At 61.4% G+C, this 60,948-nt stretch overlaps 4 protein-coding genes across 10 annotated transcripts in view; 3 read left to right on the forward strand and 1 right to left on the reverse strand.

Annotated features, from left to right (window-relative positions):
• Window positions 1–4,382, forward strand: part of LOC140902285 (uncharacterized) — a 17,843-nt gene extending 13,461 nt beyond the window's left edge. The window contains exon 7 of the mRNA XM_078850198.1: window positions 2,831–4,382. Within this exon, the coding sequence (XP_078706324.1) occupies window positions 2,831–2,958 (128 nt within the window). The 3' untranslated portion in view covers window positions 2,959–4,382. The remainder of the gene's footprint in view (window positions 1–2,830) is intronic.
• Window positions 4,383–24,635: 20,253 nt separating this feature from the next.
• On the forward strand, window positions 24,636–29,656 carry LOC140902268 (suppressor of cytokine signaling 3). Of its 7 annotated transcripts, none has more exons than XR_012156029.2 (3): window positions 24,636–24,686; window positions 25,044–25,146; window positions 26,577–28,890. XR_012156029.2 is itself a non-coding variant. In XM_073322184.2 (3 exons), the coding sequence occupies exon 3, from the start codon at window positions 28,982–28,984 to the stop codon at window positions 29,606–29,608; it is 627 nt and encodes a 208-aa protein (XP_073178285.1). In that variant the 5' UTR covers window positions 24,758–25,146; window positions 26,577–26,680; window positions 28,897–28,981; the 3' UTR covers window positions 29,609–29,656. The 7 variants fall into 7 exon arrangements, 2 of the variants coding, with proteins under 2 accessions (XP_073178285.1, XP_073178286.1); XR_012156028.2 differs by lacking the exon at window positions 24,636–24,686 and having other exon boundaries at window positions 24,755–25,146; window positions 26,577–27,300; window positions 27,357–28,890; XR_013634938.1 differs by lacking the exon at window positions 24,636–24,686 and having other exon boundaries at window positions 24,755–25,146; window positions 26,577–27,069; window positions 27,145–28,890.
• Window positions 29,657–32,106: 2,450 nt separating this feature from the next.
• RPS9 (ribosomal protein S9) lies at window positions 32,107–35,543 on the reverse strand. Its single transcript, XM_073322190.2, has 5 exons — window positions 35,445–35,543; window positions 34,361–34,483; window positions 33,758–33,880; window positions 33,434–33,620; window positions 32,107–32,353 (listed from the first exon to the last, which is right to left on the reverse strand). Exons 2-5 carry the CDS (start codon window positions 34,455–34,457, stop codon window positions 32,176–32,178), a joined length of 585 nt encoding a protein of 194 aa, XP_073178291.1. The 5' UTR covers window positions 34,458–34,483; window positions 35,445–35,543; the 3' UTR covers window positions 32,107–32,175.
• Window positions 35,544–41,206: 5,663 nt separating this feature from the next.
• Window positions 41,207–60,607, forward strand: LMTK3 (lemur tyrosine kinase 3). Its single transcript, XM_073322201.2, has 15 exons — window positions 41,207–41,940; window positions 45,325–45,458; window positions 45,706–45,856; window positions 47,263–47,339; window positions 47,819–47,937; window positions 48,708–48,795; window positions 49,244–49,392; window positions 49,795–49,879; window positions 50,566–50,687; window positions 51,237–51,386; window positions 52,238–54,597; window positions 55,158–55,480; window positions 57,905–58,019; window positions 58,513–58,746; window positions 59,054–60,607. The coding sequence occupies exons 1-15, from the start codon at window positions 41,853–41,855 to the stop codon at window positions 59,068–59,070; spliced, it is 4,212 nt and encodes a 1,403-aa protein (XP_073178302.2). The 5' UTR covers window positions 41,207–41,852; the 3' UTR covers window positions 59,071–60,607.
• Window positions 60,608–60,948: the final 341 nt, after the last annotated feature.

The raw sequence follows: 60,948 nt of genomic DNA on the forward strand, positions 1-60,948 counted from the left end.
TAGGGACAGCCACGCCCAGACCTGCTCCGCAGTGACTCCAGGGGGGAATGGCACCTGGCTGCGGGGGGGACTGTCTCTGTGTCATTTGTCCGTACAGAGATAGGCCAGGGGGCAGAAACGGGGGCGGGGCAGAGACCTAGGGGGACATTGGAAGGGGGTGGGGGATGTGTATGGGGAAGCAGAGACAGGCCATGGGTTAGAATGGGGGGGATGCGGACGAGGGGACATGGGACGGGGTGGTGTTAGGGGGAAGTGAATGGAGGAGAGAACTCAGGCTAGGGGGCTGAGGGGCCGAATGCATGAACGTCTGGGGTGGGGGGTGAAGGGCAAAGGAGCTGGGGAGCCAGCGCTGGGGCATGTGCCGGAGGGGGGCGGGAGGTGGCAGTTTCTCTTGAGCTCTGTCCCTATGTTCTTGCCCCCTTCCCTTTCTGGGGGGCTGGTCGGCTTCCCCCCTCCCCATGTCTCTTTTGCAGCATCCTGAGGGGGGAGAGGGAAACTTGGCTCAGCCGTCGGCCCCTGTGAGCTCTGCCCCGGGCCCTGAGCCGTGCAGACCCACTGCCCCGGGGATGGGCTGGGGAAGAGACACGGGGCCTTTCACCGCTAGGGGGCTGCCTCTAATCTGTGTCCTTTTCTCTAAGCACCAGACCCCACCCCCCCAACCAGAGCCAGGGAGAGAACCCAGGAGTCCTGCCTCCCAGCCACTCCCTCCCCCCAATCACTAGACCCCCATTCCCCTCCCAGAGCCGGGGTATATAAACAGGGTAGGTGCCGGGCATCAGGTTTACGCAGAGTTTCACTGTCAGTAGCAGAAACACCAAGTGAGCGCCGCGTCGGGGCAGACTTCCCCTTTCGCGGATTTATCGGCGGCTCCTTTAACAATTCAGGATCTACATTTCTCTCTCCCTCTCCTGCTCACGGGGAACAGAAACCACAACCCCCACCCCCCTGTCCCGTCTCTGTGCCGCATTGCTCGCCTGAGAATAGCGCCGGTCGCTGTTACGCGGATGTAGTCGTCGGATTTGTTGTTTGTATTTTACATAACCCTTCTGCCTGTCAGAACTGGCAGCAACAAGGGCTGGGTTCAGTATCTAGGGGATCCATTCCAATAACAGAATGCAAAACTGGCTCGAGCCCCCACCCAGAGACCTGGGACAAATATATACCACCCCCGCTGGGCGCCTCCAAGAGGCAATCCTTCCCCTCTCGCAAGCACATAGTCTGAGTGTAGCAAAAAGCCTTTTAATAACAGAGAGAAACAATGTGGCATTGTGTTGGGGAAACACCACCAACAGGACTCATAACACAACCCATGAGCAAAAAACCCACCCCAAGCAAATTGGGGCATGTCCTTTCCCTTTGGTTCTTGAGTCCAGGAACCCAAAATCACTCAAAGTCCCAAAAGTCCAACGACCCAAAAGTCTCTGTCCCTGGTCAGGGCAGCCCCAGAGTTCGAAAGTTTATCTGCAGAGTTTTACCTCCCAACCTGGGTGGAGATTGGGGAGGGGGGAGTGGTTTAAGGGGCAGCTTACGTGGTCCAAAGCTGATGGCCCCACCTCTCCATGGGGCTCCGCTCTGCCAGCCACCCCATGAGCTGCTCCAGGCATCCGACAAACTGCTCTGCTCACCATCCTGCAAACTGCTCCGCCATATATCTGCAGGCTCCCCCACTACTTAACGCAACACTCAGTGATTTCAGCTCTTAGTCAGTTTAGCTCTTTGGTGATTTCAGCTTGTAGCAGGGGAGCCTCAGTGCTGGGGCACCATTAGCCCAAAGTGAACTCAGCTCAGCAGCCTGTAACTAGACTCCTAGTAGAATCAAAATTATCTCTGATATTCCACAGTGGAGAGAGGAGGAACTGCAATTAGCATGTAAGGCCCTCACCAGGGACACATACCCCCACATTTTAACACCTGTCCCCAGCCCCTCTCTATTCACCGCGTTTTGGAACCCATGTCCCTTGCCTAGCGAGTGCTACTTAGTTGATGGCGAGTCCCTCCATCAGACCAAAAAGCCAAGTGCAGTTCCACTGTCCTTGATTCCCATAATCAGAGTAATAACAATTTATTCTTCCTGCCCCAATAACAGAGACACTGGGGATCCCACAGCAGCCAAAGTGACCATTTGGGCAGCTATGGCCTCATTCTAGGTGGGGTGGGTGTGCCTATGCAAATGAGATCGGCCCCTGAAGTTCTTTTCCACAACTTGCCACACCTCAGCACCAGATGTCAGGGTGGAGCTCATCCTGACTCTGCTTACATCCAGAATTCCCTTGGTTCTTGCTTCCCCTCCCCCACTGGGGTCTCGGGACCCCCGACCCTCCCCCCAATAGATGTTCTGCTGCTTCTGCCTGCACCCTGGTCCCTAGGGCCCTGGGCACCGCCCGAGTGTTGGGGGCAGCAGGTGATGTACCAGTCTCCCCCCGGCGCACATTTCCTGGCTGTGTTTGGCAGTAGCCAAGATACCCTAGGGATGGGCTCACTGCACAGCAGACAGGCCAGGGCAAAGGTACCTGTGGGGGTGGACAGAGGGGTCCTATGGGGACAGGGAGCTGGGGTGGTTCCCTGTTGTGGGGGGCTAAGACCCTGAGGCTCTGATTGTCCTAATCCCCTGGCCTGGTCCTGGGGTGTCTCAGGGGCAGTTCGTCCACCTGGGAGCTCCCTTCCCAGGGACTCTGAGGCTCAGGCCCCTCGGGGCAGCAGGACGCGGTCTCCCTTGAGGGGGTCTGGCCCCAGGGGGGCCCCAGAGCCGCAGTGCCTGGGAGACTCCCAGAGCAGTGCCAGCTGCTGATCTCCCTGTTCGCGCCACCAAGTGACTCTTCCCTTCTCCCAGGAGCAGCAGCCCCCCTGGATTTCACCAACGCCAACATCGCCCGCCTGGTGCTGGGCACCGTGGTCCTGCTTATCCTGGGGCTTATCCTGGACCTAGCTGTGCAGGGAAGAGAATCTCCCAGGGGATGAGCCGCTTCCCCGTCGGGTGCTGAGACTCCAGCACAAACTCCCCTACCCCCCAAACACCCCTGCCTCGGAGAATCCCGCCCCGCAACAGCTCCCGACCTGACAACAGCTTCCCAGGATTGAAACCTCGATGTCATGTGTGACGTTTCACTCCATATGTTTATGGAAAAATGCTTATGGGTGTAAATATAATGTAACCGGAATATGCTTTATGCAAAAGGTCTCTTGTAAGGTGTCAAGGTTCCTTCCCCACTCTGAACTCTAGGGTACAGATGGGGGGACCTGCATGAAAACCTCCTAAGCTTACTTTTACCAGCTTAGGTTAAAACTTCCCCAAGGTACAAAATTATTTTACCCTTGGATTTCCACTGCCACCAAGAAACTTTATCTGGGTTTACGGGAAACGTGGTTTGGACACATCTTTCCCCCCAAAATCCTCCCAACCCTTGCACCCCACTTCCTGGGGAAGGTTTGGTAAAAATCCTCACCAATTTGCATAAGTGACCACAGACCCAAACCCTTGGATCTTAGAACAATGAAAAAGCATTCAGTTTTCTTACAAGAAGACTTTTAATAGAAGTAAAGGAATCACCTCTGTAAAATCAGGATGGTAGATACCTTACAGGGTAATCAGATTCAAAATATAGAGAATCCCTCTAGGCAAAACCTTAAGTTACAAAAAAGACACACAGACAGGAATAGTCATTCTATTCAGCACAGTTCTTTTCTCAGCCATTTCAAGAAATCAGAATCTAACACATACCTAGCTAGATTACTTACTAAAAGTTCTAAGACTCCATTCCTGTTCTGTCCCCGGCAAAAGCAGCATACAGACAGACACAGACCCTTTGTTTTTCTCCCTCCCCCCAGCTTTTGAAAGTATCTTGTCTCCTCATTGGTCATTTTGGTCAGGTGCCAGCGAGGTTAAGGTGGGTACCCACCTATCCCAGCCATTTTGGGTACCCACCCTAACCTCGCTGGCACCTGACCAAAATGACCAATGAGGAGACAAGATACTTAAGCTTAGGAGGTTTTCAGTCATTTTGGTCAGGTGCCAGCGAGGTTAGGGTGGGTACCCACCTATCCCAGCCATTTAGCGGGATAGGTGGGTACCCAGAGAGAGACCAAGGATTCCCGCCTTGGGCTAAAGCTATAAAAGGGGGTGGAACAGAACAAAGGCAGTCAGTCGTGAGAAATGCCCTAGTTATCACCTGAGCTGGAACTAACAAGGACTGTACCAGGGGAAAAGATTGGGCCCAGACTAGGAAGGAGTCTACTCTGTGAAAGAAGCTTTTTGGAACATCTCTGAGGGTGAGATTTACCTGTATTCAGTTTCTTAAATGTATTAGGCTTATACTTGCGTGTTTTGTTTTATTTTGCTTGGTAACTTACTTTGTTCTCTCTGTTATTACTTGAAACCACTTAAATCCAACTTTTTATACTTAATAAAATCACTTTTGTTTATTAACTGACCCAGAGTAAGTGATTAATACCTGGGGGAGCAAACAGCTGTTTGCATCTCTCTCTATCAGTGTCATAGAGGGTGGACGATTTATGAGTTTACCCTGTATAAGCTTTATACAGAGTAAAATGGGTTTATTTGGGGTTTGCATCTCATTGGGGTCTGGGTGCTGGAGACAGGAAACCTGCTGAATGGCTTTCAGTTGAAGTCTGCAGCTTTGGGGGCATGGTTCAGACCCGGGGTCTGTGTTGCAGAGGCTGGCGTGTCTGGCTCAACAAGGCAGGGTTTTGGAGTCCCAAGCTGGCAGGGAAAACGGGCTCAGAGGTACTTTCAGCACGTCAGGTGACAGTCCCAAGGGGGTCTCTGTAACCAAACCCGTCACAGTGGGACTTTAGCAGCAGCCGCAGCAACGCCGGCTCCAGCCCAGCTCTTCTGGTTCCTCTGCCTGCGCCCCCGCCCCCGCCCCCACCCCCAGGACAGTCACTAGTATCTCCCAGGCCAGCAGGGAGACGCCCAAACCCGGGGGATTTTCCAGCTAGAGACTCGCTCCAGCGAACAGGGCCGGGGCTGGAACAAACCCCTCGTTTCACACGGTGCCTGCCACAGCTCCCCTGGTTCCTGCTCTGCTCGGTCTGTCACAGCCGGTCCCAGGGGTCACTGGGGGGTTTGCCGTGGGGCTGAGCAGGTTGCAGGCTTTGGACCCCGACCCCGGCCCCGGCCCGTGTTTAACCCTGTTCAGTGTGGGGCAGGGGCTGGGGCGTGTTCTCATCTCAGGCCCTTTATTGCGTCTCCATGAACACAAGGTGCAGAGCCATTTAGCCGCCAGTGCTTCTGGGCCCCCCCTTGGCGGGTGTTTGGGGGGATCCAGATGGAGGGAGCCAGGAGTTTAGGGGAACAGGCCAGGCAGGAGATGGGGCTCTTTCCCGTGTAGGTCCCTGACACAGCAAAGCTGGGGGTGGGAAGCGGGATTGTTTTCACACTAGCTCCCAGTTGAGATGGGGCAGGTCCCGCCAGGTGGAAGGGTGGGCGGCATGGAGGCAACGACCCCCCATGGCCATGGGGCGGGATCAAGAGATGGCAGTTCAGGGAGGCACAGGCTGGGGACAGTCTGGATCAGAGAAGCGGGGAGGCGTGGGGGGGGGCACTCATTTCCACGCAGCCAGCGCCCCACCCTGACAGTCCCCCCCAGACTGATATGTCGGCCATTTTGCCAGGGGGCAGCATGAGAAAGAAAGCGGGCGGCCATGTTAACTGAGGCCAGCCAGAGGCTTCCCTCCCTTTGAGAGCAATGGGAGATGGCGGCCATGTCTGGGGGGAGGGGGGACAGGCTGAGGGGCAGAACAGGGGTGTGAGGGGAACCCCCTTCAGTGCAACAGCCCTTCTCAGGGGTCCACTCTCTCTCGGGGGTTAGGCCCCTCCAGCTCCTGGAGCCGCACCTCTCCGAGCCTTAGCATGCCTGTCTCTGCCATGGGCCCCCTTGGGGAGTCCCCTCGCTCTGGACCCCCGGAGCCTGCACCCCCCGAAGGGGACGATGACCCCTGATCTCTAGCCCGGAGCGACTCTCAGCCAGTGTAACACAGGAGGATTTACTGAGCATCTGAACCCAGCACGAGAAACTCTCAGACCCCTCAGGCCTGGCCTCCCTCCGCACAGCACATCCCAGTCTCCCCTGCATCCAGGTGGGCTCTGCCTGCTCCCTCGCTCCAGCCCCGAGCCCCCCTGCTTCCCAGCTGGGCATCTGATCTCACCGGCCCCAAGCCCCCCCGTCCATTGTCTTCTCTCCAGGTAAACAGGGTCGCCTGGGCCCCCTCTCCCCTCTTCTGTCCTCTGGCCCCTCTGGCTGGAACCGGCTGGTCCGGTCACCGGGGCCTCTCTCTGCAGCCCATTGTCCTCCTACATGCCGGACCTGGCTGTGACTCCCGAGCTGGGCCTCCCGGTCACCAGGTCACCAGTCACTGGGATCTCCAATCTCCAGGCCATTGGCCGGGGTCCCAAGTTCCGTCGCGGGTCCCCTGTACCAACCAACTCCCTCTCCCATCACCTCGTGAAACCAGTAACACCCAGGGAAGCTGAGTCCCACCCCCGCTGCATGCAAACCATTGGAAAAACCAAGGAAACACCAAGAAAACCCCCCACTTCCTCACACCCCCCATCTGGGTGAGCCCCGGCAGGGTGCTGGTGCTCAGGGGAAACGTTACCATCCGCTCTGCGGGTTGGTACCAATCCATGAAGTTCTTTCTGTGTAAAGCTGGACACCCACCCCCAGTGTCAGCCAGGAAGATGGAGGGAGCTACACCTGCGAATATCGCTCCATAACGGAACAGAATCGCTGGTCGAATCCCAGCGACCCCATCGAGATGATTGTAACAGGTGAGGGAGGGCCCTGGCTCCACTTAATGTGTTTACAGGAGTGATACAAGTTTATATCTTATTCTCCTAACTCCAGATATAGAAATAATACAAGCAAACAAACTTTCTCATGACACCATACAAGGGGTATTTAGCATAAAGCATATTCCAGTTATGGCATATTCATAAGCATATTTCCATAAACCATATGACGTGCAACGTCACAGAATGATCTCCCAGCCAGTCAGGAACCATTAATAGGGAGGTTCCAGCCAATTTCCACCGGCTCCCAGCCTTGCACCCCAGATCAGTACCATCCTGCCCTGGTCAGAAACCAGTCTGGTGTAAGTTCATTACGTTCGCCCCTCTCTCAGTGTGGAGTGGACACACGCTAGCCCTTGTAAACGGAGCGGAGATTTCCCAAGCACTTCAACCAAAACACACTGTTTTAGGTCAAATATAAACCAGATTTATTAACTGCAGAAGGAGAGATTTTAAGTGGTTATAAGGAGCAGGCGCAGAGATCAGAGTTGGCTACTTAAGAAATATTTGCAGTCTAAGTTCTACAAACGAAACAGGATTTGAATCAGGCAGTGTCTTCCCCTGACAGATGGTGCAAGCAGGTTACAGATCCTCAGTACACAGACTGGACTCCATCCCAGCCTGGGACCACCCTTCTCCAGTTCAAAGCCTTTGTCCTCCAGATGTTCCTCCAGGTGTTGATTTGTGGGTAAGAGAAGACCAGGGATTATGTCCCTTCCCCTCACTGATATTATTTTCCAGTTTGCTGGAAAGATCTTTGCTGTGACCGGGGGATCAGGCAGTCCCCAGTGGTCAAGCAATCTCCATTGTACCCAGTCTCTGGAATGGTGGGTTCTTTCCTTGAGGGGTGCTGATGAGCCACGAAGGGCGTCTGCCTGGTCCTTTGTTGCAGTTGAAAATTGGCTGTGGGTGTCTGCCAACCTCACGCCACGTTTCAGTAGCACACACAGCAATGCTTCATCCCTTCCCCTACAAGGGTCGCACATACAGTGCACCAGGACAGGAATGTTCAAGGAATCAAGACTTTTAAAATGATGCCTCACAAGGCAACTTTGGACCCAACCTACCATAGTTCTATCGCAGTGGTGAACACGGGGGCTCCACAGTGCTACTCTGAGGTACAGATTGTCACCCTGTGATATCACCCTGACATGACCAGGGCCTGGGAAACAGACTGTGAACTTCCTTTCCCTTGCAGAAGTGGCTGTCTGTGGTGTCCCCTGCCCACAGGGCGAGGTCACTTGTTTCCTTTCACCTTCCCCATTTTTACTTGTTTTTTATGAGTTGCTGTTTAATAAATTGTACGTGCTCTGAACTCTATGTAATGATCCGTGGGACAGGGAAACATCCGGTGCAAAGAGAGTGCCCCAGAGTGGGGACAACCTCGCCACTGTCCTAAGTGACCACGACAAGACTGGGGGTCGAGCCCGCAGGGATCCAGGGCCCAGCCCTGCCGGGGTTATGAGGCCTCTGCTGCACGGGAGGGAGGAAGGGGAGCCCTCGAGGTCAGGCAGGCCTCTGGGTAAAGGGAGTGGGAGCGAAGACTCAGATCCTGAGAAATCTGATGAGGTTCAATAAGGATAAGTGCAGGGTCCTGCACTTAGGACGGAAGAACCCAATGCACCGCTACAGACTAGAGACCGAATGGCTAGGCAGCAGTTCTGCGGAAAAGGACCTAGGGGTGACAGTGGACGAGAAGCTGGATATGAGTCAGCAGTGTGCCCTTGTTGCCAAGAAGGCCAATGGCATTTTGGGATGTATAAGTAGGGGCATAGCGAGCAGATCGAGGGACGTGATCGTTCCCCTCTATTCGACATTGGTGAGGCCTCATCTGGAGTACTGTGTCCAGTTTTGGGCCCCACACTACAAGAAGGATGTGGAGAAATTGGAGAGAGTCCAGGGAAGGGCAACAAAAATGATTAGGGGTCTAGAACACATGAGTTATGAGGAGAGGCTGAGGGAGCTGGGATTGTTTAGCCTGCAGAAGAGAAGAATGAGGGGGGATTTGATAGCTGCTTTCAACTACCTGAAAGGGGGTTCCAGAGAGGATGGCTCTAGACTGTTCTCAATGGTAGCAGATGACAGAACGAGGAGTAATGGTCTCAAGTTGCAGTGGGGGAGGTTTAGATTGGATATTAGGAAAAACTTTTTCACTATGAGGGTGGTGAAACACTGGAATGCGTTACCTAGGGAGGTGGTAGAATCTCCTTCCTTAGAGGTTTTTAAGGTCAGGCTTGACAAAGCCCTGGCTGGGATGATTTAACTGGGAATTGGTCCTGCTTCGAGCAGGGGGTTGGACTAGATGACCTTCAGGGGTCCCTTCCAACCCTGATATTCTATGATTCTATGACTCTATGATCCTTTCGCCAGTCAATCCCACCGGGGCGTGTATAAGCCAGCAAAGTTCCCCACAATAGCGGGACCATTCCCCCGCTTACACTAGGAGCGGGGTCAGCGGCCGCCCTGCCCGTCCGTCCGGAGAGTGAAATGAACCGGTCCATCTCCACAAAGCCCGGCTGTTCTGGAAACTAGCGGCTCTGCTCCGGTGACTCCCGAAGGAGCAGGGACTTGGAGCCGGTCTGACTCCGGCTATTGGCCGCGGCTGCTCAGCCCCCGTTTCAATAGACAGGCTGGGTTTGATTCCTTGTCCGGGGGTTTAACCCAAAAGCTTTGCCTTTGAATGGCTGCTGCTGGGGGTTTGCCCAGGAGCCGAGTAGAACCAGGGGCTTGGTTTGAAACGAGCCCCCTCCGGCCCCCAGCCTGTGTGACGCTGGCGAGGGAGGGAGTTTCCAACCCCCCTGAGCCCTCTGGGCCTGTGAGACCCTCTGCAAAGAGCAGCAGGGCTCCGGGAATGTGGGGTATAGGTCGAGGTTGAGAGGGATGTAGGGGTTAGACGGGAGACAGGCTGAGATCAGGGAGGGAGTGGGGACAGGAATATGAGGGGAGACACAAAGGGGGCAGGTGTGTGGGTGCTGGCGACCGGACGGGCGTTTCAGAGGAGATGGGAGAGCGGGAGGAGGAGGAAGGAGAATGGGGGAGAGCGGGATGGGGGGATGGGGATGGCTCCCCGCTCACAGAGACGGGGTCGGCGTATGGGGGGGTGTGAATGGATTTGCTTGAATGACAAAGCCTGTGTCATGTCCCTCTCTCGGGGCCTGGCCACATAACCACTGACAGGGTCTCCTCCAGCTCGGGGGCAGGGTCTCTGTGGGGGCATTAGAAGGTCCCTGGGTCTCTCCTGGCTGGTGACCCGTTGGGGGCCTGGGATGGAATTTCTCTTCCTCCTGTTTTCTTTTGAACCTGGTTCATTTTATTCACACGCTGAGAAAAGCCCCTTCGAACCAGGCGTTACAGCGTAAACCCGTCATCACCGCTCAGCTAGGGCCCAAGGGGCAGGAAATCCAGGCGTCCCCCATCGCGCCCACTCCTCACACGGTGCCACGGCTCCTGTCACAGGTGGGCAACTTGGCAGGCTGAGCGGGAAGGCTGCAGAGTCAAACCCTCCAGCACCAGGAAATGCCACAGTTACGGTTTTCTGAACAACCTTAAGTGTGCTCCCTCATGCAGGTCCATTACAAAGCCAGCCTTCAATTGCACGATCATGTATTAACATTACCTACATGGGTCACCAGCCGGGCTTGAACCCAGAATGAAAAGGGGATGGAATTTTCATGGCAATCGTGGTCAGTGGCAGATTGAAGACCAGACCTCGTGGGCGCCCGGCTCTCAGCCTGAGGCACCTTCCTCAAGGCTGCAGGGTGCGTTGCGGGTGACCTGTCCCCCCTCTCCACAGAGACACAGACAAGCTGGGAGCTACATGATGCTTGGCCAGGCTGACGGTCCCTGGGTTTCTTGGGTTTTGAAGGGACCTCTGCTTACTTTCAATGCACTAGATTTCACCTGCAGATTAGAGACAACATGTGATGGATGGAGGAAGAGACGAGACATTGTGGACTTCCTGTAGCAGCAGCCAGCAGCTGAGTTCTTTATTTGGGTCTCGGTGGAGCTGGACACTGGGGTGTTGGCGGCTTGCGGAGGGGCCACTCACTGCCCCCATCATGGCATCTGCTCTCACCGTCCTCCTCCTTAGTGAGTATCGGAGACAGCCAGGGCTTGTGTCCATAGGGCGGGGGGATCTGAGACCAGGGCGTGTGTCCATGGGGAGGAGGCAAATCTGAGACCAGGACATGTGTCCATGGTGGGGGTTGTGAGACCAGGGTGTGTGCCCATTGCGGGGGTGGGATCTGAGACCATGGTGTAGGCTCCCGCTGTTCTGGGATCTGGTCCCTAATGGCCCATCTCCTTTCCAGGCTGCTGGCTGGCCGGGCGGAGCGGGGTGTCTGGACGTGAGTATCTGTGGGGAATGGGGCAGCTGGGGGAATTTCCACATAAAGGATGAGGAACATGGGTGGGGGTGAGGGGTGCAGATCCCACAAAGGGATGATCCTGTCAGACCCATGCTCCCTTCCACACCCGGAAGTGGGGACTGAGACCTCGCCCCGCTCATTACAGAGATGGGCACCACACAGCGTGAAGTCCCCTGCACTCAAAGCTCTGCCCCCCAGGAAATACACAGTGAAGGCACCAGCCACCCTGCAGCACCCCTGTCAAGGTTCCTTCCCCACTCTGAACTCTAGAGTACAGCTTCGAGCACATGGGGGAGCTGGCCCACGACAGGGGCTCCTGGTGATTAACACTAGTCAGTGATGATTTTGGTTCTGGTTTCCATGGAGCCAGGCAGGGGCCGTATCTGCGCTCAGGGTCTCGCTGGGCTGATCCTCCCCGTTCTGGGATCCCGGGGGTGCTGAACAGGCCCAAATCCCCGGGTCCTGTCCTCTTCCCAGGGATGTCGGTTCCCTGTATAACTAACAACAGACACCAGGGCTCCAGCTTTCTCATCCCCACACCCCGTCCCTTCCAGACGCTGGTTCTATTCCCACAGAGGGAACCAACCTGACTCAGCCGGGAATGACGCCGGCTCCAACCTGCATAGGCAGCTTCGACCCAGGTACCTGTTGTCACGGAGTCCCTGGGCGGTGCTCTGGATCTGCTCCCCATGAAGCCAGGCAGGACTCTGGGGAAGTCTCCTCTCTGGGAGCAGCCTGTCTGCAGGACACACAGCTCACCCGGCTTCCACCTTCCTGGGTCTGACCTCGGAGCATTCAGCCTCCTCTGCCCCTCCGTGCGCTTCCCTCAGCGAGTCCACCCAGGCGGGGTCCTGGGGAAGCCAGAGGGTCCTGCCCCCCAACTCCGCAGTCAGACGTGACTCTCAGCCAGCCAGTAAAACAGAAGGTTTATTAGACGACAGGAACATGGTCTAACACAGAGCTTGTAGGTGCAGAGAACAGGACTCCTCAGCCGGGTCCATTTTGGGGGGCAGTGAGCCAGACAATCTCATCTGCCCTTCACTCCATGTCCCAGCCAGCCCAAACTGAAACTCCCTCCAGCCCCTCCTCCTCTGGGCTTTGTCCCTTTCCAGGGCCAGGAGGCCACCTGATTCCTTTGTTCTCCAACCCTTTAGCTCTCACCTTGCAGGGGGGAAGGGCCCAGGCCATCAGTTGCCAGGAAACAGGGTGTCGGCCATTCTCTGTGTCCAGACCCCTGCCCACACCTGCCCTCTAGGGCTCTGCAAGGATCATACACCCTTACCCCACCCCCTAGAGACTTGAGAACTGCCGAGGGGAAACTGAGGCACCCCCACACTATTCAGAGGAAACATTAAGAACAGTCCCGCTTCGTCACAGCCTGTAGTGTGTTAAATTGCTCCCCATAGGAATGTGCTATGCACTGTGTACGATTTACAGCTGCCAGTCCTGGTGCTCTGTGTGTAGGACATTCCTACGGAGAGCAATTTAACACACTGCACCTCTCAGTAGCTCGCAGCCCCGCCTCCCAGAGCACTGGCGGTGCCGTGAGCTGAGGCTGCCGGTGCAGGGCCAGGGGCTAGCCTCCCCGGCCGGGAGCAAAAGTGCCAGGCAGGACAGTCCCACAGGCCGGATGTGGCCCACAGGCCATGGTTTGCCCACCTCTGATATAGAGGGTGATGGACAGATCCATGGGGACGGACGGCCACGGGTCGAGGGGATGTGGGTCCTTGGGAACATAGGGCGGTGGGCAGATGGGAGCACGTCTGGTGAGGGATGGAAAGATGGATCAAGATCTTGTCTACATGATAACTGGATCCAAAATGACGAATCCTGTGTCGTTCCCAACCCCCACTGGTGATCTCAGAGCGAGTCTGGGCTGTCGGAATTCGCGCCCCCTGGGTTCATACAGCCCCGTTGGGCAGACGACGAGCTCACCTGTACCTCTGTAGACACAGGGACGTTCCTCCTCCGAAATAGGGACAGCCATGCCCAGGCCTGCTCCGCAGTGACTCCAAGGGTGAATGGCACCTGGCTGGGGCGGGGACTGTCTGTGTTTGTACAGCTCCGAGCACATGGGGGAGCTGGCCCACAACAGGGGCTTCTGGTAATTAATACTAGTCAGTAATGATTTTGGTTCCGGCTGTTGTGGAGCCAGGCAGGGCCTGTATCTGCACTCAGGGTGCTGCTGGGCCGATCTTTCCCATTCTGGGATCCCCAGGGTGCTGAGCTGGCCCGAGTCCCTGGGTCCCATCCTCTCCCCAGGGACGCCAGCTCAGCCCAGGGAAGAGCCGCGATTGCTGCTTGGGGGAGGAGAGGTTCCCTGTATAACCAACCACATAGACCAGGCCTCCAGCTTTCTCTCCACTGTGCCCCGCCCCTGACAGACGCTGGTTCTATTCCCACAGGGGGAACCCAACTGACTCAGCCGGGAACGACGCTGGCTCCCACCCGCCCAGGCAGCACGGGACCAGGTAGCAGTACTGGGGGCAGGAAATCGCCATCAACCCCCGCAGAAGCAGGTTTGTGCAGCCCAAGGAGCCGCCCTCAGGGGGAGCCACGAGGGGCTGTCTGCTTGGGACAGGGGCAGATCCCCAAAGCGAATGCCCCATCTGAAACCTCCCCCCCCAGATTCATTTCATACGCGGGGGGAGGGTGTCACTGGAAAGATGCCAGATTAGCTTGGTGGGGACAGGGCCTGGGAGAGCTTCCCCACAACGGAGAACCCCACCCCGGCGGTCCCACAGACGGGGGAGATGGAGGAGGCTACAGCTGCCAATATAGCACCAAGTGGGACTCGCCCGTCTGGTCCGAGCCCAGCGACCCTGTGCAGCTGGTGGTAGCAGGTGAGGGTCCTGGCTCAGCGTCCCCGCACGCAGCCCCTCCCACAGCCGGACCCTCAGGGGGTCTTGGCCCCAGTGGGATGCTGTCACGGAGTGTGGGGGAGTCCAGGCCCTGCACCCCTCTTCCTGGGATCCACTGAGACTCTCAGCCAGCCAGTAAAACAGAAGGTTTATTGGACAACAGGAACACAGTCCAAAACAGAGCTTGTGGGTACAACCAGGACCCCTCAGTCGAGTCCTTCTGGGGGAGCAGGGACCCCAGCCCTGGGGTTCCCTGTGTTCCTCCACCCAGCCCCAAACTGAAACTAAACCCCCCCCCCAGCAGGTTCCCTGCTGCAGCCTCTGTCCACATACCTGGCAGATGTGTTACCTCCCACTCCCACTCCTGGCTCTGGTTACAGGCTCTCAGGTCTCCCATCCCCAGGGCACATTCCCAGGTCAACACTCCCCCTCCCTGCTGAGTCACATCATCACAGATGCTCAGGGCCAGGCTCTGGCCTGAGCCCTGGACCCAGCAGAAGGGACCCCCCGGTGGGGAGCGGGGACAGAGTCACTGGGGGGTTCCCCAGCCAGGGGGCAGCAGCAGCCGCTGGAGTTTCAGGGCTGATGGCTCGGGGCTCGGTTCCCTCCCTCCCCCATCCCAGCCCATGCTCGTTTGCATCCCATTGAGGGAACTGACCCAGCTGGGCCCCAGTAGCCGGACCCCCCACCCCACCATGGAGCCATGGAGCCATGGAGCCCCTGACAGACGCTGGTTCTATTCCCGCAGGGGGAACCCAACTGACTCAGCCGGGAACGACGCTGGCTCCCACCCGCCCAGGCAGCACGGGACCAGGTAGCAGTACTGGGGGCAGGAAATCGCCATCAACCCCCCCAGAAGCAGGTTTGTGCAGCCCAAGGAGCCGCCCTCAGGGGGAGCCACGGGCGGCTGTCTGCTTGGCACAGGGGCAGATCCCCAAAGCGAATGCCCCATCTGAAACCTCCCCCCCCCCCCCCAGATTCATTTCATATGTGGGGGGGAGGGTGTCACTGGAAAGATGCCAGATTAGCTTGGTGGGGACAGGGCCTGGGAGAGCTTCCCCGCAACGGAGAGCCTCACTCCGGGGGTCCCACAGACGGGGGAGATGGAGGAGGCTACAGCTGCCAATATAGCACCAAGTGGGACTCGCCCGTCTGGTCCGAGCCCAGCGACCCTGTGCAGCTGGTGGTAGCAGGTGAGGGTCCTGGCTCGGCGTCCCCGCACGCAGCCCCTCCCACAGCCGGACCCTCAGGGGGTCTTGGCCCCAGTGGGATGCTCAGGGCCAGGCTCTGGCCTGAGCCCTGGACCCAGCAGAAGGGACCCCCCGGTGGGGAGCGGGGACAGAGTCACTGGGGGGTTCCCCAGCTAGGGGGCGGCAGCAGCCGCTGGAGTTTCAGGGCTGATGGCTCGGGGCTCGGTTCCCTCCCTCCCCCATCCCAGCCCATGCTCGTTTGCATCCCATTGAGGGAACTGACCCAGCTGGGCGCCAGCAGCCGGATCCCCCATCTGCCCATGGAGCCAGCGGGAGAAGGTGAGTGGGAGAAATGGAACAATTCATCCCCCAGGGAACAGGGCTCCCCGTTCAGATGCCCACGGGGCCTTCAGGCCGTTTGGGGGTGGCTGATCCCTGCAGACAGAACTGATGGGTTCAGTTCTTCTGTATAGAGGGTGTTGGACAGATCCATGGGGACGGACGGCCACGGGTCGGTGGGGATGTGGGTCCTTAGGAACATAGGGCGGTGGACAGATGGGAGCACGTCTGGTGAGGGATGGAAAGATGGACTAAGACCTTGTCTACGTGATAACTGGACCCAAATGTTGAATCCTGTGTCGTTCCCAACCCCCCCGGTGATCTCAGAGCGAGTCTGGGCTGTTGGAATTCGCGCCCCCTGGGTCGATACAGCCCCGTTGGGCAGATGAGCTCACCTGTACCTCTGTAGATACAGGGATGTTCCTCCTCTGAAATAGGAAGAGCCGCTCCCAGACCTGCTCTGCAGTGACTCCAGGGGGGAATGGCACCTGGCTGGGGCAGGGACCATCTCTGTGTCATTTGTCCGTATAGCTCCGAGCACACGGGGCAGCTGGTTCATGATGGGGGCTCCTGGTGATTAATACTAGTCAGTAATGATTTTGGTTTCAGTTTCCGTGGAGCCAGGCAGGGGCTGTATCTGTGCTTAGGGTCTCACTGGGCCGATCCTCCCCGTTCTGGGATCCCAGGGCTGCTGAGCCAGCCTGAATCCCTGGGTCATGTCCTCTCCCCAGGGACGTCGGCTCAGCCCGGGGAAAAGCCACCATTGCCGGTTGCGGGGAGGAGAGGGTCCCCGTATAACTAACCACAGACACTAGGGCTCCAGGTTTCTCACCCCTGTCCCCTGCCCGGACAGACGCTGGTTCTATTCCCTCAGAGGGAACTGACCCGACTCGGTCAGGAGCGATGCCAGTTTCCACCTGCCCAGGCAGCACGGGGCCAGGTACCGGGGCTGGTGGGGGGTAATCAACATCAAACCAGCCCTGGAAACAATCCCACCTCGGTGGCCCCACAAACTGGGTTGCTATGCTGCCCACTGGCACCACAAAGCCACCCGTGTGGGGCATAGCTCACTGCGTATCCCCCTGGAGAACGGCACTGGGGATAATGATCCCGTGTATCCCATCTGTCTGCTTGAGTCTACAGACAGCCCTGGGGAATGGCTCAGAAGCAGGGATCCCCCTTTGCAGGGGTGCTGCCCAGTGTGGCATTATCCCTGGAACCTATGAATGCAGATAGACATGGCGTTAACACTTGAACCCACTGATTCAGAGTGACATATTGCTGACTCTGGAACCTAATGATGGCTGTTCCAATGACAACACCGTTACATCTTCCGCTGCTGATCACTTCACCAGGGCACAGTTCTCCCAATGATCTCAAAGCGCCCTCTCGGGCCAGAAGCCCCCTCCAACTGCCATCCCCCACCCATATGGTTCCTATGCAGAAGTGAGCTGAAGCTGCTGAAAAATTTCCAGGACAGGGGCAGGACCCGAGGGCAGGGGGGCGGGTGATGCAGGATCTGGGCCCAGCTGGCTTCACAAGCACGGGGCCCCCCACACACACTCTGCCCCCACCTCAGTACAGCCCTCTGCCTTTGGGAGGGAACCCCCTGACCACTATTACCCAGAATCCCCTCTGCTCCTGCCCCTCCCCCCATTAGCCCCACAGAATATTCTGCTGTGGGTCCCTGGGTCCTCGAGGGGAAGGCTCTGGGGCAGCAGGTAACGAACCAGCCGCTCATGGCGCTCACGGCCTGGTGCTGCTTCCCAGGTGGATCGGAACCAAGCGCAGCACCGGATCTGACCCGCCGCATCATGGCCGGGGTGAGCGCGGCGGCCGCCGGCCTCCTCCTTTTCCTCCTGGCCTTCCTCTGCTACAGAAGCACCCGAGGAAGTGAGTGCCCCGCCCAGCGAGGGAAGGGTTAAACCCGCTGCTAAGCCGGGCTGGGAAGGGGTCACGGCTTGGATGGGAGACAGGCCTCAGGGGATGCTCTCCCCTGACAGTGAGAGAGGGTGACCAGATAGCAAGGGTAAAAAATCGGGACAGGGGGTGGGGGGTAATAAGAGCCTATGTGAGAAAACGCCCCCAAAATCAGGACTGTCCTCTAAAATCAGGACTTCTGGTCACCCTACAGTGAGAGCGGGCCCCAGACCCCATGGGCAGCACCAGGGGGCGCTGTGCTGCAGTAAAAAGGGCAATGGGGGCACTAGGGGGCGCTGTGCTGCAGGGGGCAGGGACCTGTCTCTAAGGTATCCAGGCTCTGCAGCTGGAGGGGGCAGGGCTCCCCGGGCAGAGCGGTGTGTGGGACTCCCTCCTGGGCCCCCCATCCCAGCTGCCCTATAGGGCTGGGGGGCAGGGCTGGTACATGGGGATCCAGGTCGACTCAGGGAAAGCACCAGACCCAAGACAGAGCAGATGAGACCCCAGCTCCGCTCCCCACCCCCGATCTACCTGCCCCACGACACAGGACTCCTGGGTTCTCTCCCCAGCTCAGAGATGCGACTAGGATCTAGTGGTTAGATCAGGAGGGCTGGGAGCCAGGATTCCTGGGTTCTCTCCCCAGCTCAGGGAGGGGAGTGGGATCTATGGTTAGATTGGGGGCGGCTGGGAGTCCGGACTCCTGGGTTCTCTCCCTGGCTCTGGGAGGGAAGGGTTCTAGGAGGGGAGTGAGATCTAATTGATAGATCAGGGGGGGCTGGGAGCCAGGACTCCTGGTTTCTGTCCCCGACTCGGGATGGGAAGTGGCATCTAGTGGTTACAACGGGGGGGGGGGGGGGCTAGGAGCCAGGACTCCTGGGTTCTATCACTACCTCTCTCTTTCTCCCAGTAGGGAGTCCAATGCTGCAGCCACAGTCTGTAAGTCACACATGAGGGGGCAGCCATGGAGCAGGGGGGAAGGGTCCCCTGGCAGGGGCCGTGTCCTGGGGGGGGCGGGGTTAATGCTGATGTGGGTGCTCCCCTGGCTCACTGTGTACCTTTGGGGGCACCCTTGCCACACTCTGTATCTCAGTTTCCCCTGCTGCACCATGGGGCTAGTGACCCTGCCCCACCCCAGTGCGCTGGGGGGCAGGCTGGCTCAGATGGGGGTGGGGAGCTGGGCCCGGGGTGAGGGACCCAGCCACTCACCGAGGTGCGTGTGTGTGTGTCTATTCCACAGACACCCTCATCGGCGAAGGAAAGGAGCTGGATGTCCTGGTAAGTGGCCCCCACTCCTCACCCCCCCCCCCCAGCACCAATGGACCATCCAGCCTCCCCCCGCCCAGCCACCATCCAGCCCTGCACAGGTCCCACTAGAGCCATGTTCTGACGCTGGCCCCCCAGACTCTGCCTGGTCTCTCACCCTCCCCTCCCCCGTGCCCCCTCAGGGCAGACACCGGAGGTGGGGATCAGCACCGAGGCTCCCCCAGGAGAGGGGCGGGAGACCCAGAACACAGAGAATAAGAGCCTGACCCTGCACCCCGCAAACTCAGCTTGACCCCCTCAAACCATCCTGCAAACGTTTGCATGAGATTTGCGGAGGGTCAGCGGAATTCCATGGGGGGCAGCTGCCAGGGTGGGGGAATTTCCCTCATCTCTGCCCCATGGGGCTCTGTGGGCTGGAGTGAGCGGGCAGGGAGGGGGGGTGATCCTGGATTCCCTGGGGGGCAGGGGGAAGAGCAGCTCTCAGGAGCCCCCTGCTGGACAGGACAGAGCATGTCAGAGCAACTGTGCATGGGGGCGGAGCTGTGGGGGGCATCGCTGCCCCCTAGTGGCTGGGATCAGAACAGTCTGATGTGTGTGGGTTGGTGTTAGCACCCCGTTGCCTCTCTCCCCCCCCAGCCCCAGGAGCCCGACCCCGACTACACTGAGGTGGACACCCAGGTGCTGTAGGCCAAGCGGGGGGTGTCCGACCCCTGCCCCCGAGCCCGTCCTGCCATCAGCGTGAGCCGGGGGTGCAGGGGCGCCCCCCCACAGCGTGAACCCAGGGGGAGTCATCAGAGCGACGGGACAGGGAGCGGCGGCCACCAGGGGGTGACAGATTGATTCCCCCCCCCCAGAGAACGGGCTCGGCTTATAGCCCCCCCGCAGCCCTCCCTCCAGCTGGTGCCGCCCCACCCAGCCCCATGGGTGGGGGGCCAGGAGGGCTCAGCGCCAGGAGGGGGGAGGGGACACGCCGTGGCAGCTGTTTGTGTTATTTTGTATCCTGTTAATCTCCAGATTTGTAATAAACACAGAACCACAAACCTGCCCTCCCCCGGGCACCCTGCAGCCCCCCTGTACCCGCGCCGGGAGTGTGTGTTTCACCTGGGGGAGGTGGGATCACTCTGGGGTGGAGCGCGGGGGCTGGGTATCCAGGGACCCCTCGCCCAGCACTGGGACGTGACACCTCTGGGGTGGGGTGCGGCAGCTGTTCCACCCAGAGAGTCGATGGCTGCGAACCGGACGGGCCCGGGGACCGAGCTGGCCGAGCGGCACGGGCAGGAGAGAACGGCCGGCCCGGAAGCAGTGTAACCTGGTGCTCCAGCCCCCCGCCCGCCTGGCCCTTCCCCACAGGGGCCCCGGGCCCTGCCGCTGGGCCGACCGGGGAATCCCCGCTAGCTGGGAGCAGTGTGGGGGCTACGACACAGAGCAGGGCATTCCTGGTTCCCTCCAGCAGGGGGCGATCGGGACACACAAACATATGCCCCGCACTCTGACATCCCCCCTGGCAGCCCCTCCCCCCCTTTGGGCCTTGCAGGGGTGGGGGAGCTGCTCTAGCAGACCCATTCCCATCCCCACTCATGCACCGAGCTGCCAGGCCTCAGCTCCGGGTTGCCAGGTGGCACCGACGCCAAGGGCCGAACAGGGGAGTGGGTGGAGAACCCTCGTGGGCAGGGGGGAGGGTGCTTTGATGGCAATGGGGGGGGGCTCTGGGGAGCGACCGGCAGCCCCCCACCGCCCCCCCCCCCAGCGCACGGCCTTTGTTGTGATTGCTGTTTAGCATTCTGCCGTGTGCCTCCGCTAAGGGCTGCTAGGAAGCCGGCGGCCTTACCGGCATCTCGCCTCTGCCAGGAACCAGCTGCTTGTAAACACCGGGCCAGCCAGAAACCCCGTGGGAGGGCTCCCCTCCCCACGACTGTGTGTGCCACGGGGGTAAGTGGGCCTGGAGCACCCCACACACACCCCCACCCAGAGCAACATACACAGCTCCTCCCTCCACCGATGCACCCCCATCCCCACCCCCAGCAAGGGGCAGAAGGGACCTCTGGGACTGGGCCTCTCTTTTGGGGTGGAACGGGGGACAGGTGGCACCATGGGGTGTCATGCCTGGGGGGGTGGGAGGGAGACACCTGGGAGAGGGGCTGAGACCCAGCGTGAAGGCCACAGAACAGGAATAACACTACTGGGTGGGAGCCGGCACCCCCTAGAGGGGAGACGCCCCGTGCCCCATTCCCCACCCCCCTGAGCCAGCCAGTCCCCGCCCTGGGGCGGGATGGGAGCCGGTGCCCCCTAGAGGGGAAAGGCCCCGCGCCCCATTCCCCACCCCCGCTGAGCCAGCCAGTCCCCGCCCTGGGGCCGGATGGGAGCCGGTGCCCCCTAGAGGGGAAAGGCCCCGCACCCCATTCCCCGCCCCCGCTGAGCCAGCCAGTCCCCGTGCTGGGGCCAGATGGGAGCTGCGCCCCCTAGAGGGGAAAGGTCCTGCGCTCCATTCCCCACCCCTCTGAGCCAGCCAGTGCCCGTGCTGGGGCCGGATGGGAGCCGGCATCCCCAGAGGGAAGAGGCCCCGTGCCCCATTCCGCGCCCCCCCTGAGCCAGCCAGTCCCTGCGCTGGGGCCGGATGGGGCGTCCCTCTCGCACGCTGTCCTCTGGGGCTCTGTGTGTGTTACTCAGGCTGGGAAATGAACTGAACTCACTGCCAACCAGCTGCAGCCAAAGGGGAACCTGTCGTGAGGGGTGGGGGGTGAGCAGGGTTCCTGCACATGGCGTGGGGAAGGGAGGGGGGCAAGGAGTGAAAGGGGAAAAAGAGAAGAGGATGGGGGTGGGGGCTGGGAGCCAGGACTACTGGGTTCTATGCCCACCTCTGGGAGGGGAGCAGGGTCTAGTCGTTTGAGCTTGGTATAGTGGTTGTGAGAGGGCAGGACTCCTGGGTTCTCAGCCCAGTTCTGCCACAGCTGTGGACAAATCCATTCTCAGTGCCTCAGTTTCCCCATCTGCCCCATGGGGTGAGGGCTCTTGGCTGGCCCCAGGGGAGGGTTGCAAGAGTTGGTGAATTCCCAGCAAAGGGCCATGGGCTGTGTTCAGGCATCCAGCCCACATCCGGGGGCCGGCGATGGAGGAGACCCAGCGAGGGCTCAGGACCCCCGGGACCTGGCTCTGAGAACAGGCAGCAGGGAGAACTGAGCACCCAGCCAGGTGCTACTGACACCTGTCAATCATCCGTCAACCCCCCCTACTCCACCATAGGGCTCTGACACCCCCTGGCCACTCCCCAATACCTCAGGGGTGGCCGAACCTCAGTGGGGGGGATAGCAGGGATTCTCCCTCCGGACTCCTGGGTTCTGCAGAGGTTCCCCCAGACTCTCTCTCTGGGGGACAGGGGCCACTATGCCTGCTGCTCTATTGGAGGTGGGGGGATAGTGGCTGGTATTGGAGGGGTGCCCTCCCCCAGCGGGGGGCACCAGCAGGCCCCCAGATTTTAAATGGTTTTTCGTTATATCCCTTGTTCAGCTCCCATCTGGCCACAGTCCAGGGACTGGCTGGCTCAGGGGGGCGGGGAATGGGGCAGGAAGCCCCTCCCCTCTAGGGGGCGCCAGCTGAGATCCAGCCCTAGATCAGTAGATACCAAAAGTCCTTCTTGGGTGACTCGTGTGTGTAATGAGTTTGTTGGGTCTCAGCCCTGCTTCCTGGGCACCCACAATGTGCAGCCCTCTCCTCCGCCAGGTGGTTTAGTGGAGCCCTGGAAGGGCCAGGGATACTGGCCCCTTTTTACCCCCACCCCCCCGTGTGGGGGGGGGACTTCAGGGATGAGATAAAGAAAGAGAAAAATGTGAAGTGCGAAGAAAGAAAGAGGGAGAGGGAGGGGGAAGGACACAAAGGGAGAGGGGTAGGACAGAAAGGGGGGAAAGCACAAAGTAGAAGGAGGAGGGGGAAGGAGATGGGAGAGGGGAGTGGGCAGGGGAGTCTGGGGGGGAGCGCAGTGGGGGGGGAGAGCAGATGAAGGAGGAGGGGGAAGGAGGTGGGAGAGGGAAGTGGGGCAGGGGGGAGAACAGTGGGGGGGGAAGAGCAGAGGAAGGAGGAGGGGGAAGGAGGTGGGAGAGGGGCAGCGGGGCAGGGGGATTGAGGGGAGGGCAGGGAGGGAAGGGGTAGACGGAGGAGGGGGGAAGGAGGTGGGAGAGGGGAGCGGGCAGGGGCGTCGGGGGGGAGCGCAGTGGTGGGGGAGGAGCAGACGAAGGAGGAGGGGGAAGGAGGTGGGAGAGGGCGGCGGGGCAGGGGGATTGAGGGGAGGGCAGGGAGGGAAGAGGTAGACGGAGGAGGGGGGAAGGAGGTGGGAGAGGGGCAGCGGGGCAGGGGGATTGAGGGGAGGGCAGGGAGGGAAGAGGTAGACGGAGGAGGGGGAAGGAGGTGGGAGAGGGCGGCGGGGCAGGGGGATTGAGGGGAGGGCAGGGAGGGAAGAGGTAGACGGAGGAGGGGGGAAGGAGGTGGGAGAGGGGCAGCGGGGCAGGGGGATTGAGGGGAGGGCAGGGAGGGAAGAGGTAGACGGAGGAGGGGGAAAGGTGGGAGAGGGGAGCGGGCAGGGGCGTCGGGGGGAGCGCAGTGGTGGGGGAGGAGCAGACGAAGGAGGAGGGGGAAGGAGGTGGGAGAGGGCGGCGGGGCAGGGGGATTGAAGGGAGGGCAGGGAGGGAAGAGGTAGACGGAGGAGGGGGAAGGAGGTGGGAGAGGGCGGCGGGGCAGGGGGATTGAGGGGAGGGCAGGGAGGGAAGAGGTAGACGGAGGAGGGGGAAGGAGGTGGGAGAGGGCGGCGGGGCAGGGGGATTGAGGGGAGGGCAGGGAGGGAAGAGGTAGACGGAGGAGGGGGGAAGGAGGTGGGAGAGGGGCAGCGGGGCAGGGGGATTGAGGGGAGGGCAGGGAGGGAAGAGGTAGACGGAGGAGGGGGGAAGGAGGTGGGAGAGGGGCAGCGGGGCAGGGGGATTGAGGGGAGGGCAGGGAGGGAAGAGGTAGACGGAGGAGGGGGAAAGGTGGGAGAGGGGAGCGGGCAGGGGCGTCGGGGGGAGCGCAGTGGTGGGGGAGGAGCAGACGAAGGAGGAGGGGGAAGGAGGTGGGAGAGGGCGGCGGGGCAGGGGGATTGAGGGGAGGGCAGGGAGGGAAGAGGTAGACGGAGGAGGGGGGAAGGAGGTGGGAGACGGGCAGCGGGGCAGGGGGATTGAGGGGAGGGCAGGGAGGGAAGAGGTAGACGGAGGAGGGGGAAAGGTGGGAGAGGGGAGCGGGCAGGGGCGTCGGGGGGAGCGCAGTGGTGGGGGAGGAGCAGACGAAGGAGGAGGGGGAAGGAGGTGGGAGAGGGCGGCGGGGCAGGGGGATTGAGGGGAGGGCAGGGAGGGAAGAGGTAGACGGAGGAGGGGGGAAGGAGGTGGGGGAAGGGAGCGGGCAGGGGGAAAGCGGGGGGGACAGTGTGGGGGGGAAGGGGCAGACGAAGGGGGGGGGTGAGCTCCGCTCCCAGCCTTTGGGAAGGTCTGTGACCGTCCCCTGTGCTTGGGCGGAAGGGTTAACGCCTGGGCTGTGTGTTTCTTGGCGGGGGCGGGGGGTTACGGGACTCCCCCCCCAGGAGGGAAAGGGGAGGAAAGCCAGCCCTGCCCCCTCCCCGGTGTCCCTCAGCCCCGTGCAGGCAGCGAGGGGGAGGGACCGCGGCGAAGATCCCCTCCCTTTTACCAACAGTGCCCTGCACACTTCCAGGAATCACCCTGAGCCTGGGGGGGTTAACCCAGCTTCGCCTGCCAATCACAGCCCAGCCCGCCGGCCCCGAGCACCCCCTGTGGCCAATGGGATGGGGATGGGGCCCATTCACAAAAATAAATATGAGACCCCCCCACCCCCATCCCAGGATACCCCCCCCTCCCCAGTCCAGCCAGGAGAGACTCTGGCCGCGTGTCAATTTCAGCCTGAATGGGTGGGGTGGGGTGTGAAATTGACGAGATTAGGGGCCGGGCTGGGCGGGGGAGGTGGGGGGGGAAAGACCTTTCCTGTGCCGCCCCCACCCCCCCCGCCCCAGACCCACAACTCCCAAAGCATCCAAGCCTCCTGCTTGTGCGAAAGGGAAAGTGGTTTTTCCTCCTTCCCCCTGCGGTGCCTACCGCGGCTTCCCGGCAGCTCCCCTCTCCAGGGGCCCTGCTCCCTCCCCCCCCCCCGGGAGATTGGGGGGTCGGCTGCCTGGCCAGGATGTGCCCCCCAAGGGGGAGGCTTTCCTGTGACTTGGGGGAGTGGAGTTGATTTGCTTTGTTTCCCTCCCCCCCCCTCCCCTGCCCAGAGAGGACTCCAGGAATAGCTTCCCTTCCCATCACGCCAGAATAGGTCTACACGGGCGGCGAGCGAAATCGCATCAATCTGGACTGGTTTGGGATCAGAAAGGGGTGAGTTAAAACGGGCGATTATTTCGGGCGTGAGCGACCGTGGGCAGACACTCACAAAAACTACCCACCAGGGGATTTTGCAAGTCGTTTTTATTTTTTGCCCGGGGTGGGGGGCCTGGACCTAGGCACCCCTGGCACAACTGCCCCCAAATTTGCCCCGCTGCCCCCTGCCCCCCGTCACCCCCATGGAGCAGAGCAGCCGGCAAGACAATGGGACTTTAGGGTGCTTTTAGCAACACCCAACTCCCTGCTCCAAGGAGCCCGGGCTGTTAATGAGGATAACAACAATCCTCATTAAGAAGGGGCCTGCCTGGGAGAAATTGGGGGCTGGTTGATTTGAAGGAAGAGCTTTCCAATGCCTGGTTTAAAGGGATTATTTTAAAGTTTTCACGGGGTTTTTTTTTTTTTTTAAGAACAATTTTTGTCCTCCCCCCCCCCCGACCCTCCTGACCTGTCTCTTTTTGCCACTGTTTTAATTCTGCCATTCCTTAATTGTTAATTGTTAATATCCCACTGATTTGGGGTCAGTTTACACTTGGGGTTTGTTTTTTAACCTTGGTTTTAGGTTAGTTATTTGGGGTCAGTTTCCAGGCTGGTTTGTGGGGGGTTAATATTGGTTTTAGGTTAGTTATTTGGGGTCAGTTTCTGGGCTGCTTTGGGGGTGGGGGGGTTAACATTGGTTTTAGGTTAGTTATTTGGGGTCAGTTTCTGGGCTGCTTTGGGGGTGGGGGGGTTAACATTGGTTTTAGGTTAGTTATTTGGGGTCAGTTTCCGGGCTGGTTGGGGGTAGGGGGGTTAACATTGGTTTTAGGTTAGTTATTTGGGGTCAGTTTCTGGGCTGGTTGGGGGTAGGGGGGTTAACATTGGTTTTAGGTTAGTTATTTGGGGTCAGTTTCTGGGCTGGTTGGGGGTAGGGGGGTTAATATTGGTTTTAGGTTAGTTATTTGGGGTTATGGGGGACTGGATGTCTCGATTTTATAAGGACCATGCCGATATTCAGGGCTTTGTCTAATATCCCCACCTATTACCTTCCACCCCGTCACGGTTTTTCACACTTGCTAGTTGGGGCCAGTTGACGGGTTGGGTTTTTTGACATTTAGTGTAGTTACTTGGGCTCACACTGGGATGCCCGGGCCGCGGGTGCCCGTCACACTGGCTCTGGGCCCCGGTACATCCAAAGAAGTGACGTGCGGGAGTGTGTTTCACTGCAATCAATGGGACAAATCCAAGCGGGTGAGGAAATCTGTGCCAGGCTCGAGGCTTTGACCCGGGAGGGTTTGCATGAGCCTTAGGAAAAGGGTTCCCAGAACTGGGCTCCCCGATTTCGCGGAGCACGATGCAGCTCAGGCCCTTCGTTCATTTCATAGGGTCAGGTTTTTTATAAGAGCTTGGTTTGAAATAATCTACCCGCCGGGTTTCTTGTTTTTTAGGCCCAACAAGAGTTCCTGTTCCCCCGGAGCTGGAGGTTTGTTCCAGCCTCAGGGTTTCCTGGAGGAAGTTGGAGCAGGGAGTGAATTTGGCGCAGCCTTAAAATGTTTGTTCCCCTTTGCCCCCACCCCACACACACACACACACAGAGACAAAGTGGGATTTGCTCCCTGTTCTCTGGGGCTGCTGGGCTGGGGCAGCGGCAGGCAGAGAGCAGAAGAGTTTGTGGTGGTGTGTCTGTGTGTCTGTGTGTGTGTGTGTACATTTTGTGTGGGGAGGTGTGTGTGTGTGTGTACATTTTGAGTGGGGAGGATTGTGTGAGTGTGTGTGTGTGTACGTAAATTTTGTGTGGGGAGGTGTGTGTGTGTGTACATTTTGTATGTGTGTGTACATTTTGAGTGGGGAGGATTGTGTGAGTGTGTACAGTTTGTGTGTGTGTGTATACATTCTGTGTGGGGAGGTGTGTGCGTCTGTACATTTTGTGTGGGGAGGTGTGTGTGGGTGTGTACATTTTGTATGTGTGTGAGTGTGTACACTGTGTGTGTGAGGGTGTACATTTTGTGTGGGGAGGTGTGTGTGTGTACATTTTGTATGTGTGTGTACATTTTGAGTGGGGAGGATTGTGTGAGTGTGTACAGTTTGTGTGTGTGTGTGTACATTCTGTGTGGGGAGGTGTGTGCGTCTGTACATTTTGTGTGGGGAGGTGTGTGTGGGTGTGTACATTTTGTATGTGTGTGAGTGTGTACACTGTGTGTGTGAGGGTGTACATTTTGTGTGGGGAGGTGTGTGTGTGTACATTTTGAGTGGGGAGGATTGTGTGAGTGTGTACAGTTTGTGTGTGTGTGTACATTCTGTGTGGGGAGGTGTGTGCGTCTGTACATTTGGGGGGGGTATGTGTGTGAGTGTGTACATTTTGTGCGGGGAGGAGTGTGTGTGTACTGTGTGTACATTTTGTGTGAGGATTGTGTGTGTGTACATTGTGTGTGGGGAGGGGAGGATTGAGTGGGTGGGTGTACATTTTGCTTGTATATGTTATGAGTATGTTTGCATATTCTGTTGGTGTGAATGTACACGTTTTGTCCATGAGTGTCTTCCACACACTCCTCTCTGTGTGTATATATTGTGTGTGTGTGTTTATGCCTCTCATGCTTTGTGTATAATGTACACAAAGAAACCAGACATACAGGAGATATACATTTATCTTTGTGTTACCATATCTGTGTGCATTTGTATGTTATACGTGTGTGAGAGGGTGTGTGTATGGGTAGTTGTGAATGCTTGTGTTTGCACAGGTGTGTTTTCAGTGTGTGTGTATAATTATATGGAATAATATGTTGCGTGTGTAGATCTGCGATGGGGTTTCTGAGGAGTGTGTTATAAGTGTGTGGATGTGGGGGGTGGTTTGTTTGTGTGTATATTTTGTGGGTGCTCTTAAGTGTATGGTGTGTATACAAACACACACAGTGCAGAGCTCATCCCCTCCAGCACGGGGCGGCAGGCGTGCACCCACACACCATAGATTTTTAGGTATGTTCTTCTGTGGGGGTGATTATGTGTGTGTATCCCTGGTATGCAGAGGTGCTTCTGGGAGTGAGTGTGTGTATGTTTTGTGTGTGTTTGTGTGTAACTGTATTTGGTGCAGTTTGCTGTGTGTTGCTGGCTGGCCACAGTGTGACCTTTGGGTACGTGTGTGTGTGTGTGTGTGTGTGTGATGGACGTTGTAGGTGACTCTAAGGGTATGTTTCTGTGGGGTACATGTGTGTCTGAGCCTGCTTGTGTGCACCTTTGTCGCTGTGTGTGTGTGTGTCCTGCACAGAAATCCCAGCACGCAAGTAAGTGTACACACACCCCTTTACACCTGGAGGTGATTCCAATACTAGACTGGTTAGAGAAGGGGGGCTGGGAGCCAGGACTCCTGGGTTCTCTCCCCGCCTCTGGGAGGGGAGTGGGGTCTAGTGGTAAGAGCCGTGGGGGCTGGAGGCCAGGACTCCTGGGTTCTCTCCCCGCCTCTGGGAGGGGAGTGGGGTCTAGTGGTAAGAGCCGTGGGGGCTGGAGGCCAGGACTCCTGGGTTCTCTCCCCGCCTCTGCGAGGGGAGTGGGGTCTACTGATTAGAGCGGGGGGGGGGGGCTGGGGGCCAGGACTCCTGGGTTCTCTCCCCAGCCCCAGGGTCGTTAGATCGTGAGGAGCGTTAATAGCCCGTGTTGGATTCTGTGCGAGACCTTGCAGGTACCTGCCCTGAGACGCCCCTCACTCCCGACCCACAGCCCCGGGCTCCCCCCCCCCCCTTTCCATTGACCCCCCCTCCCCCCTTCTCTCCACAGATGATCCCGCGGGAGGGACCCCGGTGAGCCGGAGGACTCAGCGGGGTGGGCGGGGGGGGGAGGAGAATCCGGCCTGGGCAGCGCGATGGTCCCGCTGTGTTGGCCCTGCGTGCGCTGCTGCCCGGACCCCCCGGCCGCCATGAGCCGGCCCCCCGCCCCGCGGCCCCCCGGCCCGTCCTACCGCTACCGGAGCTTCTGCGGGGACTTCGAGCGGGTGGAGACGGCGCTGGAGAGGCTGGAGGCCAGCGGCTTCTACTGGGGCAGCCTGTCGGGGGCGGAGGCCAAGCGGCTGCTGAGCCCCCACCCGCCGGGGGCTTTCCTGGTCCGCGACTCCTCCGACCACCGGCACCTCTTCACCCTCAGCCTCCGCACCGGGGCCGGCATCACCAACCTGCGCATCCAGCAGCGGGGGGCCGCCTTCCACCTGGAGACCCAGCCGGGGGCCCCCGGCCCGCCCGCCTTCGCCTGCGTGGTGCAACTGGTAGAGCACTACCTGGGGCGGGCCGGGCACCCGGGGGCCCCCTGCTACCTGGAGGCCCAGGGCAGCCGCCCCGAGCCCCTGGCCCTGGCCCGCCCGCTGCGCTGCAAGGTGGCCTCGCTGCAGGAGCTGTGCCGGCGGGCCGTGCGGGCCAGCGTCCGGGCAGGGACGGGGGGGCCCGATCTGGAGGGGCTGCCCGTGCCCCGGGCCCTGCGCAACTCCCTGCGCTGCTAGGGGGCCGCGCCCCAGGCCCTACCGAACTGTCGGCCCAGCGGGAGGGGAGAGGAGCGAGGGGGGGGGGGTCCAGGGAGCCTCCCGTAACAGGTGGGGGAGGGGAGGAAACCCCAGAGCAGGACCCCCTCTGGGACACCCCCGCTATTTCCAGCGCAGCGGGAGGAAGACCAGGGAAGGGGTCTGTACCCCACACCCTGTGGAAAACCCAGCACCACAGGGTTGGGAGAGACCGGGGGGGGGGGAAGACTGGCTTCAGCCCCCTGGCAGCTCCGGCGTGTGGGAGAGACGGGACTGGAGGGGGGAAAGGCCTGGAGTGGATGGGGCTCTTTGGGCCAGGGCTGCGACCCAGGATAAGAACTGGGAGGGGGACACAGGAATTAGTGGGGACTGGAAGCCAGGACTCCTGGGTTCTCTCTCCAACTCTGGGGAGCGGGATCTAGCGATTGGAGGGAGGGGACTAGGAGCCAGGACTCCTGGGTTCTCTCCCCAGCTCTGGGGAGGGCATGGGGTCTACATCCCACCTATAGCCAGAGGAGTCAAAGCGGACCGTGGCCCCGTGTTGGGGCTCCCACCTCATCCCCTGGAGGGCGTCCCGCCAACCTCACGGACCTCGTCTTCCCCCCAGGAGCGCTCGCGGCCCCGTCACTACCAGCCGGGCTGGGCCGTGGGCTTGTACCGCTGCGTCGGGACAGAATAAACCTCGGTCTGCTGCACCCTGCCTCCCGCCACTGCTTTGGGGCTGCCTGGGACCCGGGGGATACAGGGGCAGCCCCTCAGAGCCCCCACACCCTAAGAGGGAAAAGCCCCATGAGCCCGCCAAGACCCAGGCCTGGGACCAGAGCCGGGCTGGTGCCCCCCAGAGCAGTGGCTGCAGCTCAGCCGCTGGTTGAGGGAGCCTCCTGTAAACAGCCCCCCCGGGCCCCACCCCAGAGGCTGCTGCATCTAGAGTTGACCCCGTCCTGACTCCCTTCCGCGCCCGGCTGTTCCCGTAAGGCTCTTGGCACCACATCCGCTGACTCAGGGGAGCAAAGTTACTGAAAGTCGCTCCACGGTTCAGGAAAAAACCCAGCTGCTTCCCCCCCCCTCCGGCTTTCGTTTCCCCCAGCAGCTGGGCTGAGGGTCAAGGGGCCGGTGTGGGGGGGCCCCCAGCTGCACTGTGCCAGTTATTACAGCCCAGGGCTGTTCCCCCAACCCCCCCCTTTCCCATCCCTGGCCCAGCTCCAGCCTTTCACCTTCATTTCCCAGCAGGTCCCAGCCCTGGACCCACCTCCCTCTGGGGGGTGGGGCGGGGCTCCCCCAGGTGATACAGCACCAGGTGCTGGGGACAGGGCAGGTCTCACCCCCTTCTCCTTAACCAGCCCCCCGTAAAGCCACCGTCCAGCCAGTTGCTTGCTGCCCCGTTTGCTTCTCAGCCAGGCAGGGGCCCCAGCCCCCTTCTCAGGCCAGGAGGACTCCTGGGGTGAGCGAAGAGCAGCCAGACTGGGTCAGACCAAAGGTCCAGCTACCCCTGGACCCCAACTTCTGCCAGGGCCAGGTGCCCCCCCAGGGAATGAACACAACAGGTGACCACCCACTGATCCATCCCGGTGTGACCACTGCCAGCTTCTGGCACAATACGAGGGGAGTGAGGTCTAGCTGACAGCAGCCTGGCATCCCCCAGTGCCATGAGGCAGGAAACAGCAGGGCAGGGCAGGGGTCCCACCAAGAATGGGCCTTTCCCCTCTTCTTGAAGCCCCCAAGGCCATGGCACACCTCTTACCCATGTGCCCAGACCCCAGCACATCTCTCCCCCCACCCCACCCCCAAGCTTGGCTGGGGCAGCATTGGGCCAGAGGGGCTAGGACCCAGGGGACCATTCAGTGTGAGGGAGGGGTACTCCTCTTCACCCCCCCCCCAAATGCCCCAGTCTAACCCCAGAACAGAGGCATCCTAGAAATGTCCCTGAAGCAGCCAGCACCTGGAGAACCCAGCCCAGGGCACAAACAGGCCAAGCTCCTCCCCCAGTGTTGAGCTGGGGGGCAGGGAGAGGGAGGGCCCAGCCATACTGAACTGGGCCCTATGGCCTTTGTGACACAGCCCCCAGCTACTTCCCCTTCCTGCCCCTCCCTGGGAGTAGCCTCCACCCCCATTAGCATCAGCCAGCCACTGATCAGGGTTAACCCTCCAACCCAACCACACCCCCAGTGTGGAAACAGGCAGCAGGTCCATGCCCCAGTTTTATTTCCAAGGGCCGGTGCAGCCTGCAGGGGGGAAGGGCAAGCAGCAGGCAGGACAGGGCTCACTTCCAGACAGAACAAGCTGGGGAAACTGCCTGCGGCAGGGCCCAGGAGACACTGCAAAGGGCCTCCCGCTCACAGCCCAGAGCCGCCCCCCCCCCCAAGTGAGGCACAGAGAGGTCTGAGCATTTGCTGTGAGGCTGGGGTCCAGCAGCCCTGATGCCCCAATGCAAGGACCCCACTAACAGTCCAATCCCAGGGCAGGGGGAGTCCAGTACAAGCTCCACTCCAAACTGGTTTATTGAGAGATACAGCAACGCAGGCTGCCCAGCAAGGGGAGCCGCCCAGCCTTTAATCCTCCTCTTCCTCATCTGCCCCACCAGCGCCACCCTGCCCCTTCTTGGCGTTCTTCCTCTTGACACGGCCAGGCCGGCCGCCCCCATAGGGCGAGCGCAGCGAGAAGTCGATGTGCTTCTGCGAGTCCAGGCGCACGATGAAGGATGGGATGTTCACGACCTGCTTCCGCACACTGGGGAAAGGGAGAGGGGTGAGGGCAGGCACAGGAAGCCACCTACCCACAGTGCTCTGGGGCAATGGGACCCCTCAGGATTTAACATGCAACCCCTGGGGAAAATGCTCCACCCCTTCGCCATCTCTTAGCTCCTCCCAGACACTCCCCAGAGCCAGCTGCACATCAGCTGCTCCTAGATTCCCAGTCCCCTCCACCCCACCCTCCAAGCCAGCTCCTGCTGTTACCAGGTGTGAATCCAGAGTCCAAAGAAAAGGGGTGACCCTCTGGATTGATGCTAGGAGCAGCGATCAGAAGCCAGCCCTATTCCCACTGCAAAAGAGGAGTGACTCCAGATTGACACCAGGGGAGCCGAGATCAGAACCAGGTCCCACTGAACCAAGCTCCATTCCCAGGTAGCCCTGAGATCCAATCTCCATTGGCAGACCCCTCCCAGCGTGGGGCACGGAGCAGGCGGTGGCTCATTACCTTTGCAGCAGCCCCAAGCGCAGGGGGCTGGTGGAATGGCCTGGCCCTTCGCAAGGTGTACGGCTCTGCCGCAGTGAGCCTTGCCGACATGGGCAGCCCTACCGCCCACTACCCGGAGCGCAGGGTTAGACCAACCGGGGGGTTCCCCAGGCCAGAGCCTGCCCCTCTGGGCAGGGGGCTCCATGCACCTCACAGGCTCATCCAGGAGGGCTACACAACACAGCAAGAGCAAAGCTTTAGCACGGGGAGGGTCGGAGCAACAGCCAAACTCCCCACGTCCTTGGGATCAGCTTTGCCCTGGGTCCTTGGCAGGGTCAATCACCGAGAACAGGGCCACTGACCTGCCTGCCACATGGCCCCTCCTCACGAACTCACCAGCCGGGGGAGATACCACCCCAGCGAACCAGCAGGTCCAGGTGGCAGAGTCAATAACTGAACCCAGGAGTCCTGGCTCCCAGCCCCCACCCCTACTGTAACCCCCTACTAGACCCTCCCCTCCCAGAGCCAGGGAAGAGAACCCAGGAGTCCTGGCTCTCAGCCCTCACCCCTGATGTAACCCACTAGACCCCCCCCACCCCCCCATACACACAGAGCGTGGCACAGCTGCCCTACCGGATGTGCCTCTGGCGGATCAGCACCCGGGCATGGTGGATGGACTTGGCCAGCCCCAGCTTGAAGACCTGGGTCTGGAGGCGCCGCTCCAGGAAATCCTCAATCTTGAGGCCCAGGATATAATCCAGCTTCATCTTGCCCTCATCCAGCACCCCGATGCGCACCAGCCGTCGCAGCAGGGCATTGCCTGGGGGTGGGGGGGGGGGGGTGAGACAGGAGTCAGATCCCAGGGACCCTGCCCCTTCCCCTCCCAACTTCAGACATCCACTGGGACCAGCTCCCAGCACCCTCCACCATGTCACCCCCCATATCCTGCCCCCCTACCTTCAAAGAGGCGCTTGGGGTCCTTCTCATCCAGCGTGAGCAGCTCACGGGCCGCCTTGCGGATCTTGGCCAGGGTGAACTTCACCCGCCAAACCTCACGCTTGTTCCGCAGCCCGTATTCACCTGGGGAGGAGCAGGGCTGTTACCAACAGGCAGCCACTTCTGGGGTGGGGCGCAGGGGCTGGTTATATGGGGGACCCCTCACCAGGCACTGGGACACAGTTCAGGACTGTATCCTACTGACTAGAGAGGCAGCAGGTTGAATATTACCTGGCTTAATGGGGTTAAATCTCCTAAAGATCAGAAAACAAACCACTGGGCCATTAATGCTGCATCTAACACAAGCTGCATATGGTGGCACAGCGCCCCCTAGTGCCAGCCCTGACTGCGAGTGAGAGCGCCCCCTGCTGAGCCCCCCCACCCTGCTTCCTGCAGCCCAGCACCCCCTAACGTAGCCCCAGGGCCAGCCCTGACTGCCAAGGGAGAGCACCCTTGACCCACTCCCTGGAGCAGTGCCCCCTATGAGCCCCCCCCCAGCACAGTGCCTCCTGCTAAGCTCCAGCCAGGCACCAGCCTGAGTCCCCCCCCACCCCCAAAACTCACCAATGAGCTTCAGCTCCTGGTCGAGGCGGGATTTCTCAAAGGGGCGCCGGGGGGTGACATAGGTCTTCCGGCACACCCAGCTCCTGGCAACGGGCATCGCGACCAAAGCTGTGGGCTCTGACCCTGCGGGAGAGGCAGAGGGAATGAGCCAGGAAGAGACAGGACAATTCTGCTGCATCCCCAGCCACCCCACAAACCCAGGGTGCAGCTTTTCCCGGGAGGGAACGGCTGTCAGACCAGGACACTCGTTTCACACTTTGGAGAAGGGGGCACATACAGCTCCTGGCATAAGGGTGGGGGATTGCAGGAGCCCGTGGTGGGTGCAATGAAGTCAGCAAAGCTATGAAGCTGGGACCCACAAGCCCTCAGAGGGGGAGTCTTTGTTGGGGATCTGTACAGCACCAAGCGCAGCAGTTACACAACCCACTGCACGGTGCCGCGGACCCAACCCTCGTTACAGGAATCAGGGGCAAGGGTGACACCATGCACGAGGACAGGGGCCCCAGGGCTGCCAGGCCCCTGCAGCCAGCAGAGCCCAGGGCCCCTCCCGTGCCGGGGTGAAGAGGGAGGCGCTGCGGGCCAGCCCGCAGCAAGGCTGGAAGCGACAGGGGCATCTGCGGGGTGTGTAGGGGGTGCCCTGGGGGCCGGCACGGGGGCAGCTGGTCTCTCCTTCGCAGCCCTGTTTGCGAGAACCCCGCAGCGCTGCGGGCGCTTTGCAGGTGGGGAAACTGAGGCACAACCGGGGGAGCCACTTGCCCGACCCCGCTGCACCAGGCGGGGGGGGGGGAGACGAATCCCGCCCCCACAATGCACGGGGCTGGGGGAAGGAGCCTCCCGGGCCACGTGCTGTGCCCCTCCCCCCTTGCAAACCCCTCCCGCTGCAGCAGCAGCGCGCGCCAGGCCCAGGGGCCGCACGCGCCCGTGTCGCTAGCGCGCCGGCCGCCTCTGCGCATGCGCGCCGGCCCCGCGGAGAGCCCCGCGCGCCCGCCTTCTGCCGCGCGCTCGCCCCCTCGGCCCGGCCCTCCTCCCCCCTGCGGCCGCCCGGCCCCCAGCCCCGGCCCAGCGCGCCCCGCCCTGGCCTCACCTCACACGAACAGCCACAGCGATGGCGGATGAAAAAAAAGAGAACGGCGTACCCGGGGGCTGCCTTATATAGGGCACGGAAAAGGCTCCGCCCTCCGAAGCGTTAACCAATGGCCGGGCGCCGTCGGGCCCCGATGACCAATGGAGGGGCGGTGCCTCGCGCCACCCGCTGGCCAATGACTGAATGCTCCCGGGGTCATAGAGAGAGATTCCTAGAGGGTCGTACACGCGTGGGAGAGTGGCTGGGGGTGGCCATTGCTGTGTGGGGGTGAACCCCCTTCCCGTCCCAGGGGGGAGCGGCCGCCATTGCTGTGTGGGGGTGAACCTCCTTCCCGTCCCAGGGGGGAGCGGCCGCCATTGCTGTGTGGGGGTGAACCCTCCTCCCGTCCCAGGGGGGAGCGGCCGCCATTGCTGTGTGGGGGTGAACCCTCCTCCCGTCCCAGGGGGGAGCGGCCGCCATTGCTGTGTGGGGGTGAACCCCCTTCCCTTCACTAAGGCAACCCATCTAGAATCTCCCTGCGACCCACTGGTGGGTTGGGACCCCTTGTTTGGGAAATGATTCCCTAGATAACGCAGCCTCTGTATGGCCCGTGCGTCTCTCCCCAGACTGGGGCTAGTCCTGCCCCCCCCATGAAACCCACAGGGGTTTTGCTCTAGATTCAGTGGGAGCAGGGTGAGACCTCGTAAACCAGAGCACGACCCGTGGGACCAGGTCCCTGGCTGGCATAAATCGGCCTAGCTCCAGGGAAGTCACCGGCTGGAGAACTGACCCATCAGTGGGCGTTTCCCCGCTGATTTCGGTGGGCATTGCATATGGACCTTGCTTGAATTAATTGGTGCTCGGCGCACCTGGGGCAGTCTGATACTGGGGGTGTGATGCGCCCGGGCTGGTTTATTTTAGTTGCCAACCGACCATGGCCTGTAGATCGTAGACTTGCTCCACCCAGTATGAGCCACAGCCGGTGGGAGGCCAGAGCGCCTGGCATCACATGGGAGGTGCCCAGCGTGTGGTGGGGACCCTGGCATGGCCACCCATGGGGTGGGATTGAGATCAACTTCCAAAGAAAACGTTGGAAGCCGTTGAGTGTATGATAAAAGGAAGAGAGGGGTTGCAAGCACCGGATCCCCCCCATCTCACGCCAAACCTTTCGCAGGGTTTGGGTCTGTCTTAGGGGAAGTTTAGGAGGAAAAAGAGCAGGAGGAAAAAGGCAGCAGAAAGGAGGGGGTAGAGGGACCATCTCAATGGAAATGGACAGTGGAACTGGAGTGGAGAGAATAATGTGAACGAATCCTCCCGTCCCAGGCCTGGGTCTGATTGCGTGGATTTTATACTGGTCTAGCTGAGATCAGAACCCAGCCCTGCCCCCGCTGCAGTCAGGGGTGACTAGTCTGAAGGGCCATGTGTCTGTAGCCCTTTGAGGTCTGGCCGGTTCCCCTTGGCCCGCTCCCCCATCCCAGACACAGCCCGTGGCTGGTGGCCCAGGCTGAGCCGGGAGCCTGTAAATCTCCCTTTTCATTGGGGAAGCTGTAAAGTGCCCAGCCGCCGCAAATGGCAGAGAATTAAGCTGCTGATTTACTGGGTGTTTTTCTCCTAACCTGGTATTTGTGTGAGAAGCCGACTGTGCTGAATCCCCAGCCCTCTTGCTCTAACCACAAGACACCACTCCCCTCCCAGAGCCAGGTATAGAACCCAGGAGTCTGGACCCCCAGTCCCCCTGCTCTAACCACTAGACCCCCCCGCCCTGCCCAGAGACGAGTGAGATGCAGACAGGCAGTAGCAGGTGGTATTTGTCTGTGTGCAGTCAGTGTGGGGGAGTGGCTGTGTGTGAGGGGGGACGGCTGTTTGTGGCGGCTGTTTTCTTCATGCGCACTTGGGGTGAGGGGGGCGGGGTTTGTGTGTCTCCTATGTGTGGGGGAATGTTTGTGGCTGTGTGTGGGGGCATCTCTGTGGCTGTGCACACTCGGGTCTGTGTGGGTGCATCTGTGTGTGTTTGTGTGTGTCTCTGGGTGTGTGTTTGGGGCTGTAGGTGCATGCATACACATGTGTGTGTGTTTGGGGTTGTTTGTGCATGTGTGCATGAGTATGTGGGGTTGTGTGAGTGTCTGTGTGTTTGTGTTTGGCATGTATATTTGGGATTGTCTGTGCGTATGAAAGTGTCTGTGTGTTTGGGGTTGGATTTCTGTGTTTGGGGTTGTTTCTATATTTCTGCGTGTTTGGGGTTATATCTGTGTGTTTGGGCTTGTCTGTGTTTGGGGTTGTGTGTGTGTGTATGGTTGGGGTTGTGTGTCTGTGGGGTTTGGGGTGTCTGCATGGTTGGGGTTGTGTATCTGTGTGGTTGTGGGTGGGTGTGTCTGTGTGGTGGGGATGTCTGTGGTTGGGGGGTGTCTATGTGGTTGGGGTTCTGTGTATTTGTGTCTGTGTGGCTGGGATTGTGTGTGTGTCTGTGTGGTTGGGGGAGGGTGTCTATGTGGTTGGGGTTCTGTGTATTTGTGTCTGTGTGGCTGGGGTTGTGTGTGTGTGGCTGGGGTTGTGTGTGTCTGTGTGGTTGGGGGGCTGTCTGTCTCTGTGGTTGGGGATGTGTGTGTCTAGACTGTGTGCGCACGCGAGTCTGTCTGTCTGTGACAACGATGACATCACATTCCTCTCAGCTCCCCCCCCCCCCCCGCCTGTGCCCCATCTAGAAACTGACTCAGCTTTCCGGGGTCTCTCAGCTCAGCGATCCCCTGGCGGGGCTGAGCAGTGGGGCTGTGGGTTCTATGCTACCCACTCAGCATCGCGGGGTGGGGGGCTGTGATAGAGGCCAGGGGTGCAAAGTGGGATCCCAGCAGAGGGGGGCTGTGGTGTGGAGGGGAGTGGGATCCCAGTGGAGGGGCTGTGGGGTGGAGGGGGAACCCAGCAGGGGAGGGGGCTGGGAGGGGAGGGAAGGGGGGATCCCAGCGGGTGGGGGGGGTGGGATGAGGGGGGATCCCAGCATAGGGGTGCTGGATGCATGAGAGATGTTTGCTCACATTCGGTGCTGGTTCCCTGTGTGTGTGTGCACGTGGGGGTGGTTTTCAACTGCACCCAACACATCTTGCGCCCCCAACCAGGATGACTACTGGCCTGGGACTGCGCCCTCCGCCCCTGCCTGGCTGTGTTGGGGGTGTGTGTGGGTGGCTGTGTGTGTGTGTCTGATGCCATGATTCCTAGGTTCATAGATTCATGGCCAGCAGGGACCCTTGCGATCAGCTCATTTGACCTCCTGTATGACCCCACCCAGGGCGCTGCCCTGAATTCATTCCCGGTTGACGAGAGCAGATCCCCAAAACCAGCCACCTGGGCTGAGTAATTGCCAGGGCAGGAGAATCCACCAGGCCCCTTGGTAACTTCCCCTCCCTCTTCAAAACCCGGCCCCGATTTGCCATCTGAATGCGTCTAGCTCCAACCACCAGCCGTGGGATCAGGCTCCAACCATCCCTTGCCAGGCTGAGGAGCCCGTGATTAAATATTTGTTCCCCACATGAGAGAACTCTTCTCTGGCCCCCTCGCCGATTGATGGGGCCCTACCAAATTCATGGTCCATGTTGGTCAATTTCATGGGTCATAGGATTTTAAAAATTTTAAATGTCGTGAGTTCAGGTATTCAACTCTGAACTGTCATGCTGGTGTAATTGTAGGGGTCCTGACCCAAAAGGGGGGTCACAAGGTGATTGTAGGGGGGCCGCAGTACTAGCTACCCTTACTTCTGCGCTGCTGCTGACAGCAGCCCTGCCTTCAGAGCTGGGCCCTCAGCCAGCAGCTGCTGCTGTCCGGCCACCCAGCTCTGAAGGCAGCGCAGAAGTAAGGGTGGCGATAACGTCACCCCCCTACAATAACCTTGTGACCCCTCCCCATGACCCCCTTTTGTCTCAGGCCCCCCAGCTGGAGAAACGCTGGTCTCCCCCGTGAAATCGGTACAGCATAAGGTAATATGAGATTTCACGGGGGAGACCAGATTTCACGGTCCGTGCCACGTTTTCCATGGTCGTGAATTTGATAGGGCCCTATCGACTGAGCACCGTCCTTCTTGGAGTCCAGCCGCGGTCGCACCAAGGCCAAACCCAGAGGTGAAATAAACTCTTTGAGATCCCCCTGTTTGTGCATCCCCAGCTGGCCTTACCCCTTTAGGCCGTAGTGCCCGTGTGGTCAGCTGATTCTCCAACAAGACCCCAGATCTTTTCCAGATGCCGCGTCCTGGCACCGAGTCCCCGCCCAGTCCAATAGCACGGGCCTTGGTTCCTTGCTCCTGGGCGGAGGACTCTGCATTTCACCGAAGCCCAGTGCATGTTTTTTGTGTGCCCCCAGCGATCCTGGTCGCTCTGTCTCGGTGGCCTGTCCTCGGCGGCATTTACCGCAGCCCTCATCAGCGGGTCGTTGGCGTTATCGGCACGGGGTGCTCTGTTTGCTCCCGGGTCATTGACAATAAACATGTCCAAGAACCGAGCCTGGTGCCCCCCCCCCCCGGAAACACACCCACTCAAGGAGGGTGCCCTGTTTTCAGGGGCATTTGGAGGCCCCTTGCTTAGCTAGTGTGATACGCTGTGTGTGTGTTTGTGTTTTAGACTTGGTGTGTGTGTGAAAGAGAGAAAGAGAGACTATGTCTGGGTACGTGAAACTTCACGTGTGTGTGTGATTCTCTGTGAAAGGGAGAGAGAGACTGTGTGGGTATGTGAAACTGTGTGTGTGTGACGCCGTGTGGGGGGGGGGCCTTGTGAGTATGCAGGAGCCAGGATGTGTGTGTGACACTCTGTGTGTGTATGAGACATCACACGGACATGTCTGCGTGTGAGGGTGCAGTGTGTGTATGAGCCGCGTGTGTGTAGCGCTTAGTGAGTGTATGAGGCATGTGTGTGTGACACTGTCAGGGTGTGTATGAACTGTGTGTGTGTGACACTGTTGGGATGTGTACAAGCTGTGTGTGTGTGGGTGTGACTCTGTCAGTGTGTGTTTGAGCTGGGTGTGTCTGTGTGACAGTCAGTGTGTGCACGCAAGCTGGGTGTGTGTGACACTGTGTGTGTGAGCCACATATGTGTGACAGTCAGTGTGCGTGCAAGCCATGTGTGTGTGACAGGGTGTGTATGAGCGGTGTGTGTGCAAGCCATGTGTGTGTGACACTGTCAGGGTGTGTGCATGAGCCATGTGTGTATGTGACACTGTCAGGGGGTGTGTGTATGACACTGTCAGGGTGTGTGCGAGCCATGTGTATGTGACACTGTCAGGGTGCGTGCGAGCCGTGTGTGTGTGACAGGGTGCGTGCAGGCCGTGTGTGTGTGACAGTCAGGGTGTGTGTGAGCCGTTTGTGTATCTGACACTGTCAGGGTGTGTGCGAGCCGTGTATGTTTGTGTGTGTGTGTGTGTGGCCCATTGTGTGTGTGACACTGCGTGTGTTTGCACATGACACCTCCACCCAGCTCTCTCCCCACACTCTGGCTTGGGGAATCCCCCGGTGGCTCCCCCCAACACCCTGCACCCCCAAACTCCACCCTCTCCCAAAATACCCCCCCCAACACACACACACCTTCCCTCCCCATCCCTCTCCCACAGTGCCCCAGTGCTGCTGAGGCTGGTACCAGGGAGAAGGTAACCATGGAGACGCTCCCCCCATCCATCTCCTGCATCTCTCCGCCCTCCCCCTCTCCCTTCCTCTCTCCTTTCTTTGGGCTTCTGGCCCTGACGGACAGCTCCTGGGCCCAATCAGCGAGCCCGGCGGTGACTTGGGGGGGGGGTCTGTCCGAAGGGGGTGGGTCTTGTCTCCATCAATTCCAGCAGCCCCGCTCCCCAGCCAGGCGGATGCCGAAATCAGCCAGCCTCCCATTGGATTTGATCCTCCTTTTCTTCTCCCCTTCCCCCCCTCATCCACTTCCCCGCCCCCCCCCATCCCTGGAAAAGGGGGGGAAACCCAGACGTCGGCCGGGATCTCCCCTCCCCCGCCCCAGTCTTCCTTTCCGCCCTGCATCCCACCCTCCCCAATTCTTCTCCCCCCACTCTATTGTTGGCATGGGCATAGCCCGTGCCTGATCCTTCCTATCGCTTGGCCCCCGCCAGCCCTCCGCTGGGCGGATTGGCCCCTTCCCTCCTTCCCCTGGGGGCCCTGAGGCGGAGGAAGGAAGGAAGATGCTTCGGGATGAAAACCCGGTAGCAGCCCAGGCCAGGCCGGCCCATCTTCCCGGAGATGCGAAGCCGGGGTGCCCTCTGGCCCGGGTCCCCCTCGTCCCGTCGGATGTGTGAAAGCCACCGGGCACGCCCCCCCTGTCCCGCGCACCTCCCCCGTTTCAGGCGGCGGGGCCCGCGCCTGGCTTCCCTACCCCGGGTCCCCCCCGCTCCCTCCCCGGACCTAGGCCATCTCCCCGCCGGTGGCCCCCGCCGATTGATGCCCGCCGAGCCCCGACAATGCTAAGACAGGGGCCTGTCGTCCTGCTGGCCGCCTCTATGTCGTATTTCAACCCGGACAGAGCCTTGGCAGCGCCGCTGGAGAACGGTGAGCCCCGGGCCTGGACGGCCTCCCTGGTGTCTGGGCATGCGGAGGGGACAGATCCCCTGGCGGATCCCCCCCCTCCGGTCCTTCCACCTCTTCATCCCTCCTCTGCTTCCTTCATCCCTTCTGTCGCTGTAACCTGCTTACCATCCCTCCTCCATCCCTTCCTTGTTCGCTCTAACCTGCTTTCCTTTCTTCCGCCATCCCTCCCTTCGCTCCCTCCCTCCGCCATCCCCTTCCTTCGCTCCCTCCATCCGCTGTCCCATTCCTCCTTCATCCCTCTGCCATCCCCTTCCTCCTTCATGCCTTCCTTCGCTCCCTCCCTCCGCCATCCCCTTCCTTCGCTCCCTCCGTCCACCGTCCCATTCCTCCTTCATCCCTCCGCCATCCCCTTCCTCCTCCATCCCTTACTTCACTCATTCCATCCGCCGTCCCATGCCTCCTTCCTCCCTCCGCTGTCCCATTCCTCCTCCATCTCTCCCTTCACTCCCTCCCTCTGACATCCCCTTCCTCCTTCATCCCTCCGCTGTCCCATTCCTCCTCCATCTCTCCCTTCACTCCCTCCCTCCGACATCCCCTTCCTCCTTCATCCCTCCGCTGTCCCATTCCTCCTTCATCCCTTCCTTCACTCCCTCCGTCCACCGTCCCATTCCTCCTTCATCCCTCCGCCATCCCCTTCCTCCTTCATCCCTTCCTTCGCTCCCTCATCCGCTGTCCCATTCCTCCTTCATCCCTCTGCCATCCCCTTCCTCATTCATCCCTTCCTTCACTCCCTCTGCCATCCCTTTCCTCCTTCATGCCTTCCTTCGCTCCCTCCCTCCGCCGTCCGCTTCCTCCTTCATCCCTTCCTTCGCTTGTTCCATCCGCCACCCCATTCCTCCTTCCTCCCTCCGCTGTTCCCTTCCTCCTTCATCCCTTCCTTCGCTACCTCCCTCCGCCATCCCTTTCCTCCTTCATCCCTTCCTTCGCTCCCTCCCTCCAACGTCCCCTTCCTCCTCCATCCCTTCCTTTGCTCCCTCCCTCCGACATCCCCTTTCTCCTTCATCCCTTCCGTCGCTGTAACCTGCTTACCATTCCTCCTCCATCCCTTCCTTGTTCGCTCTAACCTGCTCTCCATACTTCCTTCATCCCTCCCTTCTCTACTTCCCTCTGCCATCCCTTTTCTCCTTCATCCCTCCCTTCGCTCCCTCCCTCCACCATTCCCTTCCTCCTCCAGCCCTTCCTTCGCTCCCTACCTCTGCCGTCCCCTTCCTCCTCCAGCCCTTCCTTCACTCTCTCCTTCCGATGTCCCCTTCTTCCTTCATCCCTCTGCCGTCCCCTTCCTCCTTTATCCCTCCCTTCGCTACCTCCCTCTGCCATCCCTTTTCTCCTTCATTCCTTCCTTCTCTCCCTCCCTTCGCCATCCCTTTCCTCCTTCATCCCTCCACCATTCCATTCCTCCTCCATCTCTCCCTTCGCTCCCTCCCTCTGACGTCCCCTTCCTCCTCCATCCCTTCCTTTGCTCCCTCCATCCACCGTCCCCTTCCTCCTTCATGCCTTCCTTCGCTCCCTCCATCCGCCGTCCCCTTCCTCCTCCATCCCTTCCTTCGCTCCCTCCATCCGCCGTCCCCTTCCTCCTCCATCCCTTCTTTTGCTCCCTCCCTCCGCCGTCCCCTTCCTCCTTCATCCCTTCCTTCGCTCCCTCCCTCCGCCGTCCCCTTCCTCCTCCATCTCTTCCTTTGCTCCCTACCTCTGCCATCCCCTTCCTCCTCCATCCCTTCCTTTGTTCCCTCCATCCGCCGTCCCCTTCCTCCTCCATCCCTTCCTTCACTCCCTCTATCCTCTGTCCCCTTCCTCCTTCATCCCTCTGCCATCCCCTTCCTCCTTCATCCCTTCCTTCGCTCCCTCCCTCCGCTGTCCCCTTCCTCCTCCATCCCTTCCTTCGCTCACTCCCTCTGCTGTCCCCTTCCTCCTCCATCCCTTCCTTTGCTCCCTCCATCCGCCTTCCCCTTCCTCCTCCATCCCTTCCTTCGCTCCCTCCATCCGCCTTCCCCTCCCTCCTCCATCCCTTCCTTCGCTCCCTCCATCCGCTGTCCTCCTCCATCCCTTCCTTCGTTTCCTCCCTCCGCCGTCCCCTTCCTTCGCTCCCTCCCTCCGCCATCCCATTCCTCCTTCATCCCTCTGCCGTCCCCTTCCTCTCCCTCCCTTCCTTCGCTCCCTCCATCCGCTGTCCCCTTCCTCCTCCATCCCTTCCTTCGCTCCCTCCCCGCCATGTCCCATTTCTCCTTCCTTACTTCTGTCCCACCTGTTTTCCACCCCTCCATCGAGCACCACCTGGTTGCACGCCCCGACACGACCCCATCACTTTGTGTGTCATTTGGGGGGCTGGGTCGGGATGGGGGTTTTCCTCCCCCGTGGCTGGGTTGTAAGTTTCTCTTCTTAGGTGGCCAGGCCTGTCCCCTCCACAGAGCGGCTTAGTCAGTCCCGGGCTAGTGACATGTGTTTGTGTGGCGGCAGGAGGGTGGGGATGGGGTGTTGGGAGTTGGGGTGCTGGTGGGGGGGGTGCGTTATGGATTTTGCGGGGAGGGGAGAGGTCCACATTTCGGGCGGCTGGGCCTGTTGGGCCACTGATCGGTGGCACCCTGGTATGACGGGAGTGTGTGGGACCTGGGCCTGGTTCCCAGCAAGTTGGTTGAGGGGGCGTGTCTGGGTCCAGTCCCCAGAGCAGGTGTTTGGGGGTGGTTTTGGGTCAGGTTTCGGGAGGGGTAATTTGGGGTACAAGAGCTGTCGGCCTGGTGCCCGGTGGGTGAGTTGCAGGTAGTGTCTTGGCCCGGTTACTAGTGGGGCAGTTGGGGATCAAGGCCCAATTCCTAGTCAGTGATTTGGGGAGGGGTCTTGGCCCAATTCCTGATGGGTGAATTCGGAGAAGTCTGTCTGTCTGTCCGCGCTCCACATCCATCCATCCATCCCTCGCCCCCTCCCTAAATCCTGCATTTGCCACGAATTACCATTTCAACGGGGACTGGGCGTTATTTGCCCTGTAACGCCCGGAACTGGTAGCGGTTCCAATGGGGTTTTCCCCACAGAGCTCAATCACGACAGTCCCAGGAATGGGGGAGGGTCCGGACCACTGGGGCATGTTGTGACGGGGGGAAGAGGAGTCTGGGCAGTGGTCTTCAAGAGCGGGGAGGGGGCCTGAATTAACGACCGTGTGGGAGCTATGCAGAAATGAGCTGTTATATCAATAGCTGAGCACAGTGGTCTAACCCGTCCCCCGCCCTGCCCCAGAGGTGGCCGCATCTCAGTGCCATGCAAGGGATCCCTGTATAACCAGCTCCCGTGCCCTGCCCCAGAGGGGCTGCATCTCAGCACCGGGCCAGTTCTTACTCTCATTTCTCTCTCCCCTAGATGGTCTGTCCCAAGGCCGGTTCCCTCTTGCACCCCCATATGCCGTGGTCTTGATCTCCTGTTCAGGTCTCCTGGCCTTCATCTTTCTCCTGCTCACCTGTCTGTGCTGCAAACGGGGCGATGTTGGCTTCAAGGTGAGAGGTGGCTGGGGCTGGGGAGGAGCACAGCTGGGTGTCACAGGGCATGCTGGCCTTTTAAGGGAAAACCACACACCTGGAACACCCCTGTTCTGAGCCCGGGACCACCTGCCTTCCACCCCTGGGATTTGTGGTTCCCAGGCCCTGTGCCTTGAGAGACATAGGCCCTAGAAAGGAGGGAGCAAGTGGAGAGAGACACGACACCCCAGGTCCTCATGCGTCCCTGTCTGCTTGCACCCTGCAGGAGTTCGAGAACCCGGATGGGGAGGAGTATTCAGGGGAGTACACGCCACCCGCCGAGGAGACCTCATCGTCCCAGTCCATCCCAGACGTCTACATCCTGCCGCTCTCTGAGGTCTCGCTCCCGGCTCCCAGCCAGCAGATGCCCAAGACAGGTAGAGGACATGCTTGTCTCCCAACTGGGTGTGATACATGCCTGGACTGTGGGGATGGGGTGGTTTGGAAAACCAGGTTCTTGGTTGTCCAGTGGGAATGGGCTATGTTAGCTTGGTTCTAGGCTAGTCAATGGAGACTGGGTGCCTCTGGTTCTTGGTTAGTCAATGGGCAAGGGGGAGTTCTGGTTCTAGACTAGTCTATGGAGGCAGGGAGACTCTGGTTCTAGGCTTGTCAGTGGGATTGGTGGTACTGGTTCTAAGCTAGTCCATGGGGAGGCATTGGTTCTACACTAGTCAACTGGGATGTGGTGACTCTTATTTTAGGTAGTTGACGAGGATGAGAAAGCTCTGGTTCTAGGCTAATCAACATGGAAGAGGTTATTCTGGTCAGTGGAGATGGACTGACTCCGTTTCCAGGCTAGCCAATGGGGATGAAATGGCTCTGGAAATAAGGTTCTAAGCTACCCAGTGAGTGTTGAGACACTATGTGTAGACCCACCAGGATCTAGATCAGCCACTAATTATTTATTAGGTCAAAACTAGACCTGACAAAGGGGCTGAAATGGCTGCAGCCTTGAACTAGCATCCGGGACACAATGGCATTAGATGCCACATTCTGGATCAGCAGATAGGGCAAAAGACCACAGACCATGTTCTAGACTACCCAATGAGGACGCAGAGATTCTGGTAACCACATTCTACATTAAACAGTGAAGATTCAGTGACTGGAGGCTGGGATCTAGAGTAGCCAATGTAAATGCAGCAAATCAAGAAAGCAGGTTCTAGACCAATCAATGAGGCAGCAGTGACACTGTAAAGCAGACTCTAGACTAACCAAATGTGGAAGTAATGACACTGGGAAAGAGGGTCTAGACTAACAATGTTCTAGCTCTGGAAATCTCTTTATAGACAAGTAATGTTCTAGACTAACTAGTGTGGACAAAGCAGCTCTGGACACCATGTTCTAGATTAGTCTATGACACTAGGGGTATATTCAAAAAAATGTTCTCAGATGCAATGACTCTCGCAACCCGATTCTAGACCAGTGAGGTTCTAGATGAGTGGGTGCAGATGAAGCAACTCTGGAAAGCACATTCTAGACTAGCAATCGAGGTGTCCGCTCCATTCGAAGCCATGTTCTAGATGACCCAATGGGGATGCAGTGACTCTGGGAACATGGTTCTAGATTAGCCAGTGATTCTGGAAGCCATGTTGCGGAGGAGCCGATGACCCAGCCTCCTGGGGGCCTCTGAAGGAGGATTGCGACCCCCTGGTCCTAACCTCTTTCCTGCTAGGAGGAGGGATCGGATGAAGGTGGGTAGAGGGCCGTCACGGGAGCTCCCTTCTCCCCAGTGGAGGTGCTGGCAGGGTTCAGCCCCTCCTCACCCTCCTGTGTCCCCTTCCAGACCTAGTGAAGCATCTGGGCTTGAGCCGGCAGCACCTCAGCTACCTGCAGGAGATCGGGAACGGCTGGTTTGGGAAGGTGAGTGCGCCTCCCCTGCCACTTTGCTACCTGCTCCCCGCCCCCCCGGCCTCCACAGGTGTCACATCCAGGGAGAGCCGGTTCCCACCTGTCCCCAGGGCAGGGACTAGCTGGCTCAAGGGGGCAGGGAATGGGGCACGGGGCCTTTCCCCTCTAGAGGACGCCAACTCCCACCCCGCCCCAGGGCAGGGACTGGCTGGCTTGGGGTGGGAGTGGGAATGGGGCTCAGGGCCTTTCCGCTCTAGTGACGGGGAGCTGTTCCCATCTGACACGCCATTTTGTTGCCCCTGTGTGAAACAAGTTTGCGGGGTCTCAGCAGCCCCCGCACCAGAGAGGCCGAGGGCTGGACGGGCCTCAGAGACTGCACGCTAATCTGCCCCCCTAGTGGGGGCCCCCCACCACAGGCGGAGGCATGGGGGGGGGATTGGGCCCCACTGGGGTGCAGACCCTGTGGTATGACTGTCAGATCTGTCTCCTAGGTGATCCTGGGGGAGATCTTCTCTGACTTCACCCCAGCCCAGGTGGTGGTGAAGGAGCTCCGGGTCAGCGCCGGACCCCTGGAGCAGAGGAAGTTCCTGTCGGAGGCTCAGCCCTACCGGTAATTAGGGGATGGGGGATCCCCAGAAGTGGCTGCATCTCAGCGCTGGGCGAGGGGTCCCCGTATACTCAGTCCCTGTGCCGCACCCCAGAGGTGGCTGCACCTCAGTGCCGGGCGAGGGGTCCCCGTATACCCAGGCCTCGCGCCCCACCCCAGAAGCAGTCACATCTCAGCATCCTTAGAGCACAAAGATAAGAGGAAACCTGTATCATGCAGTGGTGTGAAAGCAGCCCATGGTGGTCCTGTTTCAACCCAGACTTACTGAGATTGGGGGCAGGGCTTGCCACACCTGTGTTTAAAGCCACAGCGTCGAGATAAAAGTCCCACCGCTAAAAATCACCACACACACACACACACCCCCACGCCTCCTTCCCCAGCCCATCAGTAGGGGAGGATCTGGGAAGGGTTTCGAGGAGCTAGTCACTGGGATCGTCCCCCACCCCTCTCCACTGAGGATCCCACAGCATTTTCCAGCCCTTTGGGAAACTTTCTGCCCCCTGTGGAAAGGGCAGGAGCCTCCCCCCCACACACACACACTTTGCGGAGGGGGAAATCGAGGCACGTGGGGGAGGGGCTTGCCCAGACTAAATCATTGTCAGAGCTGCCGAGAGAACCCAGGAGTCCTGGCTCCCAGCCCCCTCCCCACTCTAACCACCAGACTCCCCTCCCCTCCCCGAGCCAGGATAGAACCCAGGCATCCGGGTGCCGCTGTTGCCATGGGGAATGACAGTGCTCTCGCTCTCTCTCTCTCTGTCCCCCCGGCTTTGAAGAAGCCTTCAGCACCCGAACATCCTGCAGTGTCTGGGGCTGTGCACGGAGACCATCCCCTTCCTGCTCATCATGGAGTTCTGCCAGCTGGTGAGCGCGGGCGGGGGCTGCGTGGGGATGGGGGGGGGGCGCAGCGCTGTCCCCTCGTGGCTGGGCTCAGAACAGCCCTGTGGGGGTGTGGGGGGGCTTTGTGTGTGTGTGTGTCCCCTGATGGCTGGGCTCAGAATGGCTCTCTTTGTGTTTGTGTCGTCCCACTGCTCTCTGGTGGCTGGGAGCAGAACTCCCCGCTGGGCGTGTGTGTGTCTGTCCGAGAAGGGGAGTGCGCCCTCTCCTGGGGGCAGTGCGCACTGCCGACCTGTGTGTCATAGCCCCATGCTGCCGGAAGCTGGGTGGGGAATCCCCACTCTACCAGCTGCTGTGGGCTCCAAGGTTGCTGCCGGTTGCTGGAGGGGTACGGTGGCCCCCGCGGGGTCCCCGGTGCCCCCATCTGTGCCCCGGCCTGCCTGACCTCCCCCCCATCCCTCCCCCGTTGCCCCAGGGCGACTTGAAGCGCTACCTGCGAGCCCAGCGCCAGGCCGAGGGGCTGACCCCCGACCTGCTGACCCGCGACCTCGGCACCCTGCAGCGCATGGCCTATGAGCTCACCTTGGGGCTGCTGCACCTCCACAAGAACAATTACATCCACAGGTGAGCACCCGGACGCCGGGGTTCTCTCCCGGCTGCGGGAGGGGAGGGGATTCAGGGGGTTAGTGCCAGGAGGGAGGACTGGGGGCCAGGACTCCTGGGTTCTATCCCACCTCCGAGAGGGGAGGGGGGTCTAGTGGTTAGAGCAGGGAGGGCTGGGGGCCAGGACTCCTGGGTTCTATTCCACCTCCGAGAGGGGAGGGGGGGTTTAGTGGTTAGAGCAGGGAGGGCTGGGGGCCAGGACTCCTGGGTTCTATCCCACCTCCGGGAGGGGAGGGGGATGGAGGGATTAGAGTGGGGGTGTCTGGGAGGTAGCGCTCTCCCCAGGGCAGGTGTGACACAGGTGGGGTGTCCCCAGGGGAAGCTGCCGGCTGCTGACTGGGGTCTCCCCACATTCCCCCACAGCGACCTAGCCCTGCGGAACTGCCTGCTGACCTCCGACCTCACCGTCCGGGTCGGCGACTATGGCCTCTCGCACAACAACTACAAGGTGCGAGCCCTGGGGTGGGGCGGGGACTGGCTGGCTCAGGGGGGTGGGAAATGGGTCATGGGGCCTTTCCCCTCTAGGGGGCGCCGGCTCCCACCCGGCCCCAGGGCGGGGACTGGCTGGCTCAGGGGGGTGGGAAATGGGTCATGGGGCCTTTCCCCTCTAGGGGGCGCCGGCTCCCACCCGGCCCCAGGGCAGGGACTGGCTGGCTCAGGGGGGTGGGAAATGGGGCTGGCCTTTCCCCTCTAGGGGGCGCCGGCTCCCACCCGGCCCCAGGGCAGGGACTGGCTGGCTCAGGGGGGTGGGGAATGGGTCATGGGGCCTTTCCCCTCTAGGGGGCGCCGGCTCCCACCCGGCCCCAGGGCAGGGACTGGCTGGCTCAGGGGGGTGGGAAATGGGTCATGGGGCCTTTCCCCTCTAGGGGGCGCCGGCTCCCACCTGGCCCCAGGGCGGGGACTGGCTGGCTCAGGGGGGTGGGAAATGGGGCTGGCCTTTCCCCTCTAGGGGGCGCCGGCTCCCATCCGGCCCCAGGGCAGGGACAGGCTGGCTCAGGGGGGTGGGGAATGGGTCATGGGGCCTTTCCCCTCTAGGGGGCGCCGGCTCCCACCCGGCCCCAGGGCAGGGACTGGCTGGCTCAGGGGACTCAGGGGGGTTCCTGCCCGGTGCTGACCCCTCTCCCCCCTGTGCAGGAGGATTATTACATCACCCCCGACCGGCTGTGGATCCCGCTGCGCTGGGCGGCGCCGGAGCTGCTGGACGAAGTTCACGGGACGCTCGTGGTGGTGGATCAGAGCAAGGAGAGCAACGTCTGGTGAGTCCCGCACTGTGTCCCGGAGCCCTCTGCCCCCTGCCGAGCCCCGGGGCAGCCAGGGCCGCCCCCAGCCTGAGGGGCAAAGGGTCAGTAAGGGGGAAGCTTTGGCGGGAGCACTGTCTCAGAGCTACCTGTTCTACGTGGCTGTTAACCCGCCCCCGCGCCCAACCCCAGAGGGGCCGCATCCCAGCACCGGGCAAGGGGTCCCTATATAACCAGCCCCCACCCCCCACCCCACAGGGGCTGCGTCTCAGCAGCAGGTGAGGGGTTCCCATATACCCCCGCCCATGCCCCACCCGAGAGGGGCCGCATCTGAGCACTGGTGAGGAGTCCCCGTTTAACCAGCCCATGTGTCCACCCCAGAGGGGCTGCGTCCCAGCGCTGGGGTCCCGTATACCCAGCCCCTGCACTCCACTCCACAGGGGCCACATCCAAGCACCACACGAGGGGTCCCCGTATACCCAGCCGCCGCGCCTCACCCCAGAGCAGCTGCATCTCAGCGCCGGGCAAGGGGTCCCCGCACTCACCCCGTAACCCTGCTTTGCCCAGGTCCCTGGGGGTGACGATGTGGGAGCTGTTTGAATTCGGCAGCCAGCCCTACCGGCACCTGTCGGACGAGGAGGTTCTCGCCTTCGTCATCAAAGAGCAGCAGATGAAGCTGGCCAAGCCACGCCTGAAGCTGCCCTACTCCGACTACTGGTGAGTGCTGGCTCCCTGCCCCACAGCCGCCCCAGCTCCCCGGCAGGTCCCAGCAAGCGGCTGGGTCTGTGGGGAGCTAGCTGGCCATGACCCTAGCCTGGTACAGCCGCTCCAAAGGGCTGAGGACCACCGGACTCGGTGTGCGCCTGATGGGCTCTTCCATCGCTGACAGCCATGGGTGGTTCCTGGCTGGGCTGTTGCTGGGCCCCATCACTGCTTCATTTCGCCGTTCATCTTGTCCTGCTTTGCTCTGTGTCTCCGGCTGTTGTTTTCTGACTGTTCTTCTTTCTCTCTGACCGTTGTTTTCCGAATGGTCCTCTGCCTCCCTCTCTAGCTGTGTTTTTCTGACTGTTCTTCCGTCTCCGACTGTTTTTCTGTCTCTACAGATTTTACTTTCTACTTTTCTGTTTGTTTGTTTTTTCTGGCTGTTCTTCTGTCTCTCTCTGACAGGCTGTTTTTCCCCCCGACTGTTCTTCTGTTTCTGCCTGTTCTTCTGTCTCTCTCTGAGTTTTTTTCTGGCTGTTCTGCTTCTTTTTGACAGTTCTTCTGTATCTTTGGCTGTTACTTTCTGACTGCTCTGTCTGTTTTCCAATTCTTCTGTCTCTTTCTGGCAGTTGTTTTCAGACTGTTCTTTCACCTCTCTCCAGCTGTTTCTCTGGCTGTTGTTTTCTGCCGGTCCTTCTGTGTCTCTCTGGCTGTTCTTCAGTCTCTACAGCTGGCTTATTCCTGACTCTTCTCTCTCTCTCCCTCTGGTGCTTCTTCCACCTCTCCAGCTGTTTGTTTTCCGACTGTTCTTCTCTGACTGTTCCATCCCGCCCTGCCCTGACCGCCCCCTCTCCCTCCCATTGCAGGTACGAGGTGATGCAGTCCTGCTGGCTGCCGGCGCCACAGCGTCCCACGCTGGAGGAGCTGCACCTGCAGCTGACCTACCTGCTGACGGAGCGCTGCCATGCGCAGGCGGAGGAGAGTTTCGAGTGGCGCTGGAATGCCCTGAAGCCCAAGCGCTCGCCGGCCGCCTCCCCCGCAAGCCGGCGCCGCTCGGAGGAGATCTCGGCCTACCCGCTGCTGGATGGCTTCCAGGGGGCCGACCTGGACGATGTCCTGACGGTCACCGAGAGCAGCCGGGGGCTGAACTTCGAGTACATGTGGGAGAAGGCCCGGCTGGGGCGCTGGAAGGCCGGGGCTGCCCCCTCCAGCAACGGCGGCCTGGCCGTGCCCGGCGCCAACCCCTTCTACGAGGCGCCCGCGCGGCAGAGCCTGGAGACGCCCAGCGTGGTCCCGGTGATTAGCGCCCGCAGTCCCTCGGTCAGCAGCGAGTACTACATCCGGCTGGAGGAGCACGGGGACGGGGAAGGGCCCGAGGGCCCTGTCTGCACCCCCAGCCCCGTCTACGAGCGCCAATACGGGGTGCCCGGCTCCCCGCCAGAGCCCCTCTTCCCTTCCGACTGGGACCCCATTGAAGCAGGCCGGGGCAGCCCCCCGCCACCAGCCCGCCGCCGCCTCCTGCCAGAGGGGCCGTCCAGCTGGGCCCCCGGTGCCACCAACCCCTTCATCTCGGCGTCCCGGGAGCCGGTGCGGCATGGCGCCAACCCCTTCCGGGCCGAGATCCAGGAGACCTCGCTGACGGAGCCGGCGCCAGGGGGCGTCTTCCTGGGGGAGTCGCTCCTGCACGTGTACCGGGAGCTGAAGGAGCAGCAGCACGGCTGGGACTGCGAGGGGCTGGAGGAGCGGGGGGCCGGGGAGACGCTGGCGGGGGACCCCTCGGAGTTCCGCCCCTCGCCCCCCTGGGACCGGGAGCCCTCGCTGATGGAGGAGCAGAGCTCAGCCGGCAGCACGGACGGGGAGGACGCCAGCAGCGGGGGGGCCGGGCGCCGCAACCCCCTGCTCTGCCCCCTCTGCAGCCGGGGCGGGCGGTGCCGCTGCGCCCCGGGCCGGGGGGAGGTCGTGAGTGGCTGGAGCAACCACGCCCCCATCCCCCGGCCCCACCGCGACAGCTACGGCACCGAGGACGACTCCTCCCTCAAGGTGGAGCGGGGCTCCCTGGCCGACTGCCCCATCCTGCTGGGAGAGGGGCCCCCCGGGGCCGGAGAGGGCGGGGCCGAGCCCCCCGCCCCGCCCCCGCCCTCGGCCTTCTACGACCCGCTGATGGGCGCGGCCGTGGTGAGCTACGAACTCCAGGACTACCCCAAGCGGGGGGCGGCCGGGCGGCCGCCGGGCTCGCCCTTCCCCGGCCTGACGGCCGCCTGCTGCAGCGCCATCATGCCGGTGGAGATCCCGCCCCTGGCCACGCTGGCGGAGAGCACCGACGAGGAGACCATCGCCATCGTGCCCGAGGCTGCGGACGGCTTCGCGGACGGCCCCCAGATCGGCCTGGCCCTGGCGGGCCGGCCGAAGGGCCCGCTGGACTCCGGGGACTCGCTGGACCTCCCCTCCAACGCCAGCTCCTCCGAGGGCTGCAGCCCGGCCTCCCGCTTCTCCTCGCCGGGCCAGAAGTTCCCCGACAGCGGCTACGAGACGGAGAGCACCTTCTCCCCGGAGCTCCTCGTCCGGGAGGCCGAGGAGCGGACTGAGGAGGAAGAGGACGGGGAGCTGCCCGGCCAAGGGGACGCCCCCCAGCTGCCCCCCACGCCCCTCTCGGAGTCCACCAGCGACCTGACACTGTCGGAGGCGACGCCGGGGATGGAGGAGGAGGTGGACGTGGGGCGGGGGCTGGCCTGTTTTTCGGACGGCGAGGCAGAGGGGGGCCAGGGGGAGGAGGAGGTGCCGGCAGCGGGGCAGGGCGGGGGGCAGCTGGCCAAGACAGAGGCCGGCTTCGTGGTGCAGGTGTGCAAGGAGCAGCTGCTGGTGTCGCTGCGGGAGAACATCACCCGCAACCTGCTCTGCAGCTACCGGGACCCAAGGACCCCGGCGTCCGGGGCCCCAGCTGCCAAGGAGGAGGCCGTGATCCGGCTCTGGGCCCTGGAGCCCGAGGGGGCCCAGGGCACCCAAGACGAGGAGGAAGGGGGCAGCGGAGAGGCGGCAGGCGGGCCGCCCCAGGAAGAGGAGCAAGGGGCGGAGAGCGAGGAAGGGCAGCTGGACGGCCAGGGGGCGCCGGAGCTGAGCGGGGAGGCCCCTGTCCCCAGCCCCGAGGGGGCCGACCCGGCGTCTGAGCAGCCGCAGCCCCACTCGGACTTCAGCACGGCGGGGAGCCCAGGCAGCGAGGACATCAAAGGTGGGGAGACGCCAGGGGCCGGGGATGCCATCGGAGGGAGGGGGCAGGGACCGTCTGGGGGGAGGGATAGGGGCCATCTGGGGGAAGGGATGGGGACCATCTTGGGGGGAAGGGGGTGCCATCTGGGGGAAGGGATGGGGACCATCTGGGGGGGGAAGGGGGTGCCATCTGGGGGAAGGGATGGGGACCGTCTGGGGGGGAAGGGGGTGCCATCTGGGGGAAGGGATGGGGACCATCTTGGGGGGAAGGGGGTGCCATCTGGGGGAAGGGATGGGGACCATCGGGGGGGGAAGGGGGTGCCATCTGGGGGAAGGGATGGGGACCGTCTGGGGGGAAGGGGGTGCCATCTGGGGGCAGGGAGAGGGACCGTGTGAGGGGGAAGGGTACCCTCTGCAGGACAGAGGAAGGGAGGTGTGGGGGGGTGGAAGGAGGGAGGATGGGGGTGTGGGGCGGCGGGGACGGTGGCAGGGATGGATGGGGGGGGCGGCGACCCTGACCTCTCAACCCTGACCCTGACCTTTGCCCCCCCTTCTCTCCCCCTGCCCCATCCCCGCCTGCAGCCAAGGTCTCGCGCCTGTCTCTGTCGCTGCCCCCGCTGAGCCTGCAGCCCTTCGCCGGCCCGGGAGGGCGGAAGGGCTGCGGGGGGCTGGCGCCGGAGGAGGAGGGGGCCGGGCGGGGGGCGCTGGGGCCGGGCGAGGAGGAGGAGGACGAGGAGGCGCCGGGCGCCGGGGGCGTCCCCATCGTGGTCAGCGACTCGGACGACGGGCGCAACCTGCGCGGGCTGCTCAAGTCCCCGCGCTCGGCCGAGGAGGCTGCCGAGCTGGACCGGAAACGCAAGATGGTGTCCTTCTACGACGACGTCACCGTCTACCTCTTCGACCAGGTGAGGGCGGGGCCGGGGGAGGTGGGCGGGGCCCGGGGGACTAGGGCTGGACCGGAAACGCAAGATGGTGTCCTTCTACGACGACGTCACCGTCTACCTCTTCGACCAGGTGAGGGCGGGGCCGGGGGAGGTGGGCGGGGCCCGGGGGACTAGGGCTGGACCGGAAACGCAAGATGGTGTCCTTCTACGACGACGTCACCGTCTACCTCTTCGACCAGGTGAGGGCGGGGCCGGGGGAGGTGGGCGGGGCCCGGGGGACTAGGGCTGGACCGGAAACGCAAGATGGTGTCCTTCTACGACGACGTCACCGTCTACCTCTTCAACCAGGTGAGGGCGGGGCCCGGGGGATGTGGGCGGGGCCCGGGGGACTAGGGCTGGACCGGAAACGCAAGATGGTGTCCTTCTACGACGACGTCACCGTCTACCTCTTCGACCAGGTGAGGGCGGGGCCGGGGGAGGTGGGCGGGGCCCGGGGGACTAGGGCTGGACCGGAAACGCAAGATGGTGTCCTTCTACGACGACGTCACCGTCTACCTCTTCGACCAGGTGAGGGCGGGGCCGGGGGAGGTGGGCGGGGCCCGGGGGACTAGGGCTGGACCGGAAACGCAAGATGGTGTCCTTCTACGACGACGTCACCGTCTACCTCTTCAACCAGGTGAGGGCGGGGCCCGGGGGATGTGGGCGGGGCCCGGGGGACTGGGGCTGGACCGGAAACGCAAGATGGTGTCCTTCTACGACGACGTCACCGTCTACCTCTTCAACCAGGTGAGGGCGGGGCCCGGGGGAGGTGGGCGGGGCCCGGGGGACTAGGGCTGGACCGGAAACGCAAGATGGTGTCCTTCTACGACGACGTCACCGTCTACCTCTTCGACCAGGTGAGGGCGGGGCCGGGGGAGGTGGGCGGGGCCCGGGGGACTAGGGCTGGACCGGAAACGCAAGATGGTGTCCTTCTACGACGACGTCACCGTCTACCTCTTCGACCAGGTGAGGGCGGGGCCGGGGGAGGTGGGCGGGGCCCGGGGGACTAGGGCTGGACCGGAAACGCAAGATGGTGTCCTTCTACGACGACGTCACCGTCTACCTCTTCAACCAGGTGAGGGCGGGGCCCGGGGGATGTGGGCGGGGCCCGGGGGACTGGGGCTGGACCGGAAACGCAAGATGGTGTCCTTCTACGACGACGTCACCGTCTACCTCTTCAACCAGGTGAGGGCGGGGCCCGGGGGAGGTGGGCGGGGCCCGGGGGACTAGGGCTGGACCGGAAACGCAAGATGGTGTCCTTCTACGACGACGTCACCGTCTACCTCTTCGACCAGGTGAGGGCGGGGCCAGGGGAGGTGGGCGGGGCCCGGGGGACTGGGGCTGGACCGGAAACGCAAGATGGTGTCCTTCTACGACGACGTCACCGTCTACCTCTTCGACCAGGTGAGGGCGGGGCCGGGGGAGGTGGGCGGGGCCCGGGGGACTAGGGCTGGACCGGAAACGCAAGATGGTGTCCTTCTACGACGACGTCACCGTCTACCTCTTCGACCAGGTGAGGGCGGGGCCGGGGGAGGTGGGCGGGGCCCGGGGGACTAGGGCTGGACCGGAATCGCAAGATGGTGTCCTTCTACGACGACGTCACCGTCTACCTCTTCGACCAGGTGAGGGCGGGGCCGGGGGAGGTGGGCGGGGCCCGGGGGACTGGGGCTGGACCGGAAACGCAAGATGGTGTCCTTCTACAACGACGTCACCGTCTACCTCTTCGACCAGGTGAGGGCGGGGCCGGAGGAGGTGGGCGGGGCCCGGGGGACTGGGGCTGGACCGGAAACGCAAGATGGTGTCCTTCTACGACGACGTCACCGTCTACCTCTTCAACCAGGTGAGGGCGGGGCCCGGGGGATGTGGGCGGGGGCCGGGGGACTGGGGCTGGACCGGAAACGCAAGATGGTGTCCTTCTACGACGACGTCACCGTCTACCTCTTCGACCAGGTGAGGGCGGGGCCGGGGGAGGTGGGCGGGGCCCGGGGGACTGGGGCTGGACCGGAAACGCAAGATGGTGTCCTTCTACGACGACGTCACTGTCTACCTCTTCGACCAGGTGAGGGCGGGGCCCGGGGGAGGTGGGCGGGGCCTGGGGGACTGGGGCTGGACCGGAAACGCAAGATGGTGTCCTTCTTCGACGACCTCACCGTCTACCTCTTTGACCAGGTGAGGGCGGGGCCTGGGGATGTGGGCGGGGCCTGAGGATGTGGGCGGGGCCTGGGGATGTGGGCGGGGCCTGGGGGATGGAGGGCGGGGCCAGGAGAGCAGCAGGTCGAGTCTGGTTTAGGAAGGCGGGGATAAGGAATAGGGAGGAGCCATGGGTGTGGGGGTGATGGGAAGGGGGCGGGGCCAGGCCGGGAGTGGGCGGGGCCTATGGATTAATTCTCCCCCGTCTGCTCCTAGGAGACACCCACCAACGAGCTGAGCTCACAGAGCGGCCCGGAGGGCGAGGGCGGCACCACCCAGGGCCCCACGGGGCAGCCTGCCCTCGAGGCCTTCCCGCCCGCCGACGGATTCAGTGAGCCCCGCACCACGGGGGTGGGAATGGCTCCCCGGGGGGTGGGTGGGGCTAAGCCATCACCAATTATTTCATGGGCTCATTTGCTTATTTTAAAATGCTCATTTGCATACAGCCATAAACAGCAGCTGCCGGTCGACACCCCCTTGCCAGGGTGCCCCGAGGCGGGCGGCAGGGGAGGAAGCTGAGCCAGGGGGAGGTGGGTGCTCAAGGGGGCTCAGGAGGAGATGGGGGGCTAGACACAGGCCACATATCCCCATGGGGAAGGGGGAAGGGGGCCTTGGCGTTGCCCAATGGGGAAATGGGCGTTGGCCGTGCTAACCAATTGGGGAGGGGACATCAGCCATGATGACCAATGAGGGGAGGGGAGGTCAGCTGTGCTGACCAATGGGAAAAGGGGCATCGGCCCCAGTGGGGATCCCTCCCTGAGGAGGGGCCATTGGCAGTGGAGTGGGGCTGGCCATGCCCCCTCTCACCCTCCCCCTGCCCCCAGGTGGCAGCTTTGAATGGGACGACGATTTCCCGCTGATGGCCCAGAACCCATCTTTCGTCTCCATGGTGACAGACCCCAGCTCGGGGGCTCTCCCGACGCCGCCCCCCGTGCTGCTCCCAGCCAAGGGGGCAGAGCCCAGCCTGATGGATGCCCTGCGCTTCTCCCGCTTCACCGTCTCCCCCGCCCTCGAGCCCCACCTGGCCCCCCGCGAGGCCGAGCTGGCGCCCACAGCCAGTGAGTGAGACGGGAGACCGGGCTGATGGGCCTCTGGGGCTCATCCAGGGACAGGGAGGTGGCGGGATACCAGGGTAGATGGGCCCATGGGGCTCTCCAGGGGCAGAGAGAGGGCAGGATACTGGGGTGATGGGCCCGGCCCATGGGCCTGATCCAGCGGGGCAGGGAGGAGCAGGATACTGGGGTAGATGGGCTCATGAGGCTGATCCAGGGACAGGGAAGGGGCCGGGTATTGGGGTGATGGATGTGTGGGGCTGATCCAGGTCTTTTTGCTCTGTCCTTCTGCTCCTCTCTCTTTCTCTTCCAGACCCCATTGAGAACTGAGGCGGGGACCCACTCCGCAGCAATCAGGGACTCCATGGGGTGGCGCCAGGCCATCGCCCCCCCCCCCCCCGCACCCTCACCCGCTAGCCTGGCTGGGAGACGCATGCGCCAGGCATGTTCTGGGGGACACAGAGACCCATTGGCGCCCGGACGGGGGGGACAGCCAGCATTTTGGGGATCCCTCCCCCCACGAGTGCCCCCACAAGAACTTGCTTCTCTGGACAATTTTTTTACAGTGACTCAGACGATGGGGGGCAAGCAGGGGGGCAGCCAGGCTGCTGAATGTACCCGCCCCACCGTGCCCCTCTCTGCCCACTTCCCCCCACGTGGGAGTTTGCTGTCAAAACTCTGTCTTGTGCCAAATCCAACCTCGAGGGGCAGCGAGCTACGTATCAGGGTGGGGGGCTCAGACTGCCCCCCCGAGCGGCGTGGGGGTGGGGCCTGGAATTGGTCCCCCTACCGGTTTGTTTAACTCTTTGTGTCTCAAGCAAAGAGGGGAAATGCCCCATAACTCATCAGCAATGGGGGGATCCCCCCAACCAGCCCTGCCCCCCCGCACTGTGGAATGTAGGCCCCAAAGCTGCCACCCGCTTCCCCCTCCTGGCACCAGATGCCACCTGATGGATGGACAAGGGGGGGCATCATTATACAGACACCTTCGTGGCCCCCCCCAGGATATGCACTGACAATGGAGCACCCCCTCCCCCCTCCCCCGCAGCTGGAGATCAGCTGGGGCCCTGGGGTTCAGCGGGGAGGGGGAATGGCGGGGTGGGGGGAGATGGTTTGTCTTAAAAGGTCTGACGCTCACTGGTTTGTACTGGGGGCAGAGTGGAGACCCTGGGCTGGGGCAGGCGGCTGCTGGGTTATTACCAGCACTGGAGGGGGGCACCACCGGTTTATACTGGAAGCCTGATGGAGTCCATGGGGGTTACAGAGCCTTTTGGGGGGGGGGTTCACTGGGTATATTTTCTAGTCCGTGGGGCCCATCCCCTGCCTTTTGCCCATTGGGGTGCATGGGGATAGGCTTAGTGAATGGGGCACGGGGCCTTTCTCCTCTAGGGGGTGCCAGTTCCCATCTGGCCCCAGGGTGGGGGGACTGGCTGGCTCAGGGGGGCAGGGAATGGGACATGGGGCCTGTCCCCTCTAGGGGGCTCATCTACCTGGTATCCTGCCCCCTCCCTCACAGATCAGACCCATGGGTCCCTCTAGCCTGGTGTCCTGCCCCCCTGGATCAGACCCACAGGTCCCTCTACCCATGGGTCCCACCCCCTCGCCTAGCCCTATCTGGCCTGTGTCAGAAGTGGGGCTGGGCCTGGATTTCACCGGCACCCTCCAGCGTGCGTTTCTGGATCAGTTTGTCATTAATGGGGTGATCCACCTGCCCCCTCCGGCAAGAACTGAGCCCCCCCCCCACCACCACCTGCCAGGCAGCTGCCAAACAAGGCCGGGTCTGTAAATACGTGGGCATGGGGAGACCTTTGGCCTGCTCCCAATTTGCCAAAATGAACAAAGAGATTAAAAAAGAGTGAATATTAAACCCCAAGTGTCTCCTACCCACGAGCGAGCGAGTCACGAGGGGAGGCTGGCCCCATGGATGGCGGTGGGGTTGGGGGGGGCGAGGTGTGTGTGTGTCGGGGGGGAAGGAGGCTGTGGGGTGATAGATGGAGGGATCGAGTGCTGCATTGTACGGGATAGCAGGATGGAGTGGTCAGTGGGGGGAAGGATGGATGGGGAGAGGTACATGGGGGGATGGCAGGGGGGGAGATGGCTGGACAAACAGAGCAGGTAGAAGGGATGAGACGGGCCGGCCATGAGATGCTCCCCCCCCCCGTGTGGGGTAGTTCTCCCAGCCACTGGGGGGCAGCACTGCCCCCCCCA

This window comes from Lepidochelys kempii, chromosome 23 (genome assembly GCF_965140285.1).
Source record: "Lepidochelys kempii isolate rLepKem1 chromosome 23, rLepKem1.hap1, whole genome shotgun sequence".
Classification (NCBI taxonomy): Eukaryota; Metazoa; Chordata; order Testudines; family Cheloniidae; genus Lepidochelys; species Lepidochelys kempii.

Bases quoted from the DNA above. Each gene is read 5' to 3' on its own strand.
- LOC140902268 (XM_073322184.2), top strand. From the start codon at position 28,982: ATGGTCCCGCTGTGTTGGCCCTGCGTGCGCTGCTGCCCGGACCCCCCG.
- RPS9 (XM_073322190.2), bottom strand. From the start codon at position 34,457: ATGCCCGTTGCCAGGAGCTGGGTGTGCCGGAAGACCTATGTCACCCCC. The intron at 33,881-34,360 runs GTGAGTTTTGGG...GCTCCTCCCCAG, and splicing joins CCAGGAGCTGAAGCTCATTG to GTGAATACGGGCTGCGGAAC. The intron at 33,621-33,757 runs GTAGGGGGGCAG...CCCCACCCCCAG, and splicing joins CCCCAAGCGCCTCTTTGAAG to GCAATGCCCTGCTGCGACGG.
- LMTK3 (XM_073322201.2), top strand. From the start codon at position 41,853: ATGCTAAGACAGGGGCCTGTCGTCCTGCTGGCCGCCTCTATGTCGTAT. The intron at 48,796-49,243 runs GTGAGCGCGGGC...CCGTTGCCCCAG, and splicing joins TCATGGAGTTCTGCCAGCTG to GGCGACTTGAAGCGCTACCT. The intron at 51,387-52,237 runs GTGAGTGCTGGC...CTCCCATTGCAG, and splicing joins CTGCCCTACTCCGACTACTG to GTACGAGGTGATGCAGTCCT.